The sequence below is a fragment of the Pleuronectes platessa genome, chromosome 12 (genome assembly GCF_947347685.1).
Source record: "Pleuronectes platessa chromosome 12, fPlePla1.1, whole genome shotgun sequence".
NCBI lineage: Eukaryota > Metazoa > Chordata > Actinopteri > Pleuronectiformes > Pleuronectidae > Pleuronectes > Pleuronectes platessa.
The window spans coordinates 18,471,444-18,543,532 of NC_070637.1; the positions used below are offsets into that span (position 1 = coordinate 18,471,444).

The window sequence follows — 72,089 nt, forward strand, 5'->3', positions numbered from 1 at the left end:
CGTTAAGTGCATGTGTGTCTGTTTGTGTGAGCGAGCGAGAGGGAGGGAAGTGTGTGCGCTCGGCCTGCCTGCGTGCGTGCGTGTGTGTGTGTGTGTGTGTGTGTGAGTACATGTGTTACTGCACAGCCCTGAGAAGGTGTATAAGTTAAGACATTAATGGCTTCTATAGCACCCTGGTGAAAGTGCCAGGTCCCTTAAGAACAGACCCCATTAGTCACAGAGGCTAAGCGGATTGGGATGATTACCATCAGGTTTTTACTGGGGAAACGTGTCCCCTTCTCTCTATCTCTGCTGATCCCACCCCCCAATTCTTCCTCTCTGTCTTCCCCGGGTTCCTACTCACTTCCAGTTAGTATAAAGATACAATTACCCCTGGAGGCAACGGTGGTACAATTGATTAGTGCGGTGAATTAAAAGAGAAAGTCACCAATAGACAGGTCCGTCTCCTCTGCTCTGCTATTCCCTGTGTGGCTCACCCTGATTGTACGAGGGGTTGACGCTCAAGAGAGAGAGAGAGAGAGAGAGAGAGAGAGAGAGAGGCCGTTAAAGAGAGCAGAATGCATAACGGCAGAATTGGGTATCGCCGAGTTCCATATGTACAGTAATTGCTACGTGAAAGGATGTTAGCTACTTCTCTCACACATTAAAAAGAGGGAATGGGCTGGAGCAGTGAGTGCAGACATTGAGTGGATCAGGTATTTAAGAGTGAAACAGCTCATTTCCAACCGGAGCGTTTCTGCCTGTGATACAGCACTTGAACAAATGGCATTTGAAAATGACCTGGAGTTACAATAGCAAATTACATGGGCTAGAAAAAAGGGCATGCAGCGACATGGTGCCGCCTGCAAGGCACCGAGTGTCATAGTGGAGAGCAACATGTGCATATCAAAGGTTTAGTTATCAAAGCTCATGGCTTCAAGCGTGTCTTGAGAGCGCGGCTCGAGAGGAGGGCCTTTTTAGACCCCACTTTTTTTTCATTTTTTTTCATGTTGACTCTTCTTGCACCACCACCCTAATTGTGGAGATTTACCTCGGTCAATTTAAGAAATTATCACAAATTACCAAGAGTCAACACAGAGGAGACTGCAGTCGATTCGCACAGCGGTGGGACACGTCCTCATTCGGGTTAGCACCCTGGAACGGCTCCAAAACTCACAATCCATTCTAGAAAGAGAGGCGTACGTCAAATGATCCTGTAGCCATTGACTATTGAACGTTTAAACCAGTAATGAGACCAACAGATATAACATATAAAACTTTACTAGGCTGTACTTTACTGACTGCTCCAAGCAGCTTATATCTGTACTTTAATTGCCACATTTTTTAAAGTAACGACATGTCAGCTATTTTCTTTTGCTATTTTTACAGTCTTTACCTTTTTACCTTCCAACAAAGTGCTGTCCCTTGGAGGTTGCTAGCTTGTCCTCTGTCTAATCCATGTATTGGTTATCCATTGGTCCGGACAGGACTGGTAGAACCAACTGTCAGCAAGGTTGTAGAAAATCAAAGGAAGAAAGTCCAGGCTGAACTGAGTCAATACTTTATTATACTTTATGCTTTATTAAGCCCTGCAAACAGCACATGCCGGATTTATCAGATATCCTTTAAAGGGAAAAGTCTCCATTTCCACCCTCATTTGCAGCCTCCTAACCTTTTTTTTTGCTGCATAGTCACAGCAGTCTATGAAAGAGTAAATCATAAATAAAAACTTTGACCGTACAATTTATCCAATTTAAGCTCCTAATTGCATCAGAGCTGTTGGTTTCCTAGTTTCCACGAGAGCTCCCCTCCAGGGGCAGCGATGCAGGCCCTTGGTAATATGGTTCTGCAAGCAGCCCTAACACACTCAGCCACTATTTATCCTAATCAGTGACATCCACATAACCAGGATTGCTTAAAATGAACCCCTTCCGCGCCCCAGAAAACGCACATTTACCGGGACCCCATTTGTCATGGGTAAATTGAGGGTCAGTAAACTTCGCCTGTATCCTCCAGTGGGGATCCAGGACATGCATCATAACGTTAGGAGAGAATGATTGGCGAAGGCTAGCTGTCACACATTTGTCAGGGGGAAGGGAACATTATTTGCTAATTTCCCAAGCTGGGCACTGACAGGGTGCTTCGTCTTCAGACCTTTGTTGACCAGCATGGCTTCTCGGCTATTAGTACAAGTCAAGTGTTTTTCCTTTTTTTCCCTTCCTGTCCTCACTGTAAAGCGGCAGTAATAAGAGCCGTGCGTTCGACCTCACATGGGCAGCGGCACACTGGGTGAAGGATTTTGGACGCTGCAGAATGCCCCATACAGGGAGCTGCTCTTGCCAGGCCGTGGTTGAGGCCAGACAGCCTTGAGGGCTGATGGATCACAAAGTTTCCCCCGTCAAGGTGACGCTATCGACTCCACTGCACCAAAATCTGACAAAATGGGTATGAGGCAGTCATTCATCAACATAAGGACAAAGAGGTCATGTGTGCTTCACTCAATACTGGTGGAGATCAAGAAATGTCAGTCCGGTAAGGGATGGAAAAGGAAGATGATGATAGGGCAGAGGGAAGGTTTCTTTTTTTAGTTAAGCCTCGACTACAATTACTTATTTTGTAAATCTATCTGTCTTTGTACAAATCCAAACTGGCAACGGGTTTTTTTAAACAGCAAAACATGGATATGAGTAGTGGTAATTCCCAGATGGAAAATTAAACTCACATCCTGTCCCACTGTTAGAAAGGGGAAAAACATGTTTTGTAGTTTTGGACCCTCCTCTTCCAAAGAAAAAATGTAAAAATAAAATAAACAAACACAGACGTCTTTATCGGGTCCCATCAGATCGGGCCCTGCGCTGCTCGGCCTGTGAATCGGGCCTGGACCGAGGTCTCCTCCCCGCCCTGCCGTCACTTTGAAGTCCCAGACTCAGAAGCAGATCAGATAGAATGCTTCCTTTTCATTTCCTGTCCTGCAGGGTTGGGTGTGGTACTCCACTGGTCGCTGGTCAGCGATTGGGGTGTGGCCAACAGCAAAGATAGGCTATAATGAAAGGCATTCAAGGAGGTATGTAAACAGATCACAGACGAGGACTCGCAAAGACAAACCAGATACTGAACACAAGCTGAAAATCCCTTAAAGTTCGAAAACACGGCTATTCAGATGTAGCCCCTTTTCCAATGGTCCAAAAACTCACTAACACCAACTTATATCTGGAGTTGATGTGTAATGGGAATGGACAAGATCTGTAGGCAACAGGTTATAGCCGCTTCTGGTCTAATTCGGAAAAACGACACCTGGGCATACAACAGAATTGATTGGCGATGGGAAAAAGGTTGACCACGTTTTTTTTGGCAATTTTACCCATGTTTAAAAAAACTCATACACCCACTAATTTTGGTGTAAAGGAGTTCTTTTCTAAACCAATTTTACTTTATCTGCAGATTTGAAAAAGAGAATCCCCCTTGCAGTATGAACTGCTACAATAAGAACAGAAGACATAGGCATTTGCAAATGTCATCGCCACAGTCAAGTGGGTTGTAACCAGTTGGCACAACAGTTTTAGCATGTGTCAAAGCATGTTATCCACTCGCCATATCCTCATACCTGCCTGTCTCATTACAACCCTGGTATTTAGCACCAGCTCCGCAGGAGTGGGAGCAGACACTCGTTGCCAAGTTAGATGGGCCCCGGTTTGAAGGCCTTGCTGGAGCGAGTGTGGAGCGCGACAAGCTTCCGCGGAGGAAGGTCCTCGTGTCCAATTAGAGGGCTGACGTGACACGTGCTCGCACTCCCCCACTGTCAGGCAGCTTGTCAGGTAGGCTTTGAGAGGCACGCTGTGGCATTATTCCACAGCGTGTTATCAGCAAGTGACCTGTGAAATCCAGCTCCAGGAAATTGATTGAAATAAGTACTTGCAGTTGAGCATGTAGTATCCCCCCCCCCCCCCATTACATATCTCTGTGAAATATATTGTGGGTATATTTCAGAAGAAAAATGAAAGTACGCAAGTGTTTTTTTTCCTTCCTTCCTTCCTCTCCCAGTAAGGAATGGTATTCATTGATTTAATTTTAATTGGACCCCACTTTTTGGTCCCACAGTATTGTTAGAGGTCCGTTTTGTAATGGCTCTTAAAATGGATTGTCCCCACTAAGTCACAGCATCAGTCCTCTGCCACAGGACAGATAGACATAGGCTACAGGGAGGTGTGGGGGGGGGGGGCTCTTGATAGACGAGTACTTTCCCCCTCCTCCTCTTTTCCCTTCCTCCTCTTCTTGCCCCATTTTCAGTACGATCCACATCCAACAGGCTTTAAAAGAATTCCACTCCCCCCCCCGCCCCCCGCCCGGCCCCCCCCGCCCTGCCGCATTTTGATTGAAATTCATCGGCAAGTTTATTGAGAAATGAATGAGGGAGGCAGCGCGGTATTGACTTTGAGAGGAAAACACAACTCATCTTGAATGAGGGGGAAAACGCGGCCGTAATTTAGCCGTCATCGATCCGCGCCCCGTCCATGTATTGATCTTCATTTTACAATATTAATTTGCGCTTGCAATCAGCTGTGAAGGGAACCCATTTGATTTCTGGTGGCTGGTAATGTGTGAAAGTCCGCCGGCGTCCTTCGAGAAGTGGCACACATACTTGAGATGTCATCTAAGAGGATTGAACAGGTGTCTCTGGCCCTTTCTAATAATACAGCCCACATGAAGGGAGGCTGAAATTATGGATCCGCAATCTGTACCATTGCTCCCTTTTAACCGTGTTAATTACATTTTATCTGTTGCAGGAGCAATATCTGCCGGAGACTGTAACTGTCTCGATTCTTTCTTTCTTTTTTTTTTTTTCATCTGTATTGGCTCAAAGTTCATGAAATTTCAATGATCATTGATCTGTCCCCATTGATTTATCTTAACTGCAGATCTTTGAAATTTTAATTTCCTGTTCATCTTGAGACTGGATGGAGATGGAACCACTCAGCGGTAACTGGCTGCAGTGGATGGAGATGATATGGTCAGTGTCGAAACAGATGAGGTTTGCTTTGCGTGGGTTTGCTGTGAAAATTCCAATTTGGCTTGGTTTGGTTTTTATTTTCTGGTGTAAAGATGGTCTCTACATCTGCATGCGTGTTCTCTATTCTCTCAGCAGCAACTGGAACATTTCCACGACGCGCAGCTGTAGCATGACGTCCGAGCATTTCACCTTTCAGTGTGCACAGGGTTCAGTTTTAACTCCTTGCGGTGACAGAGGTTTGCTCTCTCTGTGTCTCCAGCGCTGAGCAGCCGCCAGATGAGGTCATTACGTGTGTTGATACGGCTCTGAACCGCATCCGTCTAACCGACTGCAGGTGCCTAGGAGGCCTCAGCTCGACTGTTTGACAAGTCACAAATGCAATAACACTTAAATGAACTTCTGCCTGTGCTGTTTATCTGTCTCCCCCTTTTCCAACTCCCACTCCACCTCTAATTTGTGTTAAGGGGGGAAGAAAAAAATAACTGCTCAATGGTGTAGGAGGAGTGGAGATAAGCTCGAAGCAGTTAAGTATAATTAGCGAAAGTAATAGCTGGCAAATGGCAACAAGGCTAGGTTTTTATCTCCTGGAAAGATAGAGTTATCGTAATAAGCTGTAATGGCTGGCAGGAATGCTAGTACTCTGGTGCAAGCCTCCATTCAGCCTCACAGACTTAACAAGGAACAATTTCCCTTAAATTTACTGCTTTGCTCAAACATTTCCCCATGTTTATACCCCGATACTGTAAGTCAATACACCAGTTCAATCCACTTCCATATAGACCCAGGGCACACAGCAGTGTATCGCCGTGTAAGCACTTCTGGCTGCCAACGTCGGCCATGTTACACTGTTCCTGCAGAGCGGTTACTCATGTCCTATTTCTAGGGAACACGGAGAAGGAGCAACAGACCCCACTCAGATGCCATGTACACGCCATCCACTCTACATTTTAAGTAAAGTGGCTGGACTGAGGCGGCTAAAGGGGCTCTCAGGGAAAATGTGTGAGGGGCATGAAAGGCCGGGCAGATTAAGGCGTCAGATCAAAATAAGACTGGGAAGTGCACATTCCAGGCCGAGGAATTCCACTGAAGCCCTGCCACGAGCGCTCGGGCGCATGCGCCATATTCAAAATTGGAAGTGATACGGTCACAGCTGCACACCGAGGCCTGCATTACATTTCTTCATATTCTGAAACATGATCATTCACTCTCCAGAGTGAGAAAAATACTGAAATATTCATAAAATATTTCCCCACCTTCATTCTTTCGTGTAAAAAAAAAAGCGTCCGACCCTCCAGCAGGTCTGTTTCTTTGTCACCTATTGCGTTAATTCCGCTCATGTGTGGAAACAATTCTTTCGCTGTTTAAATCTGGAACATATGTGCTGCCACTTTGTTTCTCTCGTCGCTTTTGTTAAATTCTAATCATCTCGGAAATCAGACCATGGAAAAAACAAATCTACGGGCGATTACGTCTCTGTGAATGTAACACAAGCAGTGGGGAAAAGAGACATAATAATAACGTAATTGAACAAAACATGTAACCTGTCTAAATCTGAGCAGAAGATGAGAGAAAATGAAAATTCTATTAGTCCATAATGTTCCCTCCGCTCCCCCCCCCCCGCCGCCCCCCCTCCCCGCATGTGCTCTTCATCCCTCCTGCAAAGTATTCAAATGCAAGCCCTGCCTTACCTCCCTGTGTCTCTTTTTCTCTAATTATCCATGAGGTCAGTAAGCAAAATGGGGAAGAAGCCAGGAGATCAATACAAATTATCCCTGAGCAAACCAGTGCTGACAGTTTGAATTGCAGCATATGTTTACCCAAAATCAGGCAATTTATCTTAATATCAGGCGAGTAATGCAGCAGGGGTGAGAGGTCACACAATCTCTCCACCTCATAATTACCCGCCTCTAAAACAGGAAAGTGGTATTGATTGGCCGCGGGCCGGGAAGCGGGCGTGACTGGAACGTGCCAGCGACCCCCCACCCCCATCATACCTCCTCCCAGTCCCCCCCCCCCCCCCCCCCCCCTCTTCACTCCACCTTCCCCTGTCCCTCTTCCCTCCCCTCGGCTAGACTCCCCACCCTGCGCAGGATTTATGGGATGTGTGTGGAGGGTTTCATGTTACCATGCAGCGTCTGAGAACCCTTACAGGAGGGGTAATGTGAGGGGATGGGAGGGGGGGGGGTGTACACTCCCTCCACACCCTCACTCCCCCCTCCCCTCTCCCTTTCACCGTATTGTGTCGGGAGGACGGGGAGAGGGCCAAACTAATTTTGGCGTGCAAGTGCATCGCGGGGCTGGATTCGCCCGTTACATCTTTAGAGGAGAGTAAAGTTTACGACAGGGTGTGAAGTCGGGACATAATGATGTGGCAAAGATTAAAAAAAGACACGGGGCGAGGAGGTGAGAGTTAAATAAAAAAAAGTGGGTGGGTGGGCCGGGGTGGGGGGGGGGGACTGTCACCGTGTGTGGTGTAAGAGGAGTCGTCCCAATGATTCTTGTAAAAGCTCCGAGGGGTGAAAGGAAATCTTTTTGCCCCGCGAGTAAAAAATGTGCGGAGCGACGCGATGAATACACACATAACGCAATTTATTGTCCGGATTGAATATAAGTGCTCAGTATATATCATCAGCGGCTCTTACAGGATTATTGACATTGTCTGTGTCTGTCTGCACCGGTGTACATGCCACGACTACAAAACTGTCAACTCATCAGCTGACAGCACCGTTTAGCGCTAATGCAAGTCTCCATCAGCTGTCAAAAGCATTTGCATGAAATCAATAGCAGATGGCGGTCTGTGTCACCAATTTCATTACGCCGGGGTTGTTACAAAGATCATCTCCATGATAGATGAGACGGCGACATGTGGACATGTGGAGATCATGCCCGGCGCTTGGACTGCAGAACCCCGAGCCGTGTTTTTAAAACCCAGATCGAGTGGGAATAACATATTTGTCCACTTGTATTTAATTTCCCACATGCAAACGCTGAACACAAGTTATTAACTTCACAAACACTGATGAATTAAATCCTAAACTTTAAGACCACGGGATATCCTACCCTCCGAATCACATTGATAATTATTTCACGGGTCTACATTTACAGTCGGGCGTCATTATCATCGGAGGGGCCCATCAAGCACGGCACCTCTCCCAACCCCGGTATCGTCCTGTACTGTACGCCTCTCCGGCTGTGTTCCCAGCATGCCTGGCGGGTTGTGTAGGCCCCAGCTGAGGCAGAGGACAGGAGAGCGTGATGTATCACCCTAAGAGAGCCCACTGACAGCCTCTGATGATGGATGGCCTGATTATGGAGTGCTTTTTACACATACACAATTTACATCACACTGAGCAGCGGGGTCTGGCAGGGGCTGACATGCACATACACTCTCACAGCCGGCCACGTGCACTTTACACACACACACACGGGCGCCAATATGCATGCTCCGGTGTGTACACATGTATGAGTCTGCCACAGTGCATAGATAAGGAAGGAGGTGGAAATAACAAAAGAAAGGGGGCAAATTCCTCGCTACAGCCTTGTCATGTACGATCAATACGGCAGATCAATCCTTTATTAAGGAGAAGATGGCGTCCCCCCCAACCACCACCACCACCACCACATTCCGAAGCAGACCTTTTGTCGTTTTCGGGGACGCATGATGACATGTCAAATCAGATTTCCAGCAGTGTATGTTTGTGGCGTGGTGTTTATTCAGGTGTGCCGGGAGTAGCAGGGGCTGAGTACCGCTGTATTTGCGAGGAGCTGGATCCTCAGTATCGATTAGCCACCCTGCATTGTCCATGCTTGAACACATAATTGCTCCATTTGATCACGGTCGAGCTGGCAATTACTGTATTCAGGTTTCGGGCAAAAGTGGTGCACGTGTAAAGTGTGTGGGCTGCATGCATGCGTGAGTAGGTACAGCGTGTGTGTGTGTGTGTGTGTGTGTGTGTGTGTGTGTGTGTGTGAGCATGCCCGAGTGTGTATTTAGATGAGAAGGAACAAAAGAAAAGACTGAGAAACGTAAATGTTCATTTTCCGGCTGCGACTGCCCGTCCTGTGCTCCAGTGGCTCTGCCTGTGTGCGCGTGCGGGGGTGTGGTGGGGGGGTGGGGGGGGCGTTCGCTTGCTTTCACATTCGCTGGTGTTCAGCAGGTTCAGCGAGCTGTGCGGTGTTAATGCTGAAATTACATGCTGAGTAATGAGTGATGGGCCAAATTACAGGCTGAACAATGAATAGAGGCAGGCAGCTCTTATTAGTCTCCATAGAAAGCCATTGATTTATGAAGCGCCTTGCTCGGCGGAGTTACTCTCCTGAAAATGATATCTACATTGAGAAGTGATGTTCTCTATTAAGTCGTTCCTTCCCCCTTTACACCGCTCTCTCTCCTCCTCCTCCCCTCCGTCCCCCCCCCCCCCCCTGCCCTCCCTCCACCCCGCCCGCCCGCCCTCGCCTCGTCCTGCCTATGAGTGTACACATGATTGTTTAGAATCAGGCGGAGCTGTAAGGAAGCCTTCAATTACCCATTAGGACTGTCAGACATAAAATGCCCCTGCTCTCACCAAAGTCTGGGTTATGATTCATTTACTTTGTGCCTCTGATTCATCGCCCAATATGCCTCGTGCCCCAGATTACTATTTGAGGGGTGGGAGAGATTAATGGCTGCATGGGATCTGTTGCCGTATTTCACGGGCCCAGTGTTGCAGTACAGTCGGTGCAGACGGGTGAAATGACAGCAACCTACACTAGATCAATGTGTGGACAGCCTTTCACAGATTATTAAAGCTCTGTTAGATTAAAAGACCCCTGCTATGTAGTTTGCTTTTAGTCAATATTCCCAAGCAGATAAAAAGGGGGAGGGTCCATGCGAACGATTCTCAGGCTGATGTAGGCCATCATGGCTGTTAATGGAATAACACTCGGTGACACAAGTGTCAGAGGATCCCGTGTCATTTTCTATCGCCTGCCCCCCCGCGGAGCCACCGATGTTTCATGAAACCTTGTCTCGTCCCCGAGGATTCTTTTGAAATGAGGCATCCAGAAATGACTTCTCTCCTGTAAAGTCAGATCTCTCAATCAGGTTCTTCCAAAAATACTCACTACTCCGGAAACGTTTCCAATCCTCATCCTATCCTTTTGCTTTTCTTTCAGCCCTGAATGAGCCGACCATCGACTACGGCTTCCAGAGGCTGCAGAAGGTCATCCCCAGACACCCCGGCGATCCTGAGAGGTTACCAAAGGTGGGTACACTGTCCCCGCAGCACAGAGAGAGAGAGAGGAAGAAAAAAGAAAAAGAAAGAGAGAGACAGAGCTGTCTGAGGCTTTAATACTCTCAATGTGACAAATACACAAAACATTACCAGCGACACAGAGCACTGTGACCCCAAACCGTAACAGCTTTGCTTCACATATGTGGCTTACCGGCTAACCAGCGTGGTAATGGTATTGGGATTGTGTGCAGGGAGAGGCGTAAACTCTCTGTGTGGTAAAATAGCTCAATCAGGCGTTTTCCTCTCCAGTAGTCTGTGGAGATGGTAATCTGGTCAGAAACGACGTCTGCGCCCTCATTACCCCACTCATGTTTTCCTTTCATTTTCTGCAGCTCGATTTGGTTTAATCTTTTGTTTACAGAACCCTGTGCCGTAAACCCCCTCGTCTTACCGCGGCTAATAGACAAAGACTGCATGTTATTATGCTTTGGCTTTCTTATTGTTTTCTTTTGAACCTGGGTGAGGGAGTTGAAAGCCTCATCAGTTCGAGACACACCGGAGTGGCACACAAATAGGCTGCCATATTGAAATGCTGGAGCATGAAAATAAGGTGCACAGGTTTTTCTTCTTTTCTTCTTCTTCTTCTTCTTCTTCTTCTTCTTCTTCTGCTTTTCCATTATTATTATTTCCTTCCACTGCAGAAACTCTTTGATTCTTTGACTCTTTTCATCATTCCCTTTGATTCCCTCGCTCTTTTCATTTCCTATTGATAAAATCTATCTGTGTGTTTTCACTAATTGCCACCCTGCCAGTAACCATTTGGGTGAGTGACATTCCAGATGTGTGAGGTGTAATAATATGACTGATTAGTGCGTTCGGAACCCCTCGGCATGCAGTAAAGTGGCGGCCACCTCGGAGCTTTAATAATATTGTAAAAACCTTTAAAGACCTTATCTATTAAATCCCAGCATGCAACACAGCAATATCATTAAGGTCCAATGGACAATTTAATAAAGAACAGACTGTGCGGTGGCTATAGATGTTTGACCAAGGCAACGTGGAGAAATGGAACATCACAGCTAGTCCCTGGTTCGGTATATGAAGTGTTTCAATTAGACTCAATCCCCGTGGAGACAGGAAACAACACCCAGACATGAAATGTTACTCTAATTTCAACTGAGTACACTTACCTTTAATATCCACACGGCTCCCTCTATCTCCGCGGGCATCACTGGTCAATCTAGGCGCACTATTTCTACTTTATATAAAGTCACAGCGTCTTTGCGGGAAAAAAAATCCACATCTGTGAAACAAAAGAGAACAACAATGTTAAACACGGCTCTGTCGCGAGAGAAAGCCCCGGCTTTTTACACCCCCCCCCCCCCCCGGTTACGCCGCGGTGTTGGCCACGAGACAGATTTTGACACCGAACCCGAGATTAGTTTCCTGGGTGTGCGTATACTTAATATAGCACGCTCTCCCAGCCTTTGCATGAAACAATCACAGAGTGAGATGAAACCCTGCACTTCCAATAAACAACATAAATATTTGATTTGCTCTCTAATGGACCCAAATATGGGGTTCAGGGGGCATGTAAATGATCCCACCAAGTGATTCGTCATTGTTAAGCTTGCCATCTGAGGGTCAGCTCCCGGGGTCAAAAGCACATTCCCAATAAAACAGCCCGCGGCGTGCAGCGGGCCGGCATGTACATTTGGAATGAGAACAGAAAACAGCATATAGAGAACAGCCATTACAAGGGTGCAGGTGAGGCAGGGAGACTCTATAAAAAGAAGATAAAGCTGGAGGACGCGCGGTGTGCATTAGCGGAAAGGCAAATCGACACCGGGCCCACTCACCGCCTCTACCCCCCCCCCTCTCCCCTCCCTCCCATGACTTCACCCTTCAGTTGATAATATTACTGCGCTATTGATTTCCACCAGCCTTCTCCCTGGGACCAGTAAGACACGTGGTAATTGTGAGGAGACAGAAAGCCAATATGGGAGTGCTCATGGATAGCAAGGGATGCACGCTAATATTGTTGCTACACGGAGAAAAAAAGGGGGGAAGCTGCCTCTGATTGAAGTTTACCTCGTAATTCTAAGACAACATCGCAGATGACAGTCTGACCCTGTGGGAGGAGTGGAGATATAAAAATTCAATGCAAAGTCCAGGGTGAATATGAAAGTAATAAGTGTGAGCAGTCAAGTGATGAGAAGGGAGATTGGTTTGCGGGCATCGCGTTAAGTGAAGAGAGACTTCGGAATTCACCCGCCTTTTTAAGATCTTGTTATAAAACAATTTTCTATTCATAATATAAAAAAGACAATTTATAATACCATTTTGTGCCCTCTGGCAGTAATGGACAAATAGACTGGATATCACATTATATCACACTCAATTTCTCTCTTCTGTAACAAATTAGATTCATTATGAAATTAAAAGTGGAAACTCAATATTGTTTTATTATTAAGCTGATTGCTTTGGATTCTTTTCTTGCCCCCCAAAATGAGCATAAGCCCATTCTTTTCCAATTCTTTGTGTAATCCACAAGGAGAAAATATTACAAATGTGTTCATGTCAAGCAATTACCCATGTATTTAAATGAATCTCTCTTCCTGTGCTCTTTGAAGTACCTTCATCTAATGGCCCTATGCTTCTAAATGCATTCATTACCTCGGGCTAGAGCTAACAGAGTAATTGCCTTACAGTTTTAAAATGGCATTAGCACTCCAAGCTACATAACCTAGGCCCCCTTTTATTAACTGTGATAATATAAATACAACATCCATGTTAATCTAGTGCTTGAAGAATCACAGTCAGGCCACGTCGCTATTATTGTTGGATATTTTTTCATAACACGTCATTTGTTACGCTTTTTTCTTTTCTCTTTCTCTCTCTCTCGCCCCCCCCCGTTTGCAATAACGTAACACGGCGTCTAAATCTGAGGTGATCTGTCATCTGAGCGCCGCCGTTTAAACAGTTGTTGAACACGGGACCTTTATGCAAAGCGAGCCAAACAATAGCAGGAGAATCTGTCACGCATTTGTCACAGAACAACAGAAATCATTTGAGGCCTTTAATTGTTTCAATTTAACATGGTGCGTTCTGATATGTCTCCATGACAAGAAAGCCAATTACACTTATGCCGGAGCAGTATTGAGATTTACATGGAAATGCCCTCCGAACACTATTCCGTGTTAATCGTATTCACAGCATGAGCCGCCACGCATGAAAGCCTTCCGTCAGAAGAAAACAAACTTCTTCCTTGATTGGGTGCAGCACTTCTCATCATCCTCGGATATGACTAGGTTGCCACTTAAGCATAGCCCTGCGAGTCAGCTCGGTTAGTTAAGACACCACGCGGTAAACGACAGATTAAGGATGAGAGGCAATATCGTCTCCTCTCCTCCTTTTTTTTTCCCGAGCTGTCCTTATGTCACTGCTGCAAAGTACCATATGGACAAGGAGGGAGAGGACGTTTTAAAGAGAATGAAACATGGCTTGCGAGTGCCACAGTCTTAATTGCTTTAATTGTTGTTTAAAATTGAGAGCCATGTAGGAGATCTTGAAATATGATAGAATAGATTATTGGTAATTATTAACTGCAGACAAAAAGAAAGAAAACCACTTTATCTCACTCAGCAAGAGAGAGAGAAATCTGCTCTGCCTGATGAGAACACATCAAGACAGCTGGTCCTCTCATTTAGTCTACCTGCCGCACGACAACCATAATTCTTTATTTGTATGCAAACTAGATGCATGCAACGTTGAGCATACACACCAATTTCAGAGGTAAATGCCCATTCTAAGAGCCACCCATCCGGTAACGTGGGGTGGATTAAGCGATATGTTTCTATAAGAGAGCATGGCATACGCTGGAAGTGGCTTCTACAGTGATTCATCTTGATAAATCAAGGGCTGTGGTAGATATGCTCCTCGGGATGAAAGGGCCCATGCACACGCTCCGTACACACTACATACGCCGTGCCTTGGAAATGCAGGCCAAGTCTTGGAGGCCGCTGTTTGAAGGCGCGAAGGCTGTGTTTACATTCATTTACGGCAGCTGCCGTCTTAATCCCACACTGCTATTGCCAAGTGATGGAACACTTCAGACAAATTACCGAGGCCCGCAAAAGAAAACACAGCGAATGTGGGAAGAAAACAAGCGCCATCTGAGATGTTCCTGGTGACAGATTTGCATTGCTTTTAACCAGGGTTCTAACAGCACAGTCGACAAATCTCCGCTCTACAGCAGGTGACAAGCAAGCATTTTAAAAAACACACGCGAGAGCCATGTCTGCAACTTGCCTTTGTCAGATTAAACACACTCTAAAAGGAAGAGAGGGTTTTTCATAGAGCATATTGCCTTCTGTATTATAGAAAACAAAGAGAGCAGTCTGCTTGCTTGAGAGGGATTTAATTGTAAGTGCTGAATTCAAAGAGCAGATAAAGACACACAAACGGGCCAAACCCCACCTAGCCGAGAGCCTGGAACAGAGTGGGGGGAACAGGATCTGGGGCCAACTCATTTTCAGTGTTAAGAGCCAAAGCAACACAGCTAATCCGCATTGTCAAGCGGGGGCAAGCATGCAGACATGGATAAGACCACATCCTGAGCATCCGTGTCCCCAAGGCACAAGCACCCAGCTCTCGCTGGATGGGAAGTCATTTGTGAAGTCCTTTGCAACATCCAGTCAAAGAGGTTAATTGAAAAATTCCTTAATGTCATTACAACAGAACTAGATTAACCCAGAGCTAATTCACTTTATTGTTCTGAGGAGAGGGGGACTCGGCGCTGAACTCCGGAGCAAACGTGAAGCCTAGAATCAGGGGTGAGGTGTTGTTTTTAAAGGACTATGCCAGTTTAATTAAGATAGGGAACATTATTCACTGCTCTGCATGGTTGGAAGGAGCAAAGTGGTGCCACTGTAAAAAACGCAGCCTCTAAAAATCCGGGTGGCTTCTCATTCCGGTGGTTGAATATACAAAACATTTGGAAATATCGCCGCGGCCCTGCTGTGTGATGTTGTTTTGATATTTGTTTGTTGTAATGCGCTCGGGTCTTAACATTTGCTCTCCCTGTTTTGCTCATCAGGAGGTGCTACTGAAGAGGGCGGCCGATCTTGTTGAAGCCCTGTATGGAATGCCCCACAACAATCAGGTATGTGTCCACACAGCTCTGCTAAACAAGGAAACCATTGAAAAGTCCCTGGTAGCATCACCAAAGAGTATATTTCCACCACTATATCTGGAACAATGCATGGCTGCGTGCGCTGTGAGTTAACCGTATAGCTGTGGACCCCGCATCAAAGCGAAGAAACATAAATAACAAAAACCTCTGCTTTCCTCCCGGCACCTCAGGAGATCATCCTGAAGAGGGCAGCTGACATCGCCGAGGCCCTGTACAGCGTTCCTCGCAACCACAACCAGATCCCCTCGCTCGCCAACACAGCCTCCCACGGCATGATGGGAGTCAACTCCTTCAGCAGCCAGCTCGCAGTCAATGTGTCTGAGTCACAAGGGAACGACCAAGGTATGTGATCGGAGAGGCGTATGGCTCCATAACTCAGTGGTTCTCCAGAGTGGGGTCCGGGGACCTGCGGGGGGGTTCCTTCAGGGGGTTTGAAGCTAAATGAGAAATTGTTCAATTTCACTCATTAAAAATGGGAAAAAATTGAAAAAGATAGAAATACGTTTTTTTGAACATTAGCTCCCTTCCTCATTGGCAATATGGGGAGTTTAAGGGTCCAATTAAGTGCCAAAATGTTTTATTATTAAACTGGTATCATGTGCCGATTGGAAAATGTCCCCATTTTGCAGCAGTAAAAATGTCCATGATCGTTTCCTGACTATCTCCCTGGTAAACACTGTGCAAAGTGAACGGTATGAATGAGCTTCCCTCTCCTTCTTCCCACCCGTGTTATTCAGTGGGCTACAGCCGGAACACCAGCAGCGTGTCCCCCCGGGGCTACATCTCCAGCAGCACCCCGCAGCAGTCGAGCTACAACAGCGTCAGCAACAGCATGAATGGCTACGGCAATGCCGGCATGAACCTGGGAGTGCCAAGCTCCCCCGGGTTCCTCAACGGATCCTCTGCCAACTCCCCATATGGAAGTGAGTAGCTTGCCACTATCACACGCTGTAGTAGCACTAAGCTGCTGCTGATTTAATTCCCGGCTCCACACATTCGTTTTTCACTTCTATGAATCACTTGTGACAGAGTTATAACGTTATTGATGGAGATAATATATTACTATTCATTCGCCGGGGCTTGTTGTTTTTTTTAGTACTTCCTGGGACAAACGTGTGTAGCCCGGGATGGAAGTTGTATTCGTTTTTTTTATGTGTATTTCAACGTGTGCCACCTGTATTTGTTGAACCGGACAAGATGTGTTGACGGTAGGAGCCTGTGAGTACTGATCGTGTAACCCCCCCCCCCCCCCCCCGCCCCTCTGACAGATATACTATCCCAGCCTTACCTTAACTGCCCTCTCCCCCCCGAGCACCGTACTCACAGCACGTTCTCACTCTCTCCCCCCCTCCTTCTCTCTTCCCTCCCCTGTCGTCTCCGCAGTTAAACAAAAGAGCGCCTTCGCCCCTGTGGTCCGACCCCAGGCCTCCCCACCCCCCTCCTGCACCAGTGCCAACGGCAACGGACTGCAAGGTGAGCCCCCCTCACCCCCTCATCCCTTCCCCACGGACTACTGGTCAGATACCGCTGCTCAGGCCTCTGTCCGGTTTGGTGAGGGATTAATCATTACAAATATATGCATTTTGACAGGCCAATTTACACCTTTCACTTCACACTCACACACACACACTGCACCACATACAGAGCATGTCTTCACACAACACAACACAACACACACACACACAACTACAGCACTGCAAGCCTCGTCTCACATCTGTGCAAACACACATGCCTCCTTGTTGCCCTTTCGTACAAATGATCTCTGATGTCGCAGGAAAAAGACCTTCCCAGAATTGTTTTAGTAATTATGTTTATTAGGTTTTGTGCATGTGTCATGACCAACATGATTGCTTTGAAAACAAGCTTAGCCGTAGTGTGTGCCCCAAGATTAATAACATTGGGCTTAATGAAGTGGGAAATTAAAGTTCATCTTGCTACACGTTCATACTTATTAATACATGTTGTGCGGAAATTAATGAGCAATGCCTTTGCCATCATCTGCGCTGGCAAACTTAAAAGCATTTCAACCATGACTCTACAAATATACTCAGAGCAATATAGTAATATATCATCCCAGCACTTCACTAGTCGCCTAATTGTTAAAACGTGTGAAAATACCGAATATATAAACTCTCGGGGTGAGGTACAGTTGCTAATGATACCCGAAAGCAGATGGTGCTGGTAAAATAACGGAAGCTACCTTTTGATCTCGCCTAATCTCTCTCGGATAATGACACGTCTCAGGGAAAGAGGAGAGTGTGGCACTAATGCGCGGTGTAGTGCAGGGAGAGAGGGATGAGGAGACGAGGGGAGGAACAGGCAGCGAGAGCAGGAATCTGAGGGAGCGTCTAGTAGCCGGAGCACTGTGGCATTGTGGGAAGTGACCGTGTTGTTGCTCTGCCGTCACCACGGCCGCCTCTCCAGGGAGTCTGGGCCACTGTTTGCCATTACCCCAACGCCAGGAGAAATATCACACATGGCAAGAGTGGCGTGCTGGGGGCTGAAATGTCAGAGCAGGAGGGAGGTTTTCAAACTCGGCCTGTTAGGGAGGATGTGCGGCAGCCGGCTGGTGGACACGGCAAACACTCACAGGCACAGACGCAAACAGCCACATTGAGGCATGCATTCACGCACTGGGTGCACTGTCAGATGGCTGGACTTGCGCACACATAGCCACACACACACACAACAACACACACACACACACACACACATGCAACAGCACATCCATGCATGCTGTAAATTGTTCAAATTTTTTATCCAAACCTTGCTTTTTAAGCCCAATAAGTTAACGTTGCTTCTCTTTCTCTTTCTCCACAGCCATGTCCGGCCTGGTTGTCCCTCCCATGTAAATGCACTTTCATCATCTCAAGCACCAGTCTACCACTTCAGAGGACAATAACCCCCCCCCCCCCCCCCCTCTCCACCCCTGTCCTCTGAACACACCACAAAAACGCTGGTGTAATGTATAGTCAACCGCTCGTTCTGTTTTTGTTTTTTTAAAGATGAAGAAGAACAAAAAAAAAAAAAGTGAAGAATTTTTTGGTTTCTTTTAAATGACTTTCACCCCCCCCCCCCCCCCCCACCTGCAGAACAAAAGGATTTCACAAGGAACAATACTCTTTTTCTGTGGGATGCTTTTTTTATTTTGTCGTCTGTAAATCCCCCCCTCCCCCCCTCGATTTTATCACCCTTGAAGAGGACGAGGGATGAAGAAGGGTTTATTTTGTATACCTGTCGGGCCTCGGCCCCCGGATCTGTCCAATCATCCAACACATTCAATACTGGAAGGGACTCTGTGGACTCACCATCTGGTTGTAAAGTAAAAACACTGATGTACAGTACATTTGCCAATGGACTCGTTTGCCTCAGAAAATTTGTTTCTGTTTTTTCCTTTTTTTTTTCTGTTTCAACTCTTTTAATAGATTCACAGCAGTTGTGCGTCTTTATAATGTGACTTTTTTTTGTATTTTTACGTGTGAGGAAAAATTCACAGGGGCCAACACAGTTTGAATTACAACTGGAAAAATATGAGATATATAATGTAGAAGAATTGATCATCAAAATACAACAAATACGAGTTAAAAAAAAATAAAAGTAAAACGGGGTGGGGCCTGGGCGGGTAAGGATGTATCATGTTTCATTCCTGCATTTTAACTTAAATTTTGTAATTTATTGTAGCTAGAAATCATCTTCAAAAGTAAAAAAAAAACAAAAAAAATCCACTTTGACTCAACAAGCACACTGACGTGTACAAAACACTGCTCTGTTGATGAATATGATGTACTTCCATGTCTAGAGCTTCCTTTTAAGCAAGTGTGTTTTGCCATGTTTTTCAACTTTTTTGCTAGCACTGTATATTAATGCATTCCTAGGCTACTGTGAAGTCTGTTTCTTGTTGATGAGGAGCAGTCTCCCCCTTCTAGCTCCAACTCCCTTATGTGTTTTATATGTGGTTAAAAATTGTAGACTATTGTGATATTGCCAAACTTGTGCTAAATATTTATACATCTGTCTTTTTCATGTTCCTTTTAGATCGACAAAAAAACATTTGAAAAACAAAATTTAAAAATCCATCGAGAATGTAGGAGTGTAGTAATTCATTGTCATATTTCTGTTCCAACACACACTTGCGCTCACTGAGGGAAATTTTGTAACATATCAACTATAAATAATGTATTTATCTCTGAAATTTTGTATATTGCTTTTCATTATGTATGTATTAATCGTCATGCCCTTAATATAGTGATGCAGCACAGATAATTCAGCCAAGAACTGTTGCCTTCATTTGTTTTCTTTTTGTATTTGATGAAATGCAATGTGCATATATTTCACGTGTATCCTCAAAACATTTTGTGTTACTCCGTCAAGACTCTCTGTCCATTTTTTTTAAAGGGGAAGTCAAACTTCATTGTTTATTTTTATATTGATTTTAAATTATCTATACAGACCATTTTGGAGAAAACTTTGTTGGTTGTATTGTCAAATAAATTGTTTGTGACCCATATGATAGTTGTTAAGATCCAATAGAGACTAATGTGCATGAGGGACGACCTTGGAGATAAAAAAAACACTCCATTTGTGGTTGTACTTTTTTTTTCTGTTTTGTAGAATGTATAGAAGTCATTTTTACTCACCACTTATGACTCTGCCACATAGCTTACATGTGTTTACAGGGAAGAAAATTTAAAAATGTCAACATTTGGAATGGAAACAGAAATGAATAAGTGATGTTTTATTAAAATTTTCAGTAAAAACACACTAGCTCATCAACTGTGGACTTTCTTCAGTTTCCGGTGCAGTTGGGCCGGCAGACAAACTGACGAGCAGGACAGGGACAGTAGAAACTTGGGAGGACAAACCTGTGATTCGCCTGTAAGTTCTCGTGTTTGCCATCATGACTTTGCCATAGAGATAATTGTTTGATAACCTGTGGAAACGTGTAACATCCATAAAAGATGAAAACTGCTCTTCACTCACATTATTTCAACAAAGCACCCTGACACTGTTGCATCTTCCTCCTGGTCTCTGTATCAGCATCTCTGTGGCGCTTCAAAGCCTCGCCGCAGTCATTCATAAACATTGCCAGCGTTTTATTCAAAGCAGCCCAAATGGGGCTCATTCAAATCCCTCATTTTATTGCATTAAGCCACCTAGTTAATAAAGAATCAATACATCGAAAGAGCAAGGTTATCCTTTGTCTATAAGGGCTGGTATCGTTTTGAACCTCTTATAGTTTGAGCGCTGAAAAGGGGGGGGGGGCCACGGTGAAATCTATACTCATCAAGTGGGTCAAACCGAGGGAGAGGAGTGTTTGAGGGAAGAATAGTGGTTCCCCCCTTAAAAACAACTGAGCATCTTATCTGGCATCCTGAGCAGGTCACAAAATGTCAATTTCTCATCAAGGCAACATTGTCCGAGGCCACCTCTGCCTTTAATGCACAATTAAACGTCAGCCGATCCGAGTGGCAATCAACATATCACAGCTTATTATGTCGGCCGGCATGCACGGACCTGGCGGCGCGGGAGATAGCCGGCGAGCCCGCTGATAGCGCAAAAGGACAGATACACTCAAAAGAGCGATTTAATTTCCAGCCGCGATCGCCCCCCCCCCCCCGCGCGCTTGAAATCATTCCCTCGATAATCCAATGTGTCTGATAACAATAGCCACACATCTGCTTCCTGACATTGTATTATCTGCTCAGACGCACATACACGGGTTCGGCGCCCTCGCCTTGCTTACTGCTCCTTCCGCGCCATTATTCAATGACAAACAGCCGTTTATTTCTGTCTTAACCGCGCCGCAAATGAAACCGAGGGGAAGCTGTCTCTCGTCGCAGAAACAACAAAAACAGACACAGAGAGAGAGAGAGAGAAAAAAAAGAGGATATTATATTCTGAGGGTAAAAGTACAATAAAAAAAAAAAGACAAGTTTGCTCAGTTGTTGCCAGGTTTAGGAGCTCTGAAGCCTGGCAGGCAGGCTGGAGGTACAGTTTATCGTCTCAGCAAGTTCCACTGTACCCGATGAGCACCCCCCCCCCCCCCCGAGCTCTGCCACACCACTCAATCATCGTGAGAGCCTCTTTATTGGAGAACTCTAATGGCCACCCTCCACCATGATCTTAATGTGTGCATTAAATATTTATAAATCCTGGGTCAATAATGCCCCATAACCAGAGCCTGACAGACCCCCACCGTACCATGTGGCTGCCTCCCTCTCTCTCTCTCCGACACAGGCAAAGGTCAGGGGGTCGCGCAATCAAAAGAGAGCGAGGCTTGCCACATCCATATGTTGCCACTCTTATCAAGACTTCCCTCAGTACTGGTTATCTGTCAAAGGAAAGAAATATTGAAAGCAATATCGATCTTAACTAGCCTTGTGTAGCCGAGGGCCACGCTTCAAACATCTGCTCGTGCATTGTTATATTTCAACAAAAAAAAATACTCCTCTCAAAAGTATAAGCCCGGGCGCTAATATTGAACATCTCGCCGTCTGCCAGAGAATGACTAATATCCCCGTTATTGAAAAGCATCAGCAAAGATGTTTTTTTATTTTTTAAAGTTGATGTATATATATGTTTATGCCCTAAAAAACATTAGTGGCGTGTTAATTGCGTGACCTGGCATCTGCGGGGGCGAATCGGTGGCTTTCACGTGAGCATGTCCAGGGCTGCGCTCCTGTGCTGTTCAGGTGAAAGATTGTGCTCCGGTGATAGCGCGCACAAAAGAGCAGCCGGACAATGAGCCAGTCAATGGAGAGCTCCAGTTGAAAGAGCCACAATGGCCGTGCATGCTGGGAATTGGGCTGGACGGTATAAAGGAATGGAACCTTCATTGAGGCCGTGGAGGACAAGCATTCAGAAAAGAGGTTTTGTTTGCTTCTTTATCAATCTGCCGTTTCCCATGAGGAAAAACAATTCAAACTGACCTTAAAAGGAGAATATTACCTTACGCATCCCCTCCCTATGTAACTCCCGTCGAGGGGGGGACTTATACATTCACCCTTAATTGATGCTCGTGCGATAATACCTGCGTGCCAGCGGGTGTACAGTATTAAGACGGGAGCCGTTATACTGAAAGGTGGATTCGTGGTTTATCTGGTGGGCTCGACGGGCAGTGCTGAGAAGTACTTTTTAAGGGATTTGCTCTCGGACAGACAGGATTTTGTGTAACCGCTGAGCGATGTGTTTTGTGCAGGAGAAGAAAAAGAAAAGGAGAAAAGAGGCAGCTGCAAACTCCCGTGAAGTTTACACACGAGTAGGATACCGCTGCTGTGACTCATAAAAACTTCACTGGCAACCAGAGATCATAACTTTGAGTTCACGACGAATCAATAAGAGGGGATCTGACCTTTTTTGAACAATTTCGCATTTGAATCAAAAACAGGGAATCTGACCTTTTTTTTTTGCTCCCCCCCCCCAAAAAAAAGAGAGAAGTCCCAGATTAGTCTCCTGTCTGTGAATTGGTCCACCAGATAAGAGGCTGCTCCCCTGCTACCGCACACTGGGAGTCTGCCGTGCAACGAGACCTCCAGAACCTTGGAAAGATTTCCACTTCACTCACCGCAGCCGAGGAGGATGAGCCGCGATATCTCGGTGCTTTAAAATCCATTAAACTTGTATTTGGGTGTCATTTGATACTTCATCAATGTTTCAGTGCACCTCGAACCCACAAATACTGGGATTCACCCCTGGTGGAAATACAGTATTCACCGTCTTTCCCCTCTGTGAACTTCGCTTTGTCCCGAGAACACTACACCGTGAGGATTGCCTAGTCAGAGAGTGTTAGTCCACGGCGATAAAATAATATCACCAGAACTGTATTTTTTCTGCCACAGTCTCCACCACATAGAGCTCCTTTCATAGCACCCGCTCTGTAGTGCTTTGTCCAGTAGTTCTGGATATGATATCATCTATTAATAATGTATTGGCAATGGATTACATAAAAAGGGAGCAGAAATAACATCCAATATTCATGCCCCCTGAGCTTGACTGTGTCCAATCCGTTTGGCCCATAAAACCTTAGCCCCATTTCCATATCCGCTGTGGGTCACGACAGGTCTGCCGCACAAAGGCGCACAGAACAGCTCGACTCAGGAAGAGGGCAGTAAAATTCGGGTGGATTTCTGAACCCTTACGAATCAGCCCCCCTTCGGAAGAAAAAAAAAAAAAAAAAGAAGTGAAAAAGCCCTTTTCCGATTTCAGCGCCTGCGAAAAACCTGGTACTGTATTTCCCTCTTTAATTGTGCCACTTGAGAAATTGACGTGCCTCTGAAACATGGCATGAATCTCACAGTTATTGCAGTCCCCTTGGCAGGGAATGTTGATACAACATCTGCATGCTATAGAAAGTAATGGAAGTAGCAGAGGTGGCAGCTGCAACTCTACAGGAAGTGTGCCATTTTCAGGCAGTGCTGCTGTGAGAACCACTAACTGCCAGCCTGGTCTTGCCGGCAGCTCTGATTGCCAGGACACTATGACAAACACGCAGGGGCTGGGAGTGTTGCATCCTGGGGGATGACAGCTTCTGTTTGATTGTCAATAAGGCTCATTAGCAGAAAAAAATTGAGAATGTGAAAAGAGATTAAATGGCTTGAGACAGGGCGCCCCTCATGTTTCATTACAGGGGATTTATCAGAGCTTTTATTTCATCCATTCCACACGAAAAGGACAAATAATCACTTATTGCTTCCCCCTAAAAAGAAAAGTGAAAAGCTGCAGCGAAATGTACATGTTTACAATTTTTTTTTTACACATTCCATATATTGTAATTCCAGCGATGCCGTCCAACAAATGCTAATCGAGCCCTTGGACGCCGTCCACCCCTCGTATGGAACCTCTCCACTCCTCCTCTGGATCCGAGCGACTCTCATCTTAAGACCAGCGGCGGATGCTTCCCTCCATCTTAGGGAGGAACGGCCAACAAAGCAGCGTGTAAGGGCCTTTCCCCGAAGAGTCCTTGTCACGCCGCGCCAAACCTCTGTGATTATCGTTGTTTTTGCAGAGAGTGTCCATGCCTGCCAATACCGCTGTTCCATAAATGAATTTGGCCCCTCGTCAACGAATTACCTAACACGCAGAACTGTGTATGTGTCACATCCAATTCCAACTCACCGGCTTTGGTGGTGTGTGTCAGCTGGAGGACTTAATCATCAATCGTCAATCATAATAAGCGAGGCGCATTGATAGGGCTTCTTTTTTTTTCTCTCCCCCCCCCCCCCCCCCCCCCCCCTACACAGTTAAATAAAGTGTAAAGGGAGAAGTTAAGACTGACCTTGTTAAATTGGGACCACAATTTGTATTCCTAATTTAGTGTATGGATTAATTAGTGTTGGCGGATCGGTTTCCGTGTGGCAGCGCTCGATCAAATCCTTTTTCATGAGGAAACTCTGGAATGATATCTGTCCGTCCAATCTTGATGTTTTCGCTCAGAACCGGCTTTGCATATTTTGAGCCGCACACTTTTAATTAATGCTTAATTGAAGACTTTATAGAGAGAGTTCTTCCAACGGGCAGTCGCTAATCAATAACCCGCCATCTCCCATCATGCAAAATTAATCACCGTGACCTGTTATCAGGCCTTAATACAACCAGACACACACACACACACGTGAAATATGCGAACTGGCAAAGCATGCGTTTGCACAAGGCAGGCAGAGGAATCTGGCTCATACTTTCCCCTCTCTCCCTGATCCAGTCCACTCCTCTCCCCCCGTCATATAGATCGCAGTCTGCGGGGGCCAGAGGCGCTGACAGAGCCCAGATGCTCCCAGTCTGTCTGGGGGGACTGGGGAGACTGGTGCCATGGGGTCCTGGAGCCTCTGAAGTGCCGCCCCTCCGTCAACATGACCAAGGCTAGACCTGCACTTTCTCTCCAGGCTGAGACGCTCTCCTGCCTCGCTGACAACCGGCCGCACATAGTCACAGATTGATACACACGCAGGGATACACAATCACAGGCACACCCCCCCCCCCCCCCTCTCACGTAATGTATGGCCGTTCATCAGCCGTTCCTAATTAGAGACCCCCAGACCAGCACTCGAGTTCACAAGGTTACAATGACACACCGACACAGGGTTTGCTAAAGCACACACACCCACATGCTGGTACCTCTCGGTGTTTCTCTTACTTTCTCATTTAATCCGTCTCCGTCTCATCACCACTGTCCTGAACTTGCTTATGCGCGGGGGGGGGGGGGGGGGGGGGGGGGGGGGGGGGGGGGTCCCTTTGTTCTTAAGAAACAAAACATTAAAAAAAAGGGGCACCGCGAGATCCCTCCATCCGCCCCGCTCATTCTCTCAAAACACAGAGATCATTACAGGAGCATCAAAGAATGCCATGTTTGAAATGATATTCCTCTTTGTAGTGGTGGCGTGGCGTGGAGTGTGTTGGTATTAGATGCTGCTGTGGCAGCTGTCGCGGCTGGCTGCGTGGTGCCTCGGTGTCAGGGCCTCCGAGGCCAGGCTGTCCCGGCAGAGAGACAGAGGGGGAGGAAACCCGATAGCGCAGCCAAGCCCCACTCTAATGTCTGTCTATCCAGCTATCTATCCCCGGGTCTATCTGACTGCTGGACACCGCCTATCTGCATGCCGGATACTCCTCTGCCTTCCCAGCAGCCGTGCATGGCTCGCAGCTGAGTTCATATGCTCCGAAAAGTTTTCCCCCCCTTATTGTTTTTTTTTTTATGTTGTGCAAACTTTTCAAAGAAGCAGCTATTTATGAATCACTGGTGTGACCGCGGGATTAACTCATGCAGGGTCCCCACTAAGCTGGAGACCCGTACCGAGGGGCGCAGGTGATCATAACAGGAGAGTTACGAGCCGACATGTGTGAAGAGCACGAGATGGAAGCTCGCAGAGTGTTTGGATTTGATGCGGGGGCAGAAAATTGCTCTGTAATGAGGAGGGGTGCCAGGATATGAGATGGGAAGTGGGGAGTTGTAGACAGGATATAAGTTACGAGAGGGAAACTAATGTTAGGAAATGCGGAGGTTGTTGTTGTTGCGGCTGCTCGAGCTAAAATGTATCTTACTGCTGTTTCTCTATGATTAATACAGCCCGGCCGGGTCAGAACCCTGCACTCACGCTGCCAATGCCACCAACCACATCCTCGCTCTTTCTGGGGCTCAAATGAGTGTGTATAGGACGTGAGAGAAAGTGTGTGCGTATGTGTGTGTGTGTGTGTGTGTGTGAGGGGGTTAATAAATGTTGAATCAAACGCCGCACGAGACACTCACACTCCTTAAGGGTTGCCCATTAGCGGTGTGTGGGTGCATGGGGAGTTTATCAGTGTCTGGGTGATTTATGAAGTCAGACTCAATATCATCCACTTCACCCACACACATATGGACATACACATGTGCACACACCAACACGCATGGGCCACATGCTCGCTCTCGCTCTCACACTCGCACACGCACACGCACACGCACCCGTGTACTCCCTCTCCTTGAAATGGAGGCTGATATTAGGCCAAAATTAAAGGTTTCACAGAGATTAACAGTGCGGATGATGAGATCGTCTCAGCCTCTTTTCATCTAATTCCTTTTTTATCTCCGAGCCGGCGTGATACGGAAGTGGTACACACGGTAAAATTACAGCCACAAAAATAATACACACATAACAATAACACGGCGACTAATACAGATAAATACCAAAACACCATGAAATTGTAAGAGAGAAACAAAATTGAGAAAATATAAAAAGTGCGAGTTATTATTTGAAAAGACTTTCCGTGGGTACCTATGCAATTACACGGCCAATTACTGGCAGCACGTCTGACGCTTTGATGCCGGACTTGTTTTTGTAACATCAGCTGCACATCTCCACAGACATCAGTAGTCTAGTTGCTAAATTCACAGCATTCCATAGAATTTACTTAGCCACGAGCAGGGGAAAAAAAAGGAGGGTGCTTACAGTGCACTTCAGAGTGCGCCCGGCTTAAATGGGACCCCTTGTGGCTGTGTCACAGCTCCCTTCGTTAGGGGGCTGACTGTAGCCTGTAGTCACCACAGGCATCATTAGCCCTCTGTGAAACCACAGACTGAGTCTCATTCTTCATCTGCCTGTCTGCTGCCTCCACACCGAACGCTGGAGCGGTGCTCCGGTGGCAGAGTAAGTGAGTCCAGCTGCCCGGCGAGGACGGCCACACGGAGCTGATCGGATAAGAAAATTCAAAAATGCAGCAAAGTTCAAATGTATTCAGCAAGCGGGCCACTTGAATCGGTTCGGGAAAGGTTAGAGCCGGGGTTATTTTTGGAGGGCGGATTATTAGGCTACCTGGGCTGAACAGAGGAGGAATAACTATGGGCGAGTAAGGGTCACTCTGGAACCAGACAGTGAGGAGAATGGAGAATTTCTGGAGGGGAAGAAAAAAACTAAACTGTCAATTTACACCAGATAATTGTGAGAAAATGAAGAACATGAAAAAACAGGACACACTCAATTAAAGTGAGTGATTTTTCTAAACACACGCTCTCACTGCTGACCTCTCCATATGGTCTCTTTAGGAAGGAATAATTTATCCCAGAGGGATTTTTTTTTTCTTTCAAAGCGTCTGTGATGGAAATATCATAACATAATAAACATTTAAGTTACAGATTTAATGTGCAGGATGAATTCAAGGTTGAAATGTTGATTTCTGTTTTCCCGTTCTGTACTGCCCTCTAATGGAAAACACCACTCAGAAATAAAAGAAGGAGCTCTGACATCCAGAGCTGCAGCGGGAAAAGAGAGAGAGAGAGAGAGAGAAGACATACAGCATAATTAATTTGAGCAGAAGTGAGGGAACGCTACATGAAATCAATTTTTAGATTAAATACAATTAAAATGATGAAAAGCCAAGATTTGTCATTTTGAGATGTATTTATGTAGGCATGTCTGTTGTATCACAAGCACAGTATACAATGCATAGAAGACATCTCTTCTCTAGGTGGTTTATAAGGCGAGAGCAAACAATGAGATCTAAATGAAGACAAAACAAATGCTTCACTACAAAGCTTTGTAGCAGTAAAATTCAGAGCCTTTATCACTGGATGTTGAACAAAGCATTCACTTGGCAGGAAATTAAAAAAGCAACGAGAGGTACAAAGACTAATTCTGCTTAGGAAAAAAAAAAACAACAACAACAACAATGCAAGAGACATATTTTTAAGGGAATAATAATTCTTTAGAAAAACCATTCCAGCACTATCTGGCAAACGGCAACAGAGGCCCACGGGAGCATATGTTTGTAATTCCTACTGTTCTCTGTTTAAGTTATTTTTGTACATTCTAATTCTGCAACAACTCTGTATCACATTAACAATGCAGCATCTCTATTCTTAGATTTATAAAAAAGGAGTATAAAATGAATATTTACAAGAAGCTCCAGTTGTTCCATAGTGTGTGCCAAGCACGCTAAACTTTATGGCCCTGTTTTGTGTTCCTAAAAAAAAATATACTGGCCTTGTGTGAGAACGTGTGTGTGTGTGTGTGTGTGTGTGTGTGTGTGGACTGAATGAAGGACAGTTGGCCTGTCATGCTTTAGCCTTCCCCTCTCTGCCTCTCATGGGTGAGCAGCCATTGTTTGAGATGGTCGCCCTTGCCGCTCATGTACGGCCCACTCTGTCCACTGCTCGAAATGACTCTGTGGCAGGGAATGAGGAGAGGAACCTGGCACACGCACAAACAGACAGGAGAGGAGTTCAGCTCTGAGGAAATAAACATGTGCAACTTTAGCAAATATTATGCAAGAACGTTTTCGGACACACTTTTAAAATGTTTGATTTTGCTTTTATTATAACAACCATTTTCTAATTTATGAAATTGTTTAGGAATGCAAAAAAGCATATTTTAGTGTATACATCTAAATATGTAACGATGCCTCAGTAGAAAAATAAAAATAGAATAAAATATTATTGGAACTCTAAAAATCAACTGCCGTCTTATTCTCTGGTTGACGTTTATTGTCACTGCACCACAGCAGCTGGAGATGCTGGCAGCAGAACTACACACGTATGACAATATCTCAGATTTACCACATAAACGATGTGACTTAAAAGTAACTAACATGCAGAAAATATGAAGCTGCACTTTTATTCTCTGCTTTTTATGTTCATGCACTGCATGAAAACAAAGTGCCACACCAGAGGTGTCTGGTTTGATCCTGCACAAATCCACATTCAGGGTGATGGCTCAGTCTTTGGGTATAAATGTTTTTTACTCTTTAATAGTGTAAAGCAAAGAAGCAATCAAAAATTAATGGGCAAAAACACCAGCAGGATGAATATTCAATCGAGAGGGTGTCAACATTAAGATCTGATAACCCTGTGATCATTAAAAAGAGGAAGTCGGTGGAGCGTTTACTCTTGTTGCAGACGAATGCCAGGGGGGTCCCGAGTTCTTTGTAAACTAAATGGCTGGAGAAAGATTAAACAAGCAAGCCCAGAACACTTCGATCATTGTGAATCCAGAACAAGGAGAGTGGTAACGGTTGGAAAGAATCACCGCAAATGCTTCTTGTAAAACGTTGTTAATGTTTCCCTCATTTTGTTCCTGTGCATTGTGACGATATTTCTCCAATTTAAATGAGTTATCCTGACTCGATGGCGGCACCTCCAGCCTTTTAGAGAGAAAAGTTGGGGCGTGCAGTGGGTTTCAGTTCAAATCCATCATTAAACCCGCTCCCATATCAACAGCAATAAAACTTTCCGAGCCCCAGATTAACCTTGCAGACAGAGAAATACTGCTCCAGTATTCGGATCAATACTGTTCCCCGGGTTTGGAGGGAGAGCTGGGTACCCTCAAGGCCTTCGGATCTGCCTCTTCACTTGGGGGGAAAAGAGCACTACACCAGGCTTATCAATACTCAAATCCTGGTGAAGAAGAAGTGCCACAGAGAGGAGAGGATCGATTGAACACACTGAGCTTTTCACAGCTGAAGCCCGAGCGGAGCAGCGCTTCTGACAAGTAATTGACACTGACAATCTGACTCTGGATCTGTATCAGGAGCTGAGGGCTCAGGCTCCCAGCCTCCCTGACGAAAGGAAAGAAATGTCTGTAAAACACAAGACGGAGAAGAACTCGACAGCCATCCAGAAGCAATGCCAATGGCTAATGTAATGCATAAAGTAGGTTGAGAAACTAGTGTGAAAAACATGCAGCAAATTGCTGTTTTTCTGGTTTGTCTGTATCTACTCTGTTATAAACCCTCTTTGTCATAATAAATTACTTCCCTTCTTTAATCGCAAAGCGGTGTCGGAAGGGAAAACACAGGGCTGAGTGTGAGGTGGTACACAAGATCTTTCACTGCACATATGAGAGAGAACATCTCACTGGCTGCATTTCTGTACAAGGAGACTCCTCCGCCTCACAGAGCACACCGGTGGTGCCCACAGCACTACATGGGCAGAGCTAAACGGGCTTTGATCAAAGGGTTTGATCAAAAGAAGACACACCACTTGCCCTCTAGCCCTCCATTTTGTACACAGTGGATTCACGGGCAAAATGATGCGGGGCCGGGTTTCCTGCAAGAATCGGAGAGATTTGCAGTGAACATCTACAGTAAAGACTCTGAGAGGACGGGAACAAAAGGTGTGGGCTTAAAATCACGCTGGAGGTAGAGTTTCACTTCCCAGCGGGAGGCGTCTGTTTCGTCATCGCACGTATTCGAACACCTACACTTCACAATACATGTACTGCACCGAGGAGGACTCTTAAAAACACATTTAATGGGAATTGTCACTGGTGAACACAACTTGTCTTTTGCAATTATGCCTCTCTTCTATATATTATCATTTTCTGATGTAGTTTAAATGTCGAGTAATTACTTGATGACAGAAAGTAAAGATTTCATAACTATTTATTTGTTTCTGTGCTTGTTTATTTTTATATTAATGAATTTGATCAATCAACCATTTTCAAAACTTCTATGAAATTAAAGCAGAAATATTTGACATAAGATATTTAAATCTATTGCAACTTGTGCGTCTTGCTCGCAGATGATCAAAATTACATTTAAAATTTACATCGCTGGACGTTTTCATACAAGCCGTAACTGACTATTATTACTAACATTCTCATACTCAATTAACTGTTAGGTTTATGAAACATAAAAATAACACCTATCACAGTTTCCGAGGTGATAATCTGAAACGTTCTTCTTTTTATCACCAACAAATTGAAATCATAAGATTCCATTTACTAACATAAAACAGAGAAAAGCAGCAAATCCTCACTTTTTTTAGTATTTAATCAAATTATTAATATAAAAAAATGCCAGTAGATTAATTTTCAGCCAGTCATTTAATTGTTGGAGCTCTATGTTTAATACTGTAGGTGAGCTATTCATGGTGTCTCCTGTGCGTCTTATTAAATTCCTTATTTATTATGCATATTAAATTACTAATTAACTTCTGACTATAGGCAGCTCCACTGTTTGTCCACTAATGCACACAACCCATAAAGACGCAGTAACCATTAAAATCAAATTAAACTAAAACATAATCACCCTCCCTGTCCAACATAAGGCAAGTTCGTAACAGAGAAGCCTGTCAATCAATGTCAAGCACACTCACCGGGTTCCTCCTCATGGCCCCTCCCACCGCTCGCGCCGCTCTGGGGTTTCCCGCCATCTCGGCGAGGCGTTGGTACGAGACTGTCTCTCCAAACTTCACATCCGTCTGAAGTACGTGCAGCACGCGGCTGGTGAACGCGTCTTCCCCACAAAGCAGAGGACGGAGGGGAAGAGCGGGAGACAGGAGGAGAGAAGAGAAGAGGCGAGAGCCCCTGGTTTAATCAAACGGAGACGGCTGACTGACACGAGTTTAGTGCGAGGTGGATTATACACGTCTGAAATAAACCAGTGTTTTCACTTTAAATCATAAAAAGTTTGACACATCTCTACATTCTGATCCACTTCATAATTTTTCCCATTATGCACAAACACGTGTTTGAGGTGCAGGGCTTCTTCAGAGGTGATCTGCACGAGAGCCGTTTTTCCTCTTCTTTACAATACTCATTAAACAACCAAATGCACCCAAGTCCCCCGGTTTGACCTCGGAACCAGTATTAGCATGCTACAGGAGCTGATGGGAGAAAAATTATTTCCATGGCAGAAAAATCTAGGTTATGCTTTGAAAAGGTCACAGCTAAAATTAAAAAAGTTCGCTCCTTCATTTAAAGGGATTAAGAGAGGCCAAAAAGACTGCAAATCTGCTCCAGATTTTTAATAATAATAATTTGAATGTTGCACACCATTTGTGGCAGTGGGATGACTTTGAGGTTAATCAGACCAATTTGTCCTTTTAATTGCTTTCTATTCAGAGTAGATTCATTATATCATCTTCACTTAAATGGCAGAATTCTTCAAATCATCCGCAGCTTAACCGACCACATTAACGGCTTTGATTTCATTAGCACTTTAGCACTAGCATTATCTTTTTTTTCTGGATTACCAGGCAGTGACTGAGAGGCATGTTTGTTCTGTGTCTGATTGCTACAGAAAAGGGGAGAAGTGTTTGAAGCGTCTCGAAACCTTAAGACACCGATGCACCGAGTTCATGTAGCGAGCGAACAACATCTTCTTCTTTCTGTTTTTTTTTAAAGCACAGAGAGCAAGATGAGGAACAATAGTCTCGTTATCAAGAGGGGGTGAATTTCTTCCAGTATATACATGTACTCAGTCATGAAAATTCAATTAGTGATCTCCCATTCTCTCTCATTTATATGGTCTAAGAGAGCACATGACAAGTGATCTATGAGAAATCCCTCTAAATTGGCATTGTGTGAAAACATGTCACACCCCTGTCTCTCTTCTACAGAGTGAACATCCTTTGCTCCCCAGGCTCCCTCGCTACCTTATAGTCACTCTCCGCTACACAAAGCCACGCGAACAAGGCAATTTGCCTAAACTGGGGGGAATAAGTGTAAAACCTAAAGGGGATACATTTGATTGATGCACACCCATGTGAGTTCTTTGTCTTGAACAGGGCCCGTAGGTACTGTTTAATAATTTTTCAGGTAATAATCACGCTGTCAACGAGATGACGGGCTCTCACGCAGACAGACTTAATGTTATGAGGAGATAAGATACACCCCTGAAATTTCTTTTATGCATTATTCACCCTCATAAAGCTCGGATCTGGCCACATGATGTGCAGCGGGTACACATTGATATCGCTTTGTCACGGGTGGGCTGGCGACCACTTGCCCAGGCGAGGGCTGAAGACAAATCCCCGCTGATGAAAACGTTATTGACAAACAACCAGAGTCGGTGTCACCAGCCGACCGAGCAACAAGCTGCGGCGCCGTTTACACCTTCTACAAATCATGAGCGGTCGTTTCTCCTGGAAGATTTCACATCTCCAACAGTTCTGGACAAATCAAGTGTCGGCGCTTTCATGTGCCGGCGCAGAGGTTAAAGAACTTTGCCCTCATCAGCGTTAGTGACAGAGACTTCATGTGGGTCACTTGAGGTGACCAGCAATGATTTGGAGAGCAGTCCCCGAGCCCCATACTTCATAAAGAGCCTAATATGGTGTGTCTGGGGTCAGGACCCTCTTTAGATCGGGGTGCAGTGATGTCAATTGTTTAAATAAAAGTTGAGAGGAACCACTTACATGTTTACAGACATCCCATAATTGTGTCACAGATCATTACCTAGCAGGCGGCCAGGTGATTGGGCCACTGCAGCGGCAGAGACGGATTGACCCGGAGTAAAATCGAACGGTTCTAGTGATTATGAAATATTGACAGGTATGATGGATTCGCTCATAATTTGGTATATGAGGGCAATTTGAGTTAGACAGAGAGAGCGAGAGAAAGAACTGTGAACTGAATTCCATCAGCCCTGCTAATGATAGATTTGCAGAGATGACTTCCAGCTGACAGTCACCTCATACATGGCTGTGAGAATAAAAAGACAATAGTGGAAATACAGCTACCTCATTATCCTTTGTGTCTAATGGGAGGGAAGACTTTGACTCCCAGTCAAAGTGTCTCTTGAGTCTTGAGGGATCCATACTTTTGAAGGCTGACGGGGTGCTGATGATTCTCTGATTATTCGATATTCTGAAAACGTTCATTTCCCTAATTCCTCTCCACATCACAGGGGCGAGTCCTGGTGAGTGTCTCATCTCGCCCTGTGCTGTGCACAGGGGGAGGTTCAGGCTCCTGCAGGAACACAGTCATTTGGGCTTTGAAGAGCGCCCTTCCCCCCCTTTGCCTGGCCCCCTCCCCGCACATTCCCTGTGCCGCTTACCGAGACTAAGATCCTTCGTCTGTTACATATGGATGTATAATTAATGAGATAAGAATATGCATCGTTTTAAGAACTCACGATGGTGTCTGTGTTTTTCTGAAGGGGGGGGTTAACGTGAGTGCACGCACACGCGCACACAAACATACACATGTTCACGGAGCACGACACTCGCCATCCCTCTACCCCTGTCGACCGAACTTGTGTGTGATGTCGTGCATGACAATCAGTCAGACAGTATAGAAAACTGCAACTCGCGTCTCCTTTCATGTCACCTCTGTTGCTCAGGTATATTGTGACAGCTAATATGAAAAGTGGCTTGTTTTGTCAGAAATGTGTAAATAAACATGGCAACACTTCAAGTGAAGGTCACAACTCAATATAACATGACAAGTGCTGTGAGAGCGCTGTCGCGTTCCGCTTCTCCCACAAGATAACTGAGCAAACAAAAGTTGCTTGTCACAGATTGTAATGACCTGATTAAACTTGTATTTTGTTCCCAGGCAAGCGGCGGCGCCGGAGACTAGATCGAGTCGGAATTTGTACAGAAAAAAAAAGCGAATCCTTAATATTTGTGAATCAACAAGGAAAAGAATAAATAAAAAAATCTCTATTTTCCTCTCTCAAAAGACAAATACTCTTGATGCTCACATTTAACATTTTTATACGGGCATGGCCTATGGTTCTGACTACCGAGAGCAATCGAAGCCTAAACCCTGTATTTACTGAGCCCCAAAACAACAGGCGAGGGAGAGAGGTGGAACACAGCACAATCACCTATTCAGATCAGGTACTAATGAAGAATTCCATCTATCCTGAAATTTAATTAAAACCCCAAAGACTTCAGATGAGATGCGATTTGAAAGAGCCTGGGGCTGGTACACAAGCACTTGGTGGCGAAGGGAATCACACTGAAAGTTGATATCGTAATTGGTCCTGATGTATTTCTGCATTGCCTTCGCGGGATCGTGGGACTCATAGCTGTATACAGGGTCTCGATGGAGTACCTGCTCATTGAAAATGCCATCACTCAAGCACTGCAGATCTGCATGAAATTAGAGAGCAGCTCAGGCCTGATTGCAGAGGAAGAGAAGCACAATTGTTAAATGCATATATTAGAGTATATTTTCTTTCCTGTGTAGGTGTGCTGCTGACTTTAAATGAGCACGCGTGAAAATCTTTAAGTTAAGATGCGGTGAACGTCTCGGCGTGACAAAGAAACTGCCCGGAATTGTTCTGGAAACGGCGAAAGCGTGATAAGTTTATGATTTGAAAAAATAGAAAAAGAAGTTGTCGGGCTGCGAGTATTGTTTGTCTCCCGAAAAAAAAACAAAAAAAAACTGGAGGGATAATTAATTCCTCGTTTCTTTCCTCAGCGCCCTCAATCACTCACACCGCAGATGCAGCCTCCAGTTGAAAGGACACTAATTGTCCATTTTTGGGGTTGCTTTCATTTTACTCGCCCTAGGTGACTGGTCAAGGCAACAATAAGCTCATTCAAACTTTACCACCATTCACATGTTCTCATTAGAAAAAAAAAAGAGCTTCCTGTCTGAAAATGTCAAGAGTGGAATTCGATCAGTTTCAAAGAATGTGCCAAGAATCATGGAAAAGCTTGCCAAGACTAACACGCGTGGTAAGAGCTGCCACAGATTACTGAACCAAGTTACAGCTCTGTGTTCTGTTCTCTCTCCTTCACTCACCCACTCACTCGCTTTCCCTCTCACTCTCTCTCTCCCTCCCTCGCTCTCTCTCTCAGCCATAAAATACTTCATTATAACACAGTGAGCCAGTGAGTGTAAGTGATGTAACTGACAATTAAGAGTGAAAGCCTGATCCCAGTCATGGCTCTGCAAATATTTATCCATGACAGACCTCCTTGCAGGGCGGGGTGGTGAAAGGCAGGGAGCGGGAGTCTCCCAGTGGTCCGCGGCTCACTGAAGTACGCCTGGAGCCATTCGACGCCGCGCTGCAACTCGGGGCTCGTTTCTGCCGGGCTATCGTTGACCACACAGCTCAGGGGGGCCCCGGCGCTCCTGTGAGGGAGAGAAGGCAGGATGGGGAGGTGAGGTGGGGATCAGAGGAGCAATCATAATACCCGATTCCTGGTTGAACGGCGCTAAAATGTGTCACGAGAGTGTAATAACACGCCACGGCTGACACAGATGCAAGATGACATAATTTTTCTGAGTGAAACAAAAGTTGTTAATCAAGACGTGCTTAAAATCTAAAGTTACACACTTTGGCTTCGCTCCTGTCACTCAGTGGTGACGAATGCAAGAGCTATGAAAGACAGAAAGAAGTCCAAGAAAATAGACACTAATCCAGACCTTTTTTTTTTTTCAGTAGAAATATATATATATATACGAACTGCAGCTTGATAGAATATGAAAGAAAACATTGTCGAGTGGTATGAACGAGCGAGAACACTTTATTTCAACCAACTTAAAACAAGCAGAACCAGTTTCCTGGAAAAACACGAGTGAGAGACTTTCCAAAAGTCTTGCAGCTGTTTCCAGAAAAAAAAAAGTTAAGAGCACAGCGTTAACAACAGTTTCAACTCTGCTTGAGTCTAGTTTATAGTTCATGACAAGAATAAATGGATTTTTTGGCCAGAGCGATGCTGGCCAGCAAAGCTCTGCACTTGGACGCGCATCTTAGCAAGAGTAGATGCTTGGAGGAATTTGCCGATGGTTGAGTTGGCATCACTTAACAGCTGAATTTCTCTCTGCTGCTGACCACCCCCCAGGTCAATGCAAGCAGACTGACCCATATTTGACACTTAAAGACCCAACAGGGAAGGTCTTCTCTTAGCATGTGCATTACTGCAAAGTGGACCTCAAGCTGTGTTGTGGATCTAAAGCAGGCCGCCAATTCCATTAACTGGTGTACAGGACTTATAAATAAATAATATCACCATTTAAGTGCCCCTTTTTCAAAATTGGCTTATCCTGTACGGTATTAATAATGGACATTTACTTTGTTAAACACACAGACCGTCTCTCTCCTGCCCGCCGTAACAACACGGCCCTGAAGTGTTTTTACACTTCTGCAGGTCACAGTTTGAGCAGCGTTTTATATTGGACATGTGAAGTTGAGGTTTACTGGAGTGTTATGACTGAGCAGGTCAGTTTTTCAGAGAGCCGCTCTGCCCGCTAGTTTGTAGCGGCGCGATGGAAGTCTCCCGGGTGCCGTTTAACAGTGGGTGTAAATACAGTGAAAGGTGTAAATACTCTCATTTCTAAATAAACCCGCGCAGCAGTTTATAGTTGAGTGGTGAAAACTCGGAAACCCACTGGCGGGTCCTGCGCTGAGGCCGGCTCAAACAATGGCCATGGCTCATGGCAATCTCTGTCGGCATGGGTGAGTGCCCAGCCAGCCCCTACTTGTCATTGTCTCTCCTTTTCCATCCCTCCCCTCCTCTTCCACCCCCCCCCCCCCCTCTCTATTTCTCTATCCTCCCACTCCAGCTCTTTTGGCTCCCCACCACCGACACCCCCGACACCCACCCACCATCCCCCCATCCCTCTTTCTCTCAGCAAGGATCTTCAGGCCACTGTTCCCTCTCTGCCCCCCCCGCCCCGACCCTCCTCCCCACTACCACCACCCCATCCCCTCCACCCCAATGCGCCTCCTCCCTCCTCCACCTCCCTCTACCCCCCCACCACACACCCCCTCTTTCTCTCTGAGAGGATGTTCCAGCCGCTGCACACTGACAGCTCGGGGATATTGTGTGTGGAAATGTTCCTGTTGGACCCGCAGGCCCTTACAATCTACCGGACAAAGGCTAGAGCACCTTTGCTTAAGGCTTGGCACCTTTGACCTCCAGCTCACACTTCAGACTTGTCACCATGGCTAATTTTTCCCTCACCCCCCTTCCCATATGGATGCGCCTGCTTTAAAGGTGTTTTGAGTGATACAACATTGACAGTAGTAAAAGTTAATGCAATGCAGTACATGTTATGGCCAGTAAACAACACCGAAATAAATAAATAAAAGTGGAACAACATCAGTCGGGCTGAAGTCTGTCACCTCTAGCCGCGATGGGGGATTGTTTTTAAAGAGCATGCAGGGCAGTGGAGATGTAGCTCCTGCACTGGCAACATTTCCAGTCGCTTCAGGCTTCAGTGAATCACAAATCAAGCAGCATCACATGAATCTTCGCAGAGTCCAGACTGGCACATTAGAAAGTCTGCCCTTCAAATGAGAGATTAGAGATGTGTAATAAATGTGGAGCTAATTACACAGAAACTCTCCAAGGAGGCACGATCTTTATATTGTCTTAAAGTAACTGCCTTCCCCTGTATAAAAACTAAGAATTATAATTAGCAGAGACTATAAACATGATTTTTAATAACAATGTGGAATAAGAGATTTTTAAGTTTGAATAAACAATTTCTTTACTCTTTATTTTTCTTTGACTGGTTAAAAAAAAAAAATCATACTTTTTTATTTTTTCCATGTCCTTCAGACGTTCATCACGTTTCATCACAAGTAAGGAAATAAGAAACTAATTTCAAAGTAGCCAGGACCTGCTGCACTAAAAAGAATATTTCCCTTGATAGAAGATTGTGATTTGAGAAAATTTCTAATATTGTGCTCCTGTCACAATCAATTTCCAATTACCATAAATCATTGCAGCGTAAAGTGGGAGTCATTTGGAGTCCTAGTTATTTTCCAACTCTAATATAAAGAATGAATTGAGCATTTATATAACGTTGGAGGTTATTTCATTCAACCTGGAAGAAACAATCAAAGGAGACAAAGGGGGAAAAAAGGAGGAGCTGACATTAAATTTGTCAATTTTCTTTAACATATTGTGTATCCACGCTTGCACAAGACTTCAGTGAGACTTTTTCTATCAGCCGCAGTCGTAAGAATGGAACAGGTTAAGCACAGGATCTAATTGAAAGGAATCTGGCGAAGGGTGTAATGGTATATTGCACAAAAAAGGGGAAAAACTCAGAACTCATGCCTCCATCCTGTGAAGCGTGATGGCGCTCATCCTGACTCGATCGGCTGTCACTTTTGACACAGCCTGCCAGAGTTCTCCTTCACCGATCATGGGTAACACGGCGGGTCAGAGGATGAAATAGAAAAGGCCAAGAGCAGTCCAATATTTTCCTCAGCCTTATAGCTCCAGATACTTAACTCGCAGACGTCAAAGACTCAAGAGAGCATGAAAAAAGCCTAAAATGACTGTCTAAAAAGGGAAAAAAATACAGCATGTCTCTATGAATGTCAAGATCCTGATGGTCTCTGAGCCAAAGGCTGTGATACAATTGTAAGCCACTTGCTCAATGCGGCTTGTTCAACCGTTTGAGGATCATTCAGATGCCTATCTGGCTACTGCAGCAGTAAAGTGGAGAGCTTTCCGATTGGTAAGCTGTAAGGAATGCTTCTCATTTTGTTGTGGGGCGCACGTTTTTTTTTTTTGTGCTCCGCAGTTTCAAAATAAAAACAACTGGGCCGTATAACCTGCTCTCCAGATATCCAACAACTCTTATTAGCGAATGTCCACCGAAGAGGCCACAACACTCACTCCGATACATAAAGGTGGTGGTAAAACACAGTACAGGAGGCAACAAAGCACACAACAATTAGGTCTGCTCCCAACTGGCTAGCCACAGGAGTCAGTGAAGGCATGTATTACTAGAGCCTTAACTCTTACTCCATTATGTAGTGTATCCACACCCCGACGCAGCAATGTTTATCTACAACAGACTACTGAGCAGTTTCAAATAGCGTTTTTAGCCTCTATTCTCAAGTGCCACAGTAAGAGATTCCAATTACCCGAATGGTAAGGAGCCAGTGAGGGAGGCACAAAGTACATTAGGGATCCCCTGTAACTGCAGGGACCTTTTAGAGCCTCAACTGAAGAGGGCCGAGAGACTGGGGGGACAGTGACCCTGCATGGATAGCCTCTGTCAAAATTTGACCACGTCAAGCACAAAGGCATTATGGGAATCCAGTGTCACCAAGTCCTAATTACTGTCTGTGTTCAGAGCAAATTACTGCCTTGTTCCTCTGATTAGCGAGGAGGCTAATCTTCACCTGTGTACGCCAGCACTGCTGAGGGCCCTTGAGTGTTAGCGCTTCGTCTTCTGTAATTTATTTTTAAATCAGTGCCCGCTCCCAGGAGTTTTGAGTGTTTTGTTGTGAACCGCTTACCATGATCCCCACCACCGCCCCCTCACCCCTAAATCCTTGACTAAATCCTTGTTTGGTGCCGCAGGAAGATAAGCAAGAACAACACTTGGGCATAATTGACTCGTACTCCCCTTCCAAGATGTCAGAGCAGAATCATCTCTCTGCATATTGCGTGAGTATGTCACACACTGTACACTTCTGCATGTTGCAGATATAGAATCCAATCAAGTTCTAAAACAAACTAGCACAACCCTCGTGCTTGAAAAACTTCCCGGTCGACAGCAGGGAGGGAGGAAAAAAAAATTAAAAACAACAACAACAGCAACAACAGGAAAAAAAACAGAAAGTGCAGGAGCTGCTTTTGGCTGCGGCTCGACAGTGAGAGCTAACTCTCGGTCGGCTCCTGTCCTGACCCTGGAGGGTCTGCTTTGGAAACCACAACATTTGCAGATTTTCATCTGAGTGAATGTCAGTGTCTCGTCTACATGGGCGGTTTACAGGTAGTGTGTTACACAGGTGTTGGTTTACACAGGAAATGGCACATGCAGGCTGATTGGGATGGTCCCGAGAGACGGAGGCATAAACATAGAGCACAGATGGGTCCAAGGGCCAGTGGGAGCAGCACCTTAATGAATACGCAGCTGAGTACTACACTTCACAACATGCAAAACAATATTCTAAGGCCGCAGTAAAAAATAGAACAAAAATCATCTGAATATCATTACACAATGAATTATTCATACCATTTCTAAAGGGACTACGTCAAAACGTCTCTCCCTGCCTTATTGATGATTTCATTCAATATCTCAGCAGAGCACTGTTTGTATGACAAAGCATTTTAGTTACAAATGCAAGCAGTTTCTTAAGCACACGGTTGTGTCTATATATCTTGAAACACAATCATTTAAATTGATTAAAATTACATGTTAGACTAAATATAAACACACCCACTGAGCGAGAACGGCTGAGAGACGGAGAGGAAGACAGAGGGAAATTATAATGGTGGAAAAAAAAAAAGTTGTTGTTTCCTGGTGTGTGAGCACATCATGTAAACAGGCCCCAAACAGGGAACACATTTACCATTCCGCTATTCAGTGTGAACCAGGACATTGATTCACAACACTACACAAGTGTGAGAAAAACGATAAATGCATCACCTCAGATATTTCACACCAGTGCTGGTAGTAGTGTGTAAAAGCTGTTGTGACAGCTTGGGTATTAGGACTGGATATATGGAAAATGTCTGGCTGCTTATGAATGCCAGTGCGACTGGGGTGACAGGTTCGACACGAAAACACTCCACCTCAGAACAATTAGGCTTTTCTCAGGCCCCCATCCAGTGTTGTCGGTGATAATGGAAAGCTGTGAGGATAACTGGTGATAAATAGACTTTAACACCCTCCTCCTTAAGAGCAATGCAGTCCTGCAGTCCTCTCATATCCTTAACTAATCATGACCATGGCCAGCAAATTCATACAAAAGACTAATTACTGTTGTACTTCACTTCAGTCTCAAAGGCCTCTTATATAAGGACTTGGGGGTTCTCTTGCCTCCTTTCTCCTCTTGATGGGTATTTTTTTACAAGTAGGCCTCGTGCTAGACAAAAGCGTTTAAAAATTGGTGATTGCTTTCATCCGCTTTAATTACATTCAGAAATGGCATTTCTGCCACATAATACGCCCCTATTGTTTCAGAATTATCTGGCTTGAGGAGTCAAATCTACAATATTTGACGATGCTCCCGAGCTAAATCACCTCTTGAAATTGAAATATGCAGCTGTAATACAAAATAAAGCGCCATGCCTTGCTGCTGAGATACTGAAAGCTCCTTGGCTTTCTGCAGAATGCTATTATTATGCATATCCAGGTAGAAAGTTAATTAACCCAAAGCTTAAGCTAATTATGGTAGCAGAATGCTATCAACCAAACACTTTCAGTCAGACAGCTGTCCAGAATTTCATTTGCTAATCATTTGTCTTTTGCCGGAGCATATGGTACATTTCCCCGCTATCACAGCAACAACAAACAGATGAAAATCATTAACTAAAAACAATGTGCACTGTGAAGAATCAGACACAGATTTATAAGGCTTTGTGTCAGAGAAAAAAAGGGGGGATTTATAGCCTGGGAAATATAATGATAATTTTTGGTTTTAGCCACTTAGGATTTTAGGCAGCTCACGTGACTCGGGTGTGCTGGGAATTCAGATGCACAAATATATTGTTTATATTTATATGCAAATGAGACAGAATGCTTATCCGTGTAAAATTAATTACAATTTTCTATAGGAGCATATGCAAAGAGTCTGTTCTTAACAATTTTTAGCTTCTAGCACATTTTGGGCATGGTTTTGCTTTATTTTTTCCCCACAACACAATATTTTTATGTTGTTAAAAGTAGAAATCCCTCTGCTCAGAATTAAATCAATTATTTTCCAAGAAATGCTGCATGCATTTTTTTTTTTCTTTTCATAAAAACACATCTGGCTGTTAAAGGGTGATTGATATCAGCATTGCCTCGCGACATTATCAGGCAATAAAGGCTAGTCAGGTTCTAATGCAACATGTCATACACAGGCTCCTGTAGTACATTTCTATTGAGGACCTCACAAGCTAAATTGCTTTTTTCCTGCTCCCCCACATCTCAGCCAGCTTGACAGACAAATTGATCAAAGCATTGTAAAATAATATGCTCACAAAATGTCTTGGGGCAGGAGTCCAGCCCTTTTTTTCATTTTTCACCCTAATAAAAAAGTGCTCTATGATTTCCTCTGTATTATGTGTCTGTGCTCTGTATGAAGGAGGCGAGAAGCATCATATTTCAGATAATAGTAATCTCCTGTAAACAAAATGCGTATCATTTTTCTGTGAACGCTGAGGCCATGCTAAAAACTAAAGAGGGGGGAAAGGCGGTTAACAGGGAGGCTGGTGCGTAGGGCCCCAACAGGGGTTGTTGAGATGTAATGAATTTGTTCATCTGATGGTGCCTTCAGGGCTGTCGTTAGACTGGCAGAGGAGGTTGATTTCAGGAAATGTTCCTAAGATCAGTTAGGAAGCAAAAGGGGCTTGAGACGTTTCTATTAGAAAGAGCTGACGGTCATGGTGCGTAAGCAATACTTCAAGGGCGTTTATGTAGCTATATCAATAACTATCTATCAATGCCTCAAATGCTGTTGTTGCTGCTTCGGCTGTTCAACACCAGCCAATAGTGAATTGTGCAAAACAAACACGGTCACACGAGCCTGTAAAGCTTTGGCTCGGTCACAAATATCTACCCCGGGTCTCCCGTTACGTTATGCGTGGCATGGACGTTATCTATCTCCCTTATCCAAAATATGCTCTTAGAGATCATTTATCACACTGACTTCCTAAGCCTGTGCCACCCCACATCCAAAGCTGAAAAGAGCCTTGTTTAGTATGTCATAAATAAATCAATGGAAATGGCTGATCTGAACTATTACCGCTACAGGCAGGCTTTTGTGAGATCTACATGTAAAGCCAGTTGCAAAGATAAGCCCATATTTTGTCACTTTATCTCGCCTCCCTTAATGCCTGTTTACATTGCGTTGCTCCGTATATCTGAGGTGGCTCTAGTTCCCCTGTCCTACAACAATGACACCGTATTCAACTGGTTGTGATAAAAAAAATTCTCAACATCTGCTTCAGTAATTTCCCGCTCACACCTTCGAGAACGTACGGGCCGCGATGTGATCGAGGCTTCATTTATGACCGACACCGCAAATGATATTAAACTGAGAAATGATCTAGTGATGCGAATCATTAAATTCATTTGCATATTCCTACTGAACCTGAACACACAAATTAAACCCTGTTCACGAGGAGACGGAAAAAGGTGCCTGCGCATGGTTACAGGACATCTTCCATAATCAAAATTCCATATTATTAATTTTCAGACTTCAACTCATTAACAACAAGTGGAATGTTTTTACTGCTTGATGAATTTTAGGAAATAGCAGACAGTCAGGGAGGAAACACATGTTGAGGTATAATATACAAGGTCATTAATGGGTTTACATAAATTAGAATTTGAACATACATTTTCAAAAGGATAACTTCCTATCCGGCTGCATTTGAAAATGGTTTAATTTCCCAAACCGTTCAAGGTTGTCAAATGCAAATCTGCGATACATGGATATTTAATTTCAATCTAATCAAAACTAATCTGAGATGTAGGATGTGGACCTGTAAAAATAAGGAATAAGTACTTATTAATGCCGGGTTTAATCAGTTTCAATCGCTTCAGTAAGACTGTCAGCATTCTAACAATTTTGAGGGATGGGCAGGGCATGAAATGCAATCACATATTACATTTCTGAGTGTCGCTTGACACTCAAGACTACTGCATTCAACTTTGAGGCAACATAAATAAACAGGCGGGAACAGTCCATGCTCCCCATGGCCTCTGCTGACCCTACAGACATCAGCTCTAATCAACTCCCTTGTGGGTAATAAACAAGTTATTTTTCTGAAATTTCAAATATACTGCAGGAAGAATCACAACCACATGCCATCAGAAATCTAATTTCCAGCCCAACTGTATTCTAGTGCCCCTCATATTTCTAGTGCCTGCTCATATTTGCCCAACTTTCTCCGGGATATTTCTTGTGGGATCTACAAAAATGCCCTGCTTCCAATGAGGAATGGTGGCACTCCATCACAGGAGTGGATTCTGTCTGCCTGTAAATTTCACACCTTTGTTTATCACGTCACCAGCCCGGCTGTTGTACAGTACCTTTCAGCAGGTGCGACATCCATTAGGATCTGGATGGTGTGCACACCATTCTCACATCCACTGACTTGGATCGTCCCCAGGGGGCTCAGCAATGAGATGGTCTTCTGAGTGCACTGGCTCTCCCTCTGCTTCTTCATCGCGCTGCCCTGCTAAGGAAGCACAAATTACACGGTGTTCATTGACATATTCATGTGGCAACTTTCACAATTTCCCACACACATTTGCATTGAATGATCTATTGGAAACCTAGCAGCCCACCAACGGATGATGACTTACATATTTGAACACCTAGCCTCCAAACAATGTCATGATGTGACTTGATCCCTACATTACTATCCAATATTTCTTTTGTGCATGGAAAAGAATACGCCTATCTAACCAATAAATCGCCCATTTTTTCCCCTCTTTCTGTTCTATATATCACATAAATGAGAAAAACAATGCAGTCTGTTCCCTTGTCTGGTGGGGGATTCCCAAGATAGCTCGACATTATTTTCAATCCGTCATTTTTGGTTGATGGCCGGGATGTTTTTCTAGCATTAAATTTGTTCCTTAGGGTGCAACTCCGATGGGATTCTGGTTTCCAGCCCTTAACAACAGCAAAAACGTGCAGCTTTTCTGACGACTGAGATGGATACTGGCAATAACCAGACAGCAGTTCCTTTTTTATTTTTACTTTGAGGGAAGGAGAGATGATTGACTATGTTATATGTGAGTTTTTGAGAGATGGGGGTTATAATAAATAAAGGTCACATTGATTGTAAGTTTCAACCGAGGAAACCTTTCCTTCATGGAACCTTGATCTGAAAAGTGTCCAAAGGGTACAAACACAATATCTCTCTTTTTTTATTATTTTTAATAGTGCTTGAAATCCACATTCATGAATTTTTTAACACGTATGTTGTACATTAATTGAGACATATGAAGAGCCACAGCTAACCATGGTTTTTCATTATTAATTAAGCTGCACATTGTTTGTTTGATTAATCATTTAATTCTTTACATTAGGAAATATCACAAAATAGTGAAAAATGTACAACAGAGTTTCCCCATGTCAAAGTGATCTTTTTAAACATGCTGTTATGTACTATCAATATAACACATTCAGCTTTAAATTAGATGAAAAAGATTTAAGTATTAAATCCATAAGTTGACTAGTTTTGCTTACAAAAGCTACACATTTGAAACAACACTCCAGCTCCAGCATGTTGACAGACTTCAAAGTCATTCTTCCCTAATATTGATAATTTATGCCTAAAGGATTCTTGAGGCAAAACTTCCTGTGGTTATCCACATGAGGAAAACACCTCAGAAGGAAATTGACAATGTACTTCAACATGCAGCACTCATTAGACGCAGTCCCGGAGATTTGTTACACCTGAAACAATTAATCAGTTTACTAATCAACACATCTATTTGCTTCCAGTTTTTTTACCGAGAGTTTATACTAAACATTTCCTCTTTCAATCATCGCCAGCGTGAGGGTTCACTCTTTGTCTCAGGAGTAATAATTTATTTTGGGGGGGGGGGATATCAACCCAAAATAAATATAACAAGTCATTTTCTTGTGATTTAAAGATATCATATTAAGCTTTAGGAAATTGTCCGGACATTTCTGTATGAGCCTGCCTTTTTAAATAACAACCTATAATTAAGAATAATTTTGTTGGAAAGATAAAACAACAAATAAAAATAAAAATGCTCCATTGAACAATGTGGTCTTGTGGCACTTTTTTGTAATTTAAGAATGGATAACACTTATTTTTAGATTAAACAAAGGGGTTGTGTGATAAAATGGTAGTCATGCATTTACAGTGTTTCATTTAGACTTTCAGTTGCTACCCCCCACCTCCACCACTTCTTCTCTCTCTCTCTCTCTCTCTCACACACACACACACACACACACCACATCTGTCATGGTGTGCGATCACAAATGCGTCTCCTTCAACTTTCTTGTTTCTAGTCTTGCAGCTCTCTCACTGTATTCATCGGGGGTTTGCCTGAACTGACAATAAAGGCGAGAAAATTTCTGAGCCAAACAATGGTACAGTGCACTTTGGATAAGCGCTCAACACACTTGCCTGCCATTTAGCAAGCTGGTAATAGACTCATACGTGGAATAATGGACTTTGGCAATAATGGCCCCGGCTAATAGCCTCTGCACTGATTAAAAATAATGCCATCATGGTTTGTTTTGGTGCAGTTCCCCGGTAAACTAGTGCAAAGTGTCTGGTTCAGGGGCCGGGCCGGCTCCTTCTTCACGCTGAGGATCAACAAACAATAAGCAGCTCGTGCGTTGTTTAAAACACACACAACATTGGCAGCGGCCTCGTGCTCGTCAATCATGTGACTCGTTTCTCGTCAGACTAGTTCCTGGTCAAACCTGCGGGATTAATGGAGCAGGAAGCGCAGGTGTGGAGACAAACGCAACATGTGTCATCATTGTGTTGTTGTTGTTTTTACATTTTAGCCGAAGCGCAGACACACGTTGGTAGAAACCCTTCGGAGCGTGCAAGTGTTTTCAAGCGAGTTAAAAATGAGGGTTAATAGTACGAGTGTGGGTAAAAGTACGAAAACACACGAGAGGGAGAACCACCAACTTCCGCTTCGGTGTTTTCACGTCATACGGGTCGTTTTTTAGTTTTTACTTTAAGGTAACTGTTGTTAGAGGAACTTTAAAACCGTGTATTAGCTCTGTAGCTTACAGTGAAGTCCTTCACATCGTGTCCGTGCGACGCGCGTTTCATCCTCCAGCGAAAACAAACGTGACCGGATCCTCTTCCTGTTTCCACACACAGCGTGGTCGCGGCGGCCAATCGCGAGAGAGACAAGTCCGCTCTCGCTCCGCCATTGGTCAGTAGAGAGTCTCCGCCCCGCCCCCTGTTGGGGACAGACCCTGAAGACTTGTCTCCTGGGTCTCATGTTGGGATGTGGGTCCATCAGTGGGACTCCACAGCACCGAGGTAATGATGGGGATGTAGATATTTGTTTTATTTGTTTTATTTCATATTTCTACAACAGTCCAAAAAATACAAGAATGCAGATTGTGATTCATTTACCCAATTCTCTATCTCCATGGTGACGACATCCCAGCGAAACAGTCCCAGGCATAATGTTAGTGAATACAAAAACCTAGTGACCCTAGCATTTTATCAGCTAATACAGTCAGTGTGTTATTATGAGTCAGTGCACAATCCATTCATTAGAGTTGTTTGCAGTTTACAGGAGAGGGAGTTGCCTCGTTTTGCCTGGAGCTGCCATAGATTCAGTTGAAGCCCATATTTCAGTCATTATGACCACGTGTGTGGCCTCATTTGTATTGTTTAAAAGTATCTGTTGTCCTCTGCTGCTTTATTTTTTATTTCTGCGGTGCCTTCAGCTCTCTGCATGCCTCCGTTTGGAATGTGTAGGCCGGCCTGTGGCCCACACCCCATCTCAGCGGTGAGGGTGGGAGAGGGGGAGAAAACGCCACCCCTGCAGAGACCATTTTGAAATCTGTGAGGATTTCCGTGCCATCTGGACCCGCTGCCAGTCTGCCCCAGATAGTAAGGGTTGGCAACGGTACCCGACGGTGCAATATGGCTCTCTCTTTAATGAACTACTAACTGTCCCCCGTTTTAATTGATGTGACATTTGAGCCATTTATCTCTGACATTTCAATGAAGAATGATTCTCAGCCTTGCCATTTACTTTTTTTGTGCTATTTTCTAAGAGTCATTTGCATTTCTCCGCTCTAAACCTGCTTTTTGTCTCTCATTAGCTAATTAGAGAGCAACATGCACAATTAATAAAAATGAACATAACCTAGTTTGATATAGGCTTGATGAGGGATAATCAGAAAATCACTGTTTTCTTAATATTCATCAAAAATGATGTGAAGGGCTACCTGTGGTAAAAGGTGACTTCCATAAAGCCGCGTAACCTTTACCCACATACCAACATGTAGCCTACAGTGTGGGACAACTTATGTTCCCAGCATGGGGAGAATCAAGCTCAATTAATCAGCATATGATTGCAGTAAGCAGCCCCCTCTGCTGGATCTTCTGAGCCATACTGTTTGAAATCATTTTAATGCTGCAGTCAGTGGCCAGACAATTATCGAATGTGGCAGTCACATTGAATGTTTTTGTGTTTGCTTTATTACAAGTAGGAAAATAAGTCTCACATGTGCAATTCTAAATGCATTTAAAGACAGCTTTTGCTTTTTATACGTTGTTTTTTGTGAATATTCATTTTAATCAGTGCTGGTACATCAAGGCTGTTTTGCACATTTTACATTTTGTTTGTGCAGTCATATATATTTATACTGATGAGTGCAAATAATTTATTTTAAAAACAGGAAATAGTTTGGCCGTGCCGCGGTGAAATAAACACCCTGGAGTGCGTGTGAATGACATAACTCGGTATACTAAAGGTTCCAGGCTCATTGTTTTCCATACTGACACATATTTTCAATCTTTTTAAGATATCCTTTAAAAACACGGCACCACTGATGACGACTGTTCCTTTGATTGTGAGCAGCATCATTGCCAAGGTGTGGTGCCCTGTCTGTGCTGGCAGCCGGGCTGATATCTTTTGTTTGAGACTCAAAGAGCTCCTTTTCCTGTTTCAGTTTCCCTCATAATTTTTGTTTGTGTGAGGTGTTGATAGACTTATATGCTGCACAGCTTCCTTTTAGTGTACAGCGCCAGATGTTTGTGAGAATAACAACCCCCAACTCTTTTTTTGTCAGAATGACAGAATTGTTTATTAGCCGTTTTTTGTCCGTCCGGCAATGCATGATTGTCACAGCTCAGTCATACACCGCCTGTCTGTGTCTTGCTCTCTTTTCCTGTGTTCGCAATCTCACTCTGGAGTTGGCGTGGGAGGAGTTGAAGTCATTTATGATATCAGATATTCTCCACGAGAGCAGGAAAGTCCTGACAGACTGAACAACCACCAGCCTCTCACACAGTGCCGCGTGTGAGTGTGCATTTTAATCAGTAGAAATGGCTCTGTGGGCCTCACATTGCACATGGAGGAGGTCCGGGTGTTCTCAATGTGTATACCCAGTGTACAGTAGATGTTATGTCTGTTTCTCCAAATCCAACCATGAAAGAGGCAGGAAAAAAAGCAACCTGATATTTAGTTCTTTCTACTTTGGCACTTTGTTATTCCACTCCCCTCAAAAGAATTAGCCCGATCATCGTATGCCGCCGCCGCAAAGACGTGACAAAATTTGGCTGTACCCTCTCGTGCCCACTTATTTAGTGCACCTCTGTGCCTCTGTCCCTCCATCTCTGATATGATGTGGCTTCTCTATTTTACTGTTGACATTGTGCTATGAATGTCTGAGCACTTTGCAAATGAAGAGGCTTGAACTCCTGACAGGCAGTGTCGCCGGCACCATGACACACTGGCCTGCACATGCTGTGCGGCATAATGATGACATTAGGATCCAGTGATAATATCAGGACGCACTTCAGATAAATGACTGATAAACCAGGGGTTGTGCCTCTCGTATTACACGCTTGACAGAGCAGCTAATCAGTGTCCAAGTGACTGCTATTACATAAATCATGAGCTCGACTTTGATGCATATTCGATCGGTGTTCCCTATTCATCACGTCATCTGGGGGAGACTCTCTGGATGACTGGCTGCCGGGCCGACACACATTTTAAGAGCACATTATGTTTTCATTAGAATTTGATATGATCCATTCCACTGTTGATTTGATTTTGTGTGCTCGGGTCATTTGATAGGAAACTACCAAGGAGAGGGAGTGTATTGTCACACTGTGTAGGCTGTGTGAGGTGTCATTTCACCCTCAGCAGCCACATTTACAGTAAAGATGCTTGTTGACAAACAGCATTAATATTCAAATGCTGATAACATTTTAAATAAATTGTAAAAAAATATATATTTTAGCAATTTTATTAATTTGATATAATGCACAATCTTGGTAATTTCAGATATCAGCATTAAGGAGCAGGGCGGTGCTTTATTGTTTTATTTAGCAGTAAAAAATCAAAAGCATCCGGTGATGAAGTTGGAAGGGAGATGTGGGGTGTTGAAGTGAATCACCATGTATGTTTTATTCTCCGGTATTGGGGTCACAGGATGTGAAGGTGGGGGTGTTAATTTAATCCCCATTCTTACCCAGAGCATGGCCACACTCTCTAAGGAGCTTTATCTCTGACAACTGTGTCAAATTAGAGAGACCACGAGCCCCTCATAAAGAATATGTCTGTCAGACTACATTGTTCCTGGCCTCTGAAATATACGGCCGAGAGAGACAAAAATAGAAGATAACACCGTAGTCCCACAGTTGGACTTGAACATGATGAAATAATTTCCGAGCCATGTGATCCTGTCAGCGAGACGAACCACTAATAACACTGACGTCCACATATTACATTGTACCCTTTTGTGCTTTGCTATTCAGAGCTTTCAATAAGTATTGTTATATTGAAAAAATGCAAGCCAACGTGTTCAGGATGTGCTCCTAATATTTGCGTGGTCTAATTGTTTTTTTTTTATTTTGCATGCTAATAAAATGCTTGAAAGAAAACTTTACTGGACATTAATTCATTGTAAATCAGCCCGTCTGTGTATAATTGATGGGAGTGTTACATTCCATTAGCCATGGTACATAACTCTAGGTCAGTCCAGTCTGATAAGTGCCCATCATTTATCTCCCTGGTATCATTGCTGTCCCACAGTCAAACATGTAAAACAACTCTTAATGTTCTCCCCAGTCCCCTATGGGTGTTTCTCCCTGTTATCATCATTGCCTCTATTCTAAGGGGACCTCCTCTGGAGACAACATTTTCATAGACCTTTGACCTAAACCATATTTTCCATTTGAATGGTCTGACTAGTGAATATTTACAAGCATGTTTAATGTATAATAGATCTCATCTGTGAGGATCAGGAGCCATTTTCTGCTCAGTCAGGTTACAGCGCCGGCCGTGGCCCCTACCGCTTGAGGTAATATTGACCCGTCCTAAAAAGAAAATGACCCGCGCCTCATTTAGGCCAAGTAGTATGCATACGTATTGTACAAGTCCTGAGGGCATACATGTTTATAACAAGGAAAGCTAGCGGTCTCGAATGTAAACATCTTAGCACTGTAATATTATTGTATCAGTAAAGTCCCAGAAGGTGGTAGATTTAATAATGTGGGTGGATTATATAAGAGAGAGAAATAAAGCAGTAATTTGAAATTGTTTGGGGACCTTTTGTGTCAATGGTTATGGAGGCTAAGGGACAATTCCATTCCCTCAGGCCACTGTTAAAAAGGCAATGACTTTTCTTGTACATGCACAGCATTTTGGAATCTACATGCATTACTAGCACCACAGGCTTTTATCATGTGATTAGTAATACATAATACATCTGATTCTATTATCATGCGTTGGATAAAAAAAAAAAAGAAAAAAAGAAAGGAATTAAGGTGGCGAAAGGAAGAGGAGCACGTTGATGATGAGTAACGTCTGCAGTGAAGTGCTTGAATATACATTTAATAGTGAAACAGATCTCGGTTTGCTTTCTCGGGTGCTTATACAACCACAGGGTTTTTAATCTCTTTCTTGCCGATGAAAGTCCCAGTAATTGCTATATTTCCCTTTTTGTTTCAAGGGCCTTTGATGATCCCTTGGCTTGCATCAGAGGGCAAAGTCATTAGTGGAGAAATGAGCTCAAGTGAAGAGAAAGAGATTGCAGGGCTCCCAGCATGATTGGAAACTTTGCCTCACATTGCATCCTAATTTGAATTCAATTTTCAATGTATATGTGACAGATAAGAACAATTAAAGAAAATATGTACTTAGGAGAAATTGGGGACTTTAACCCCTGAGTTTAGCAAACACAAGCTGTTTAAACAATCGATGACACACTGTAATGTAGTATGGACATTCTGGAAAATGCTTATTTGCCCCTTATTCCACGAGGACAGATTCTATATTATTATAATTGTGTAGTCGTTAATTATTTGTTTATATAGAACCAACCACTTACAGATATCCACAGATGGAATCTTGTTTAAAGACTTTTTTATTTTGTGATAACACAATATGTTTTTGTTGTTTTAGAGAAATTTATTTTTGCACATTTTTCATCCCTTAAGAAGTTCTTTATTTGATTTAATAAATGGGAATTAATAAATAAAACATACATGTAAGTTTTATAAAAAGACCCCATATCTGCATTTTACACACACATACACACACTTACATACGTATGTATATATATCACTTGCTGAATACAGAGGAGTTACATCTCACAGTGGCTTCACTGACAATATGTTCTATGTTATAATGCTGCAATCATCATCAAGTTGTTCAGGGAGCGAGTGGAGGGGTGGGTGTGAGGGGGTGGGTGGCGTTGCGGTGGCGGGGACATGTGAAATATGAAATCCTGTCAATCAAACCGCGGTATACAACACTCTGTTGCGGTTGGGTGACAGTGGTTCTTTCATGTAAATCACAGACATTAGAAATAAAAGACAGGCCTGTTGACTTGTTTCATGCTGGGAATCGGTGGCCCAGCATGTGTTGCTCTGTCTGTGCTTCACTCTCCTGTGGAACCACTGTCCCCTGGGTCCTCGCACTGCTCCCTGGGGTGCACTGCATATAATTACCCACAATCCACCCTGAAACAGCTCTCATTTACAGTAATCAACAGTCTGCACTTCAAAGGATTCATGTGGCATCAGACACCGAGAGCCAGCGTGTTATTACAAATTATTATTATTGCCTCAGCGTTACCTATACATACTGAAGCTGATGACTATGTTAACTAAGGATGCTGCGAGGTTCCTGCTTGTTTTTCCCTTTTTCTTTTTGGTCCATTAAGGGCTGATGAGGGCAGAGATGATCTTCTATATGCTGTTAACAACTTCAAAAGCAGCCTTAGTTCAATATAAGGTCTGAACAACAGCATCAGACGTCTAATAATATACAGGAGGGCGTGAGGAGAAATGGGGGGGTGGGCTTCATCAAGGGTTCAAATTTACATGACTAACGAATTCATAGTGCAAGTAAGAAATGCAAGATCATTTGATCATTTGGCAGACGTGATGGTGGTCTGTGTGATAATGGTCATTATCATAAACTGGAGCCATCATTAGGCTTGATTTCAGATAATGGTCAGTGTGGAAACCATTTTATACAAAGAAAAGCCTTCCCCCATTAAAGACATATTAAGTGAATTAACTCACATCATGAGTAGGAATCTACTGTGTGGCATTGCCTGGAACATAATGTGCTTATAATGTGAAGTGATTTCTCCTGACTGGAGACAAGTCAGCCACTTTACATCCATGATAATTTGCTTTCACCCTGAAGCATTCAGCCCTTTACTGACACAAATATTACATTTTTTTAAAGTTAAATAAATGAATTGAAATCCTATTATAACATCTATGAGGTGTAAACTTTTAATATGGTAATATATAAAAGCAGAGTTTTGATATTTTGTGAGTTTTTAGATTGTAGTCATGCAATGTTGTGTGCAGTGTTTTCTCAATATTTGATATCTGATTTCATTCAGTCCTTTAATTGTTGTATAAATCAGACAGATAGAATATATAAAGTACAAAACATATGCGTTTAAAATATGTGTTTTTACAGTACCCCTACTGTTTATATGACAGTTTCCTGTATACAAATGTATATATATATATATATATATATATATATATATAATATTTTTAAACCAGCATAAAGGACATAATCTAAACTTGATTTGCTATCAAATCAGTATTTAATTTGTCATAAACATTTACAGTAAAATACATAAACATTCTAAGATCATGTAAAGCCTCTAAATTGCATAATTTATTGTAAAATACAATTTAAATAAAACGATAAATTATTCTCATGGATTTAACTCTTTTATGATATTTTAATTTTACATGACTAATATATGTGTATATGCAATGAGTGTGTTCAAACACACAGTACTTAGTATTTCAGTAATGTAAAGATTCCTCTCCCATTTACCTCTTGGCAAAATGGCTGCTGCTGTGCATCCAGAGAGACCACCTTCAGACATGACATCCTCCGCTCTCCAGTGGGAAGAGCAGCGTCCTCCACAGAAGCTGCCTCTGACCCTCTGGCACTGCTGGGCCTCATCATTGCCGGTCCATTAGGGATGCTGGAGCAGGTCTCCGAACGGGCACGGCTGCACCACATTACTTCTACCCCTCACTGCTGGCAGGTCCCCTAGTGGCCAGGTCATGTCATGGCATGGGTGCCCTGTGAGTGAGCTTGTACCAGGTCTGCCCTTGACATGCCCCCCCCTACTGCACCCCCCCCCCCGCCCACGCCCACGCCCCCCCCCCCCCTCCCCCTCCGCCACCTCCTCCGCCTTCTCCTCCGCAGAGAAGGGAGAGCAGACCGTCCGGATGGGGCACTGGGGGTGCCAGCTGGTGCCAGCTGCGAGGGGAGATATCCAAGGTGGCGGACACCTGTCCTAACTCGTGCCCCCCAGCTCCCACAATGCATCTGGTGCGGCCCGGCAGACCCATCGTGGGGAAATGAGGCGCTAACCTTGAGGAGAAATGCTCCCAGCGTCGCATTAAGAGAGGCCCTAATTGCTGAGAGCTAGCACTGCCAAATGACATTAGGAAGTGCTGTCGTTTACTTTAACATAATGGCTCAGCGTGTTTTTTGGCTAAACTTCCTTTGCTTCTCTGAGGTGTTTCGCCGCAGTGGCCATTTTGGCCCCGTCACGACCAATCAGTAGCCGACGCGAAGACGGACGCGAATCTTGAGGCCGATAATTCTAAAGACATTCCAGAGTTAGGCATTAAAATGTAAACCTGGGCTCGATGGTGGAGGGGGAAAAAAAACACAGCAGAGGGCCACATGACTACTCCTTACTATGAACCCACTATACCATGTAAACGGCTGCCATTTGTGAAATAGCAAGTGCATTAACTGTACGAGCCGGTTGAGTGATTGTATTATTTATTCTCTCTTTTCTTTTTTTTTATTATCCAACCACATGCATGTATGGCTTTTGTCGTCTCAAAGAAATACTAACACAGTCCACTCAGTGTGATTAAATTAAACAAGCATGCTCATTACATTATGCATACTGTAATAAGAATAGCCCTGACCGGTCTGTGGCAGTATAGCCGGCTCCGCAGAGAGTGATCACATGTTTCGCTGCTGCACTAGATTTTTTGGGGCACCCATTAGCAGAACAAAAATCACCTTTGATTTAATGAAAGGTCCTCATTTGCTTACCGGCTCCCCTCACTTACGGGCACATGGTTAAATTAAGCACCCCCGCCGCCGCCACCCCACCCCCCATTCTTCGCCTCCCATTGGAAGGAGACAGCGTCCCCTCTCCTGCAGTATAATGCCGCGATGATTCTATGATCTGGTGTTTCAAGTCTGCGGGAGTGTCAGGATTCCACTGCAAGGTGCTTCTAATTGCAGATACACCTCAGCACTTGAAAGTAATGAATGTGAGCATGGTGAAACCTCCAAGGATCAAACGCTAGTAATACATCATCAGTTCTGAAAAGGGTAATTCGTTTCCCTTCGCCAAGCAAAATATTAGAAGTTCAGATAGGGGTTTTTATTATTAATTTATTCTTCCCCCAATACATGATTTTGTAATTGAAGTGCTATGAATAAAGTAACCCATATATCTTAGTGAGCCACTGTGCATCCGTTGACTAGATGTGGGATTTGAGTGTGTAAATATTGTCTGTAGCGAGTCGCAACAAGGAGGATTCTTCCTCAAACACACTTTGGTGATATGTTTGATTGGATTTTGAGCCGTGTATTTCCCAAGATCATAACAAATCACACTTTATTGTGTCTCATCTTAGATCTATAGTATTATTTACTGTACTTCTAGCGGGCTTAACTCTGTGATTTTGTTCGGATAACGGCTTGCAGAGTTGGCAGCTCTTTTATAATTGTTTGAGTCTTAAACTGAACAGACTTTTTTTCAATTCAGGAAGGTATTTGTAGCATGTTTTTTTTTTTGTTCAAATACAATCAGAAACCAGCGCGGATACAGTCCAAGTGTTATTTCTAAACTTTGCTCCGCCGGATCCCTCCACAGAGCGTTACCTCCAGTGGCCATGGGGTAATCGTGCCACAGGGACCCAGACAAAACAAGTCGGGTAGTTCACTATAGAAGACGGCCTCTTGCTGCTGGTTGACCCTTGTGGCCACCAAGCTGTTGACCCCAGGAACGCCGGGGTAATAAGTTCAAAGCCCAGCTGTCCGTGCGTGATCTCTTCGCCGGGGCCACAATCGTGCACCGCGGGGCCACTTCCCCCGCTGCCAGAAACCGGTCTTCACTCAAACAAAAATCAGGATACGCTCCGCTCCTCCAGTGGTGCTCCAAACTGCCGAAACTCAGTTGAGCGCAGAGTGTTTGTGTGTTTGCGGGATGTAATTTACGGCCTCGCGTTGGATACGAGCTGCACCAACCTTGTGCAGGGACCGGCGTTGCGTCTGCTCACGGCATCTGCTCGGGCGGCCACTGAGGAACGAGCATAACAATGTGCCATTCACGGGCCAGATGATGTCCGACTGCGATGAAGAGCTTGGACAGGAAGGGTAGGAGAAGGGCAAAAGAGACAGGAGAGGATGATGGACTTTATGAGAAAACCTAAAAAAAAAAGAAAAAAGAATCACACCCTAAAAAAAAGAAGATGCCGATTATAGCCGAGTAAACACGAGAGGAGGTCATTGGATATTTATCGCACACTTACTGCTGTATAGCCTGCCACAAGATTACTTATATAATCAATCCCTTGTTATTTTGATGGAGGGACAAATCAGAGTCGTGGTCTGCACTTAAAGCCGGGGTCTCAGCGACCTGTCATCTGCGGTGTACAGTTAGGAGGTGGCTAACCCCTGGGGGGGGGGGGGGGGGGGAGAGAAAGTGCTGGGGGGTCTGAGGTGCAAAAACCCAGGAATTTCAGGGGTTGATAAATGAGGCTCTTCCTAACTGCATATGGTATGTGTTTTAAACTGACTCCCCCCTCGGCCCTCCTCGTAGCCAGCCATCCTTCATTTGGAGTTCAGGGGCCCTCCGCTGTACATGGGGGCCCTGTTTTGTTGCCAAGACAGGCCCCCTGCATAGGCTGCATATGGGACTATATGACGTCCGCCTTGGCCGGCTTTCATGGATTGTTATGGTGGTGTTACGAAGGCTTCACATTGGGTCATTGTTAATTTACACTGACTTTGTAAGCTATTAGTTCCACAAAGGAAACGGTTTGCCACTCAGGATATACACCTGCTGCCTGAGAATAACAGAGGTGGAATTACAATCATTCAGAAAGAGAAACAGTCAAAAGGCTCGGGATTAAATGACATCTGTCTGACAGTTCCTTAATGTGATCTTGGAGGTAGGGAGAGACATGAAAACAGGGTTAGCACCACCTTCCTTTGAATCAAGTCCACATCTCCGAGTGTGCAGCCTCCATACAAAAGGCGATACATGAACATGACACCGTGATGTTTCACAACATCCGCGGCGGCACGTGTAAATTTTAAATGGTGACAATGCCGTGACCTTTTTTGGCACAATGAGCACTTAGTATTGGTCATTTCTGCACCTTATAGCCAAATGTTGGCCACGGTGGCCGCCCCCCCATCCTGTTCGGGGGTCTCTCAACCAGCCAGCCGGACACATATGCCCCCCGGTTATTCCACCGGACCTTTACCTCCTCTCTTATAATAGCAGCCCACTCTCTCAGTCTTTCCAATGTATTCTACTCATTGTTTACTGTACATGCGGGTCCAGAGTAATAATAAATAAGGAACGTGTGTGCCGTGCCAACATGATTGATTACGACAGGGAGGCAAGGTCAGGATGGAGGAACAGGCTAGGGCTGTCCGACTCATTGAGTTAACACTGTATCCGTATTGTATGAATGTCACCAGCGATCCTGTGATTTATTACTACAGCCACTGCTCAATTCTCCTTTCCCACCTCCCCCCTGCTTTGGGTACCTGACCGAGATACAGGATATGAACAGAAGTGGAGACAAAATCCTGTGTCAGGGAGCATTTTACATCTCTGTTGGAATATTCTTATTTAAAAAAAATATTTTTTGTTAAGTTATCTCACTATAACGTGCATTCAAAATCAATGGGAAAGGTCTGCTTCCCCTCCATTTCAAACATATGCTAATGTAATTCATTTATTTTGCACATAATATATTTCAGGATTTTTTTTTTTCTATTTTAAACAGCGTGAACTTAATTTTCCTTTTATATAAAAACAAGGTACATACACCCACACAAACACACACACACCCATATCATACCTGCACACTCAGGCATGTGCAAAATAACCACAACAACAAAAACATCTGAAAGCACTGACTGAATTGTCTATTTGCTTGAATAACACACCAAAAAAAAAAAAAAAAAGAGAGAGTCATTGTCACTTTCAACAATATATACTGAACTCCTCTTTCTTTTCAGAGGATCTAACCTTTCGTCTTGGACTGAATACACAATGCCCCTCTGGACCTCCGGACTGCTCACTCTTTAGTGCATGTCAAGAAGACACCAGTCTGGACTATTTCCTCTGGGAGGTGGGTAAGCAAGCGCCACGCTCTGTCAGTTAGCGTAAAATGTTTCAGACTGAAGATGGATGGAGACGACGTGTCACCGTGGCTCAACCGGGCTTTCACTGCTGCCACAGCCATGTCCTGGTCACATCAACCCAAGCGACCGCATCGCTAGGACCTGTCCTTCCTTTTGAGTTAGCATATACACTACATGACAGAACTTGTGGCCTTCCCCTCACTCAGGGCAGCAGGAAAGAGACAAAAAGAAAAGAAAGGTTCTGCATGAAACAGAATATTTCCATTGATTTGTTTTGTTTGTGCACACATTCGCTGTTTTGATGTGAAAATAAGAGAGGGTGTAGGTTTCAGTATTTCAAGTGCAGTTCGGGCTTTCTGTGCCAATGCCGCTTATATTTTTGCACGGCTTGTTTTCCAATCACAGGACATCTCAATTAAAACAAACCAGCGGAACTAGAACAACTTGAAGACTCCGACGAGGAGAGGACCCTGACGTAGAAAGTCTTGGAGTGCTGACCTCTGCGTTTGACCTCCCCTAATATGTTTCCACAGGCAATTCCATAACTCTCCAGCCAACATTTAAATGCTTCCTGTTTGACAGGAAGTTCCACATCACTCTGTGGGACCGGGCCTAGTGCTCAACTGTGCGAAACGGCAGCGCGCACAACCCACAGTTAATTTATATCACGTCTCATCACCTTTTCTGTGGACGACTGCACTCACACATGTACACAATCAGGCAGAGACAAACATTTGAGCACGGGACTTTTTCTTCATGCATGCTCTCGTGCAAACACATGCACACGCACACACACATGCAAACACACGCACACTCTCTCTGGACTTGTAACGTACCCCCCCACCCACCCCATTTGAGTCAAAGGTACAGTATGTCGTGGCCATACACACTTGCCGAAGTAAAAGTCTGTGTATGACAAGATATTTTTCTCACACTTTTACTCTCTCTCCGTCCATCCCTCTCTCTCTCTCTCTCTCTCTCTCTCTCTCTCTCCCTCTCTGTTTCTCTTACTCACTCACTCACTATTTCACCGTGTTGTTATTGGAATGTGTGTGTGTGCTGGTGCGGACTGTGAAACTGATGAATGACCAGCCATGGCAGATTCATAGTCCGGATCCTGGTGCAGCTGGAGAGGAAACTAATGGCAAGCTGGGACTATGGAGGTCTCAGAGCTAATACCTGTCTCTTCCATCAGGAGACCTGGGGGCATTTTTTTACACCCAGCCAAATAAGAGCCACCCCCCACCACCACCAGCACTCCTACTTTTAACACCTTCCAACTCCTCGCTGCCACCCCCACAACATAGCCCCCCCCACCCTCTCATGCACATACATACACATGCACATATAGGCTTGCATGCATCCACGCACACGGCGAGCAGTCAAGCACACACGCACGCCGCCACACACAGATGGACACACACCCCTGCCGAGCCCCCAAACTGTCCAAACTGCAGGGGGGTGCTGGGGGAAGACTTTAATAGTGAATGGGTGGCCTTACAGGTACCGGGGCATCAGCTGTCTGAGAGTAAATGTGCGGCAAAAAGACAAGGATGGGCACTTTACTGGACATTGGCTTTCGCTCCCTGCTGATTAGCCACACGGTGGAACGCCGGCTCCTCTTCCGCGAGGCCGCTCGGGCTGCGCTGCCCTGAGACGGACCCACGGAAATGTTGTGGTTGTTCCCATTTCCCCAAGCAACCACTTTTAATATATTGAACCCATGTCTCGATACATATATTAATGTTTGCAGTCGTACGCCTCCCAATGTTATCCTCATTAGTGTTCTATACTATGCCCATCCTGAGACCAGGCTGCGAAATAGAATCAGAGCGCTAGTGGAAGTCATTAGTCAGTTTTGAGTGTGCATATGTTCAATTGACCTGCAGTATGTAAATTCCTGCAATGCTGGCCTTGCATATGGGCCGAGTGCCTCACTGGAGGCCCGTCCAGCATGGTGCCTCATTACAGAGCGGCTTTCCAGAGTCCTCTCTGTTAATTAGAGAGCCTTTGTCTGTCACGTGACTCCGCTGGTCTGACACTCTGAGGTCACAGCGAGGACTTATGGATCTTCCTCCTGCTACGTCCGTTTGTCTATCTGTCTCCTCGCGCCGCGGAAGTGTGTTCGCGTTCACATTTTTCATAGTTTTTTTTGTTGTTGTGTCGTTGTGTGTTGTTTCCAGACACTTCTTCGATTGAACATTGAGCTCGTCCATCAACTTTCATTTGTCGAAGGCTGGAAAAAAATGATTCCGCAACTTCCAAAGTCAAAGTTTTGGTTAATTAAGTCTGTACTACTTTTATCTACTGTGTAAAAAAGCCGGGCCGGGGCTTGTTTTCTTGTTATATTCCTATCTCTTAAAATGTAAAAAAAAAAAAAGAAGAAATTATTCTTATCTTTTTTTTTCTCTACCTTTTCACCTGCTTGTCAGACTTGCAAGGCACTCAGTGAAATTATCTCCAGGGCAACAACAAAGCACTGTCAAGATACCCAGCATCCTGCGGCTTAATTGTTATTAATTTACTGCAATTAAAATGTGTCTCTCTGTCTGGTTTTTTTCATGCCTTGACAAGCATGGATATTGTTTACACGCAAAGGGAAACTGTTGAAGAACATTTCCAAGCAATGTCACTGTCTATGCATAGCTCCAAGCAATTCCGGCACACATCGCGATAAAGCCCATATTTGAATAGGAGCGGATATCAAACACATTCATTAGGTTACATGCTTCACTTGATTAATTATATCTGAAGAAAATTGCGGGCACTTCGGATCTTAGTCTGGTAGTATCGCCATGTGCCACGGATCCCTAATTTCCAAAAGAAAAGGGAGGGTGGGGGGGGGGGGGGGGCTGAAGGGGATTTTTTTTTTCTTTTTTCTCCCAGTCTATCCCGGACAGCCTGCCTCCCTCCCCAAGGAAATGAACGTATTCAAATGTATCTCCATCAATGAGCACAGTAATTATGAATTCAGCACTAATTAGTAGATACACTACTTTCCTTGCATATTTGATTTCCACTGTGAGATGTTAATAAGGGAAGTGCCCATTTTTGTCCTATCTCATAAAAATTCCAGAGTGTTGGAGAGGGGGGAGTGGAGGGGGGGAGGATGGAGGGAGGGTGGAGGGAGGAGGGAGGGAGGGAGCGAGGGAGGGCATGGGGGGGGGGGGGGCGTTGCGAGGGGGGGCAGATGGTGAGAGGGAAACAGGGGATGCATTAAGTATGCATGGAAGTCGAAAAAAATAAGTTTACAGATAATTGGCGTGGTTACTGAGGGGCTAAAACAACACTGCTTACCTTAGTTAACATTCTGCTGGCTAAACATGCCTTTTAAAAGACACACATGCATTGTGTTACTCTTCGCTCCTCGACTAGACAAATAAAGGCATTCCACCCGGAAAAAAAAAAGAGGGACCCCAAATACAATAATAACGTGTTGAATTACTAATGTCACACCCTTTTCAGGGGAGTACACATTAGCATATGAATAATAGACAACCGCTGATTTTCTGTTTTCCCCTTCACATTCTATATCTTTGTTCAAATGTCATAAAAAAGTAAAACCCGAAACAGTTTTGCTCTCCTACAACGCCAAGGGGTAATTACAATATTTTCCCTGAGAGAGAGAAATAAGAGAAACCCTCCCCTTCTTTGATAATGTTGCTGAAACATATTTACAGTGCAACACTGCTTGTGATTTATTAATATTAGAAGACAGCTTTTGTTGCAATGTTTTCATAGCCGGTGATTAGCACAGCCAGCTACACGGAATAAATTGGTAAGTGGATTAAATTATCAAAGTGGAATAAATCTAATAATACAAATGTTCATTGGAAGTGAAGGACTTGGTATTTCCAGCGCTGTCAGATTAGGGAGCAGATGGTCGCCCTTATGCCAGTGTTACTGTGTGAACGCTCGTGTCAGAGGCCATACCTTTACCAATAACATGAACATATTTCTGGACAACACACAATTGCATTGGATACAGTGGATTTATCTAATTAATCCAATCATCTCTTTTGAATGGGGATTTCTGTGCCCATTGGTCGCCTCCTTTTTGACTGAGATTGGCGTCTTTGTGCCAGACTGCCAGGCTGCCAGCCTAAGAGCCCGGTCCCCTTCTCAAGGAGACTGTTATGACCATGTGGTGTTCGTGCCAACCTCTGGCTGTGGCAGAGAGATAGGGAGGGAAACACGAGCGCGTGCACACACAGACACACACACTTACACGCAAGCAAACACACAACAAAAAAGAAAAAAAAGGATGAAATGAGAACATATATTTAAAAACACGCGAATGCAACTAAACACACTTATACTCGCAAATGCACTTGTAACGTTGATGTATACACAGATATAAGTGCTCCTTTCAACACAAACACAAACACACACACACACAAACACACACACACACAGACTCATGTGGTGGACGGGGGTGCCACTCTGCAATCTACTTAATCTGTGATCAGATAAACTACAATGAAGGCAGTGCTGGCAATAGAGGGCATGGGCTATTATGAATGATCTGTACGTCACTCAAGCAGACACACATGCATGCAGACACACACAGTAACAAACAGGAGGACAGCCATGCAAACACACACACACACACACACACACAGACACACACACACAAAGGCAGCCCCCTCACACTCTTATTTGACTTTGTGTGTGCTTCGCTGGGTTTATTATGACAGGCTGAGCGGCGGGGAGGGAATTAAACTGTTAAGCAGACATCAGAGGCAGTCTAATGTTTAATGCAGGAGCCGGGGCATGTGCTGACTGATAATGAATACAAACAGGCCAACGTCTTATTTGTTGTGCTTTTCATTGGGAACGACTGGGGTGCTTGACATCCAGAGCTAATGTACTGTACGGGGCTATTGTTCTAACCCCCCCCCCCCCCCCCCTGCCCCCCCCCTCTTCATATCTCTCATCCTTCCTCCATATCTTTCTCTGTCTCACTCTCCTCTTCTTTTTTTTTTCATTTCACTTGTCGTTCTTTATTGTGCTGATTCTTCAAAGGCAGGGCTGTCACCGGCGTCACACCACAAGCCCATCCCGGGCCCGACGTGACAGGATAAAGTTGTAATTCTGGCGGAATCACAATCTCCATCATGATAATGTGTTGATGGGATGTGGTAATAGTTGTTAAAAGGTCACCCAGTGAGCTGTAATTGGCTCTGTCATACTTCACTACGTTTACTACGACAGAAGGCATGACCTCGCTGGCAAAGACGGTAAATATGCCATCTTGAGAGTGTAATTATACAAGCCAAGCCTTCTTGGATCCCTTTCTCCCGCCTCCTTTGCCCTCTCTTGCCGCTCGTTCCCCTTACAGTCCCACTTTAGATGTCCAAGTGTAACTGTAAGCTGGCAAGAGAGATGAAGCAAGGCTGTGGCACAATACTGTACGTATGCCACGATTGGCTACTGTACAGTATTGTTAGGGAATGGGAAAATTGCAAAATGAAGATCTAATTTGAAGAGGCATCCATTTTAGGGAAAAACAAAAGGCTTTGTCCATTTGTTACAAATGAACATAAATGCTGTCAGAAATCATCGGAGACAATACAGAGCTACAACGGATGTCTTCCTAATTGAAGGAAATCTATAAATGTAAACGTATGCATGTACAAACAGTTTAATCACATTAGAATTGCATTGTGACAGCCCGGGGAATAAATAATAAACAACAATCCTACGTATTTATTTTTCAAAGACAGCAGCTTCGGCTCCGTTCTTAATTAGTTCAAACAAACAATTAGGAGGGAAATATGATTTATGTTTTTTGGGCATTAGGTGTTAAGTTGAATCAATACCGTAATTAATACACGGAAACAATGAGGGACTGTACATAAAAGGCATAATTGGTCTAATCAAGCTGAGAAAGTAAACACATGCATACGAGATGAGAAAGTTCACAGTATAGTTAGTCTGTATTTCAGTCTAAACTAATTTCTCATTGAGAGATATGATTTTTACACACATCTTCATATTTTGCTACTAATAATCACTTCACTTTGAAAAGCTTAATTATTTAAACCCTTTCATAATCACCTTCCATCATTTTCTGTGATTGTGAGTTTTAAGTTTTTTAAATGAATGATTGTATCTCACCACATGGATTATAAATATCAATAAACTGTTATTTTCTTCTATGACTAGATAACTGATAAAACATCATGGTCTCACAGTTATAAAGATCCATTTGTAATATATAAAATAACAATTACATAATAATATATGAGATACAATAACTAAAATAATGATATTTATCTTTCTGTTTATAGTGTTGGTCAATGCTGTAGTGAGTTTTATTGATTTTCCATGTTTTGCATTTCTGTCTATCTATCTATCTATCTATCTATCTATCTATCTATCTATCTATCTATCTATCTATCTATCTATCTACCGTTCTATCATTCTATCTATGTATCTTTTGTAAAAAATGTATATCTATAAATGTAGTTTAATTAAATCTGAATGAAAAGTTATTGATGTGTATTTAGGCCCAACTCAAATTTTGTGATAATTATATTTTTATTAAATTTGTTATAGATTTAAAACTAAATTTCTTTAATTCTACGTCGTTTTAAATATCTTCTTCTTTTACGTCAAAGATATTATTCCAATAATTCCTAAATAATGTCCTGCTTTATATCATATGTTTTTTTTTGTTGCTGAACGTAATGTGTTATACTCAGAGCTGTTTTGCACATGTGGAAATGTGTGTTACAAATGTGGTAATTCATGTATTAAAGTGCACGTGCTCGGTGTAATAGGGGGGATACAGATCCATAGCACCTCCCTGTGGTGCTGACCATCTTATTGTGTGTGGTGTGAATTGGCTCCACTCTCACTATCTTATCTTACATCTCTCCTACTTATAGTCACTTTTATCTGCCTAGTGAGAATTTCCTTTCCATTTTAAGATTGCCCGGTTAAATTACAGCATCATAAAACATTAAAAAAACACTCCTTGTCTCGCAAAAACTTATCACGCCGCCTGACAATATGCCTCATTCAGTTTGGGCGGCAATTGAAAAGTGCTGCCATCATTGTAACATTGTTATGGTAACTGCTCGAGTGGAGTCACCAAATCTTATTGTAAAATCTCCGACAATATCATAATAACACTTGGAAGCGGGGGCAGCAGAGTTTGACAATAATATATCTGTGGAAATCTTTCCCCCTCTCCACAGATCCTCAGTGAGAAGCACATCAGAGGAGACATTTGCGCTTTATGAAGTGCATTCATTTGGCCATTTGCCATGTTTCCTCACCAGAGGACTGCGATGATGAATGAGAGAAGAGAAGAAGCAGATTTTCTCTCCCACCTCTCGGCTCTCCCCTGTGATTACTAATACAGAGCCCTGCAACCTCCCACACTATATGAAAACTGTAGGCTTGCTCTCATATCCTGGGTAATCCTCAATTTCCCAGAATCATTAAACTGAGACTAGCATCTCTGATGGCTGGAGATACTTGACATATTATGATTATTATCATATGAATACCTTGTTGTTACCTCGGAAGTGGCGCGGTGGCCTTAAAATCGATGTGGAAGACTGGCATAATAGCCTTTCTAGGTTGTTGCATTTGAGAATAGGAAAAAAAAAAAACTTTTTTATATGTATAAAATAAATCACAGGCTGTTCGGTCCTGTGCTGTTGTGACGACGGACAAAACAAACATCCAGGAAGGATTTAACGCAACAACCGAGAAGTTTTTTACTTTTCAGGGAAACTTTTAAGCAGCTCTGTCCCCGTGCAGGTTTACAGTTACAATTTAGTTTTTATTGTTTGTTCAATCCGCCAAACGACATGATTTGTTTCACAGGCGTGTCCGTGCAACCACCTGGAATCCGAGCCTGCGTGAATCTAACCGTATCTATCTGGAGCTGGACCCTCCCCGACAAGCAAAGCCACCACAGGCTCATGGTATATATGGAAACACTAAAACGTTCAAAAGCTTCATTTACTGTACATAAACTCACATTTCTGATTATAAATGCTACCCTAAGGTGAAAGGGATGAAATTTATAAAGTCCAAATTGCTGAATCTGGAGAACTGAAGTCGACAGCTCCTGTGTTGGGGAGGAGGACTGTGCTGCGGAGGGCGGACCAGGGAAATTTATGTGGGAGAAAAAGTGTATGTTCAGCGGATCGGCTCCAAACCAAACATATTATATTTTGGTATGCCCTCCTCTTCATAGCCTCAATCAGTTGTTCACAGTGTGTAATTTGCTGACATGTTCACCAAGAGTCTTAGGCGAACATGCTCTCTCGCTCTGCCTCTGAGGGGAAAGGATCCGCAGCTGAAACTGTAGCTAACCTGGCACCTCTTCAAAGATTCAACACAGTTTACTCATGGAAGAGGAGGATTTCTTCTTTTTTTTAAAGGTAACAAAAAAAAAGGCTCGAAACAAAACCGAAATGTGTATACCCACTTGGTCGGCGATGTACAGAGTGGAAGGTTTTTAAGACTTTAGGCGCTTGTCCTCTGCAAGTTAATGACTCAAAATGTCCAGGAGCAATCGAGCGAGTGGAAGTGAGCAAGAAAAACAGTGTAGCCTCGGAGGGTTGGATTAGCAGAACTCTGCTCGAGTCTTCTGCATGAGTCCGAGTGACAATTTTCGGAGGATGGGTCAGATGAAAGACAACAGAAGGAAAGCAGGATCAAAAGCCACATGCTTTCCTGTATCCCTGCTTGTTCTGAGGGGCATACATAGTGCATTGGATTCATATCAAGGTCTTTGTACAGGGAGAGTCGGCCAACATGCAGTGGCCTTATTATTCTTTACTTCAATAACAAACCCACGTCTTCCCCTCTTGCCATCAAAGGCGCAGCTCTCCAGAAGTGAAAAGTACACTTCATATATGAGTCATTCGTCTTCCTCGAAATTTAAATAACTCCTTTGAACATTGTCTTTGGTAAGTTGTGGCCAAACATGTGATTCGCGGTGTATAACACTCGTCCATAGGACCATCCGGTGGCTGCCCGTGTACCCCCCCACCCCCCCGACATCGTGAACGCCGTGTATAGGAATTGCGACTCACTTCTCCCACACTGTGAAACTATACGCCACATAACTTTTCATACCTTTCAATCGACTCCCATTTGCAACCGGGTAACGACGTTCACTCCCTCGCCCTGAGTGACAATAACTAAGTTGTCCACATCCATTCCGCGCAGTTATCCGCCCGTAGCCTATAAAACAGAAATAACGCGGAGGTTTACTCACAGTGAGGGGTTACTCTCCGACCGGACCTGGGCAGCCATTTGAAGTGACAGGGCCGCCCATCATGCGCCTCTAACGGGGTCAGGGGGCCTTATGGGGACTTGATCCAGAGCGAGGCCAAGGGGACCGGGCCTTTAGAGAGGATGGATGGAGCCGCGGCGAGAAGGAAGGACGGGCTGATTACATCATTTTTCAGACCCACCAAAAGGCCCCTGTAAGGACCTTTGGGCAGCTGGATTGACAGTTGGCCTCTGTGCTAATACATTTTGGAGTGATTTGTCAAAAAGGAAGAAATTGTTCTCGCTGACCTATCTCGCTCAGCTGTGAGTGACTCAGGCGGCGGGACTTGACGAGACGAGCGACGTATTGCTCATTCTCACGGTGAATATATGAGATCAGGAGTCACAACAGAGCATTCATCATCATGAGCAGCTCGACATTACTTTATTTTTCTCTTCTGGAAACATCTTTCAAGTCTGAGGGAAATGACATTAGGGGAAACATGTCACAGGCAGAGTTAATCACCTCCTCAGTCTGTGTTGTACTGTAGGTGGCGTCTGTCGGAAGGGAAATGTTTTGTTTTTGTGCATTCCTGAATATCTACAAATATTCCCCGAAGGCACGCTGCGGCGCGATGTGGCGCCACCTGTTTTTTCAAGGCGCACTCGTTCCCCGGGGCCCTTCGACAAATCATCTTCCTTGTTCCTCCTGCGGGGAAAGAGACACCGTCACTCCTGGGTGTTGGGTGTCATATCACGCTGAAAGATGCGAGAGCAAATTCGACATTTCCCGTCCCAACAGGTAGAGTGAGAATCAAAAAGGCAAGTGATTGTGAAATTATAGAGGAGGTTGGAAAGTTCTTAGCGGGAGATTTCCTTTTAAAAATCCATCAAGCTTAAAAAAATCGGGGGAAGCTCTTTCTTTGTAAATTTATGGATAACAAGATTTGGGTTGTTTTTACACAGTTGTGAGTGTTCATCAAAGGGGCGGGGGGGGGTATATTCTTCACTTCCTTATTCTTCCCTTTAATGCTTGAAAAGGTATCACAGCAGCCTCGGCTCAGTCTTGTTCCTTCGCCTCAGCAGTGTGGACATAATGACTGACCTGGATTCGTACTACTGTTCTCAATCACCATCTCCCTCCAAGGTTATTGGCTAAAATCCAAAGGTTGTTCTGGGATTCCACTTTATCAGGGGCCGAGGCAGAACAGCATGCGGAGTTAATAATCATTTGGTCCACCGTTTTACAGCTGTTGCACAATGGACACTGTGTAAACCTGTTACGACACCGGGGCCTCGGAAGCTTTCCCCCCCGTTTTTAGAACTCGATCAGTCTCCGCACGACAGGCAACGACGGACGAAGATATTAACGGCAAAGAAAAGGTTCAAGAGGATGTAATAGGCGGTGATGTATAATGCAAACAGTGCGTTACGTTATGTTCTCTCGATGCAGTATGCAGAAGGCACGCAGGGACCGCGAAGATAATATCCTGTTAATAGCACTAGTGTGAAACTTTCAGTAGATTTCCTCCTCGGTGTGAGAGAGCTGAGCCGGGGCGACAGCGAGAAGGTGCCGCCACGCTGAACATCTGCTTTGTCCATTAGGAGCCGAGCTGGAGAGCACATGGAATGCCACAGGTAAAGCCTTGATGCAGGGCACCTTGGCAAAGCCGCTATTCTTGTAAGCTTGAACATTCATTATGGATTAAGCCAACATTATGATAACTAGGTTTATCCAGGCAGCAAACACGGTTAAAAATTGAGTTCTGAAGTTTCATGCATTTTTTCCTGCAGAAAAATAAAAAAAAGGGGTTTACTTATTTACTGCCAGACTCGGAACACTTCTAATGATGAAACTTGACGTCTGTCAACAATGCTTCCTTTTTTTTTTGTTAGAAGAATAATGAATATATTTACAGTGTAATTCAGAACCTCCAGTTGCCTCTAGACAGTTGAGCTTCCCCTTCACGCACCTCTGTATTTTATTCAAAGCAGAACCTCACCAAAGGAAAATCTTCTATTATCCAGCCTAACACTGCAGCCTGAGGAGAAACACTGGGTAAAACAGTGACTTAATATTTCATATTGGTTAGATTATTCATCCACACAAAGACATTTCCCTTTTTTCCTACCTCACATCGCCACGTCCTCATTAAAAATGGGACACTGCACATTGAAACTTTTTAAAAATTCAAATATTTTCTTTCAATCTTTAAAGAGCTTATATCTAATGAACTAAGATTTAATTTGGCATGGCTTAACATCCATTTGCACTGCTCGTAATTAGGAATGCAGACCTCGGTATTAAAATGAAGGGGCAAAGCCCTCAGTAAGTTCCCAAGTGAAACAAGAATTGGTTCCACTTTAAGTATTAATTGATTGGCTTTGCAGTATCCCTTACAGGAGAGCAGTACACACATGCACACATATCCAATTCACTACACACACACACACACACACACACACACACAATTTACAGAGCACTCATTTCTCATCAATCTGGTGCTGCTTCATTTGCCTGTCCCCCAGTCCCCCAGAGAGGGACAACCTATCTGCTAGCAGAGCTTAGCATTTGATCATGAGTGTCAATATCAAACTGCAAAGCAGGATTACACACTGCTGTCGTCAATAGGCGTAATGGTTTTACATGTGTTAAGGTTAACTCAGCCATTTAATGTGCATAGTACCTCAGAGATAATCACTCAAAAAAAAGGACTTAAAAATGTCACACAAACCTC

The 72,089-nt window shown here is 44.1% G+C and overlaps 2 protein-coding genes across 3 annotated transcripts in view; one reads left to right on the forward strand and one right to left on the reverse strand.

Annotated features, from left to right (window-relative positions):
* The window catches only part of ebf3b (EBF transcription factor 3b), a 67,472-nt gene extending 49,694 nt beyond the window's left edge, over window positions 1-17,778 (forward strand). Inside the window, exons 11-16 of the mRNA XM_053436937.1 lie at window positions 10,142-10,230; window positions 15,299-15,364; window positions 15,565-15,736; window positions 16,132-16,317; window positions 16,778-16,945; window positions 17,639-17,778. Of these exons, the coding sequence (XP_053292912.1) occupies window positions 10,142-10,230; window positions 15,299-15,364; window positions 15,565-15,736; window positions 16,132-16,317; window positions 16,778-16,945; window positions 17,639-17,778 (821 nt within the window). The remainder of the gene's footprint in view (window positions 1-10,141; window positions 10,231-15,298; window positions 15,365-15,564; window positions 15,737-16,131; window positions 16,318-16,777; window positions 16,946-17,638) is intronic.
* A 10,460-nt stretch (window positions 17,779-28,238) lies between these two features.
* Window positions 28,239-48,317, reverse strand: mgmt (O-6-methylguanine-DNA methyltransferase). 2 transcript variants are annotated; one of them, XM_053436556.1, is made up of 5 exons: window positions 48,237-48,317; window positions 45,532-45,677; window positions 36,506-36,666; window positions 31,950-32,089; window positions 28,239-29,046 (listed from the first exon to the last, which is right to left on the reverse strand). In XM_053436556.1, the coding sequence occupies exons 1-5, from the start codon at window positions 48,276-48,278 to the stop codon at window positions 28,918-28,920; spliced, it is 618 nt and encodes a 205-aa protein (XP_053292531.1). In that variant the 5' UTR covers window positions 48,279-48,317; the 3' UTR covers window positions 28,239-28,917. The 2 variants fall into 2 exon arrangements, with proteins under 2 accessions (XP_053292531.1, XP_053292530.1); XM_053436555.1 differs by having other exon boundaries at window positions 45,532-45,680.
* Window positions 48,318-72,089: the final 23,772 nt, after the last annotated feature.

Excerpts from the sequence above, each read along its gene's own strand:
- mgmt (XM_053436555.1), bottom strand. The coding sequence starts at position 48,278 with ATGAAACGCGCGTCGCACGGACACGATGTGAAGGACTTCACT. Across the intron at positions 45,681-48,236 it reads ACGATGTGAAGGACTTCACT|CAGGGCAGCGCGATGAAGAA; the intron begins GTAAGCTACAGA and ends GTGCTTCCTTAG. Across the intron at positions 32,090-36,505 it reads CCACCCCGCCCTGCAAGGAG|ACGCGTTCACCAGCCGCGTG; the intron begins GTCTGTCATGGA and ends TTTGTGGGGAAG.